This window comes from Siphateles boraxobius, unplaced genomic scaffold (genome assembly GCF_051911475.1).
Source record: "Siphateles boraxobius isolate OS27281-9 unplaced genomic scaffold, OSU_SipBor_1 7, whole genome shotgun sequence".
NCBI classification, from domain to species: domain Eukaryota; kingdom Metazoa; phylum Chordata; class Actinopteri; order Cypriniformes; family Leuciscidae; genus Siphateles; species Siphateles boraxobius.
The window spans coordinates 22,538,946-22,611,034 of NW_027509197.1; the positions used below are offsets into that span (position 1 = coordinate 22,538,946).

Consider the following 72,089-nt stretch of genomic DNA (forward strand, 5'->3'; position numbering starts at 1 on the left):
AGTTTTTTTTGTTTTAACACAGTAAAATAGAAAAGTTATCCTCACCTAAACAGTTAGTGGCGGTTCGATGATTTTAGTAAATGGGTGTGTTCAGGTCAAGAGGGCAGTCAAAAATTTTTGTGGCAGCGCCCTCTAGTTTACTAGAATTGAACTGTGTGCCAACCAACCCTTAACCAAACCAGCCCCGCTCTCCCCCTACACGCAACCAGTAACTATATACATGGGCTTTAACAATATCAAATTTTCACTACACAACTGTGGCAAAATAACTCATGATAATTTATTATTGCGATATCTATAATAATTTTCCATATAAATAAAATTTACTGTAAACTCCTTTTCTTTTCATCTTTCTGAATGGATGTTGTTGGCTTATAATGGCAGCCAAGTGTTCAAATGTTTGTCTGATGTCAGAAATTTGCCTAAGTGAAGAAAAAAGCTGTTTTTCTAGCTTTTTTTTTCCCTCAATGGTCTGAAACACCAGAAGAACATGGACAATAGTCTTAAATTCTGGAAGTTATAGTGCGTTTCCCATAGTACAAAGAACACTTTTATCTCTAGAGATGGGGGAACATTTTTATGACCCCTTTAAGTTATACAAAAAAAATCCATTTTGACCAGAGCCTTCATTATACTTCTTCAAAGGAAGTTTTCCTTTCTCTCTTAATATCGTTCTGTTCTTGTTGTTATACTCTTCCAGTGGACAATGGACTATGCAAAGTGTAAGCCAGTAGCTTTTAGGGTGCCAATATGGGTTTTAATTTGCAATGCAGATTTTCATTAACATTTTAAAAACTGAAAATTTATTTAAATATTTTTTTTTTGCACTTTATAAATGTATAAATTTATAACATTTTATAAATGTTTATGTAAATATAATCTCTGAGTATCCATTCTCCCAGTTGAGGCCAGTCTGTTTTTTTTTAAATTAACTTTAAAACCTGTGCGTTTGGTCTCGAAGCCACAGATATGCAATCCTCATATATCATCTTCATCCTAAATTAATCACTTACAAAATCACTAAATAATTTCTTTATTTTACTTAATTCTGCTCCTTAATACATTGATAGATCAGGGTTGAAGAAGTGGGGAGACATTATGCAGTTCAACTAATGTGCGTCAGCACAGATTGTGTTCTATGTCTAAAGACGGGTGTACAGTGTGCGATTTTGGCCACGATTTGGCCGTCTAAGACAAAATGTGCAAATCTTAAAACAATCAATCTTCTGATCCTAGGGTAAAATCTAAAGGCTAAAACTGTCACCGAACGTGTAATTGTTTGAGGATGTAAAACCTACAGTCTGACATTAATGACAACTGAGATCTTACAGTGTGACATGGCTTATAGCGATGATCAAGTTTGTACAGTCTGACAAGCAACAATCGTAAAGGACTATTAAAAATCGCACATTGTGCACCCGGCTTTAGATTCAGCGTTTCACCAGGTCCAGCACTGTGAAGGGTATTTGACCTAGCTTGTAAGGGAAAGAAATTACAGTTTTTATCCTCTGCCCCACACCTGTGGCTACAACAATACACACAGGCCTTGAGAAAAAGGAAACACGTGTGACTGTAACCAGACCTTTCTGTCTGTATGCACTTCCTTTTCCTCTGCCCTCTCAGGCTTGATAAGAGAAAGGGAAAAAACAGGATGAAAGATAAGGCAAACGGCAGTGGGTCTTTTCTTTTTACACTTTTTTCTGGCAAGGGGATTAGTTCTGAGGTTAGTATGGTGACAAAGGAACGTTCCTACCTCATGCTCGATGAGGCTGTATATATGTGCAGTGGTGCTTTCCCATTATCTCTTAAGGTATTATGGGGTTTTTTTTCTTTCATTTTTGATTTTTTAAGAAAAGGAGTTGAGGCATATTTGTGAGTGGAACAAGTTCCTTTTAAGTTCATGTTCAAAGGCTCATCTAACAGTTGAAACCTGATTCAAGGGAAATTAATGGCCCCACTTTCTTTTTGAAGCCGACGAAGATGGCCATAATGTCCATTTCATTGGCAAATTCTGAAGAAGTTTTTACATTTTCTGGCTGAATATCTGAACTGTGTTCTGATATGTTGTCATGGGAGAGCCTAAAACTCATTTGGCTAAATTGTATAGTGAGTTTAGATTATAATCTAGCCTATGTCACAAATATAATTCATCAAAGCAGTGAGAGCATCAAAAACACATTTTTAATGTTATGCAAATTAGAAGTGTAAATGGCAGGCAGATTTCAAATGCCGTTTGGATGCTTTCATTTGGCGAAGGCTAAAAGTGGGCTAACAAAGGTTATTTAATGTGTGTGTGTGCATACATAAATGCATACATACGGGCATGCACTTCACATAAGCTGTGAATGCTCTGCATACCCAAGCAATTTGAGAGAATGAGTTTGTGGGCTTGCGAATTAATATTAACTCATAATATGCATGTAACTGTCCGTAATTTATTTATTTGCCAAATGACTGTAATTTTCTGTAAAAATATGTGCCAGTTATGGGGGTTCGGGTAAGTGGATCCACAACAGCTATAGGGCCTACTCTGTTGTTATGCATCATCATCTTCATTGTTCTGCACTGTCATTGGTTTGGTGGCATATGGGGGATTTCATGCGCAAGGAAAGCTGTCCGCGAATTGCTCACCCAAGCCGAAAAATGTACTGTTGCTGCCAGATTGTAATCACCGAAAATCACATTTTATTTGATAATAATAACTAGACTAAATCAAATGGAAATAAAAAAAAAATTATAACTATTTAAAGGGGTCACATGCTATTTCAAAGATCATAATATTTTGTGGATTGGGTGTAATAGGAATATGTTAACATGCTCCTCTTGTCACATGTCTGTCCTGTCTTGGTTATGCACATGAGTGTTTTGTTATGTTGGGCCATGTGCTCCTGTTATTGTCTGGTCCCTCCCCCTTGTTATCTGATTATTGGTTTATTTGTCCCACCTGTTATCCTCGTTACCCGCCTTATTTGCCTTCCTTTTTAGTCTTCCTGTGTTTGCTGTCCTGTGCTCGTTCGTTGTATTTGTTACGTGTATTCGTCGTATTGAGTTCTGTTCCTGCCCTGCCTTGTTTGTTCTGGTTTTAGTTTGTACGTTGTAGTTTTCTTTTGTTTTTTTATGTTTTGGTCTCTATTAAATACTTCTACTCTGCACTTGAATCCACGGATTTATTCCACACCACGCACCGTGACACCTCTATGCCCAGTCTTCCTAAAACGTGTCGATTTCTACAAAGCCCCTCCTTCTGAAAAGCGCAGTGTGCTCTGATTTGAAAGTGAAAGTGACACATGATGGCCAAGTATGGTAACCCATACTTGGAATTTGACCTCTGCATTTAACCCATCCAAGTAAGTGCACACGCATTAGGAGCAGAGTAGTGAGAATTTGCTAGCTGACTCAGTGGGTTGTGATTGGCCGAACACCTCAAGCGTGTGTCGGAAATGTAACGCCCCTTATCATAATTGTGAGCTTCAGCTTCCAAAGCAATTATAAAGACAGCTAATAATGTCATCAGTTTTACCAAATCACTTCAAGCCCAAGTCGGATTCTGAAAATGAAGATGACCAAGCGATCGTTTGGAACCATGTTTGTAAACTAAAGTCCATCTCTGAACTTTTGATCTTAAAAAAAACAAACAATATGCATTAAGGCCCGTTCACACCAGGGACGACAACGATAAAGATATAGGCCTAGTTCTAAAAATTGTTCTCAATATTAAAGAATAGCACAGTTCACACCAGAGCTATAATGGTACCGATAACGATATAGAGAAACAATATCGTTGGGATCACTTTCGGAAAAAAAATTTTCCCAGCTGTTTAACGATAAAACACTGACAGCCAATCAGAATCCATTCTAATTTAAGGGCTTGCGCATTTAAAATGGCAGACGACATTCAGGAGAAGTTAATCGCTGAGGTTCAGCAAAATTCACTACTGTCACTACTTGACAAGTCAAGCCCCTTTTCAAGAAAATGAATATAGAAATAAATTGTTTCCTACCCTCTGAATGGTGAGAGGTGGGCTATTACCTCAGGCAACGCTGTCTTGTTGCCTTTGAAGTCGTGGTGAAAAGGCTAGGCGTTGTTTTTATTTCATTTTATTGATTACGTCAGCTAAATTCACTGTTAGATTATTATATCCATTACACTAGCTTCACTTAAAACATAGCATGCTGAGGACATCTTCTGGTTAAAGCTGTGTAAATGCAACAAGAACAGCAAAAAAAAAAAAATCAATGACGTTGTACACACTTTCGAAACCACAGCACGTAGGAATAAAACAGACCGTTATCGTTTGTTGGTGTGGACGCAAATATAATTATCGTTATCGTTCTTGGTGTGAATGGCCCTTTACTCTACATTGCACAAAACTCTGCATTTGAACAGTAAATAGCAAACACTTCAACAAATAATGAAACACGCTTACAGGCTCTGATTTAGAAGCGCCAGATTGCCCTAGCAAAGTTGGAATTGCCCCATTTTTTAGAAATAGCTTTTGTGCACAGGCGGCCTTGTACTCTCCCAGGTTCAGGAAACTGACCTCCATAAAATGTGCTGCACACACAAACATTTGTGTTGTACTGTGGAAGTAAATGTTGTAAAAAAATCTTAACCACTGATTCATAATTGCGTCCAATTTCAGAAGGCCAAATAAATTGCTTTTGCTTTCGCATAGAAACACACAGCGTCTCACGACATGGAGGCGACAAACACTACGATAACTGAAGCCACGCCTTCTTTCTTTGTGTGTTCATTTGGGCGGCATTATGCAAATACTTCCACATAGAGACATAGGAATGTGAGGGAGAATTCGATCGAGGCATTTTGAGCTTGGTCTGGATGTGCCCTTCTCTTTTAGATAGAATAAATCTTTTTGTGGGAGACTTTAAGTTTTGAAACTTTGCAGATACATGCACAAACAGCTACATAACACACTAAAGAAAAAGGAAAACAAGAAAACTGTAACCATAATATGATGGGTGGCGTCATAGGCTCGACCAGACGGGATTGCCTTCGTTGCCCTTGTGCATCGATGAACCCTGGATGCCCAATACCCTGTCGCCTCACCTGTGACTGGTCATACTAATTTGGCTCATCAGTGTATATATAGTGCAAAGATCTCTACTTTTGAATTTGAAAATGACGTGATTAAGCTAAGAACTGAATGTGCAGAAAAGCACTTAATGTAATCCCCTGAAAAGCTATAATGATAACATTAAAATCAATGTGCATTTGCTGCGACAGAGAGCAGACTGCATATATAGTGATCCACAGTTTGATCAGAGAAACAGGGTGATGATGATGATGATGATGATTCCTCCCGACACAGGCCGAATTGATATGCACTGAGAAGGGAACGTGGAAGAACAACAGGCTGCTCTCTGAGATAAGCCTCCTCAGCCCTCTTCAGATGTGCACGTGTTTACCCTGAATAATTTAGGCAGTACACTCCAGCAACTGTCTGATAAAGACTGCGTATGACATTAATGAGTCTGAGTAGTCAGTAGATAGCAATTCAAGTGCTGGTATTGGCTATTTGAAGCTTGTTGATGTGACTATTCAGCAGAGCAAGAAATTGGCCATAATGGTGCATCTCAGCAGATTTACTCAAGGACCCCGAAACATATCTGAAATCGAGCAGAGAGACATCATGTGGTCAATTTGTTGTGGATTTTTTTCTCTTCTATTGCATAGGCTGGACAACCAAGTGAAGCAGCATTTGCTGACATAAATACATTTTCTATATGTGCAAAGGCTACTTTTACTTTTTTATGTAAATAATACAGGGATCAGGTTTTACATTATATTTTTTAATACCATTGATTTTAATATATTTTTATTTTTAACTACTTATGAACAACCAGTCAATAATAGTAATTGATTTATCATTTTAAATGTACTTTTATAATAATATTTTATTGATTAATTAATTTTTGAATGGAAATGTTCCTGCCCGTTTGCGAAGCTAACAGCTCATCCAAAATATGTTGTTTTCTGTGGTGCTGCAGATTTAGCAGTGGTGTAAGAAACAATGCCATACATGCACAAAACTCCCCACACAAACTCCATCCAGGAAGTTCACTGGTCAGAACTTATGCTCAATGGAATCTGCAGATGTTTCGTCTGAACTATGGGGGAATTTTGATTGGGCTGAGTGGTTCTGACCCTGTGTTACCCAGTGAGCCAGTGGACTGGACTCAGCTGCTTTTAAGATTTTCTGTGAGGAAATGGAGAGAAAGTGTATGCAGGAAAACGGGAAAGGAAATACTGTGTGTGTGTGTGTGTGTGTGTGTGTGTCAGTGTGTGAGAAATTGAATGAGTTTAAAAACTAGGCTGAAGTTGGACAGTCTAAATCTGCTCTTGTGCTAGTGTCATCCAGAGATAGTTAGTTTGTATTGTCTTGAATTCTTATACACCTTCTGTAATTGCTTCACTCATCCATGAGCACTTTATCTGGATTAATGGTAAGATATGGATAAATGCAATGCATGAGTGCTTCTCAATACTCAAATTGATGCCTCCTCATTTTTTCGCTCCTACACCCTCCGGCTCGTGACCCGGAAACCGATCGTACTCGGACATCTTGAAGGACGTCTCAATTCTCTAATTGCACCGCAAGGAATGACAAGTGAGGAAGCTTCCTGAGGAGTCATGAGTGAGGATACACAGATGTATCCTTATCTCGCACCATAAGGGGGTTGGAGCTAAGACGCGAGAAAAGGAAGCGAGAGAAGGAAACGAGGATGCACAAATAAGAAATGAGAAGCACCCACCATCTGACCCCCTCCCTGACCCCTGACCCCACTGAATCTACCTTTGATTTGAAGTAAACAGCAGCATTTCTGGATGGCAAACCGAGGTGTCTGCACTGTGACGATACCACTACCGGTATTTCCCACAGGAAGACTGGTAGACCACATGTTGTTATTCACAAAAGATTTGTATTAGCTTCCAGTAAAAAAGGCATTTATAAAAGTTGGAAAATTTGTACATTTTCTGAAGAAAAAGTGTTCCTGGTAAAAAATATAGATTTTGTAATCAATCGCAATCTTCATTTGAACATTCCTAATATCAATTCTTAAAATCCCAGTTTTAATATTTTACCCTACCTGTTTTGAATGGCTGTGTGAAAATGTATTTGTGCAGTGCATCCTGTCCTGCAGGTGTCACTGCATTCTATTCAATTCTGTTGAATTTGCAATCTGTATTGGATGCGATGTGGTGATAAGTGCATATGCTGCGAAATATCAATAACCATCTTTCTATTTGAGGTTTCTGTACAAGCTGCAATCAAAAACAAACATACAAATCGACCTGTGTAGTTCGATTCACAAACAAATGACTCTTATACAGTAGTTCTTTTTAATGAATCGAAAACATTTGATTTAAACATAATAGCATTAGGATTAAAGTTAAAGTTATTCAGTCAAGATCAGTGAGTGATTTTCTTTTTCTTTTGTTTTTTAATTAACAGTAATTACACAGATGGCAGCAGGTTTATTAGGCTGGTGTCACTTTAAGACCTAATGCACTGATCGAATAAACTGTTACGCATGCGTTTTCTTTCTCAACTGTTTACGTTCACGTTCAAGACGTGAAAGAAAACTCGATTGCATTCTTTGGGTTATTATGGTTATGGTAATTATGTTTTAATCCTCCTCTGATAGTCTTCCTTCAGATTCAAAATTTTCAGACCAGATATTTTTTCCCTCTCCATGGCAAAACAGTGGCAAAGGACAGACAGATTTAGCAGTCATGATATCAGGGCAATCACTACAGATATTTCGATATGGTACTAGAAAAGTGTATGGGTGCGCTTGACAATCCGGTGGGGAAGTATTTATCTTGTGTGTTTGCAGGGCTGTTTTAGCTTTTGCAGTTTGTAGTTGTGTTTGCAGGGCTGCTTGTGAGATCATAGTTTTCCTTCCCTCTATTCTTAGGAGGAAGTCATTTAACAGGGATTTCTCTCTCTCGCTCTTTGTCTGAGCCACCAAGAACGTTGCTATCTTTGTCAGGTGGTTAGTTTATTCAAAATATAAAAAGTTTCAACAAATTACTATTAAATGCAATACATAAAAGCTATTTTTCGGTCACTCTCCCAATGTGTGTACCCATAAACATGCCTATGCTTGTATGAAGCGGCATCCGTCGACACGTAGGAAGTATTGTTCCAGACACGTGTTACTTAAACTGTTTGCCATCATTTCCTGCTTCCAGCCTGTCAGGATACAAGTATTTCCTGTGCTGGGACAACCATGAAACCCTTCAATTTATGCCACATCCCACTCCAAATACCATCTCCTCTGGCAGTTAATATAATTCCCCTCCTCCATGGTTAGGAATAAATTGCTTGCTTTTATGGGAAACCGCTCATTGTGCCCTAACAGCAGATATTTTATATGTGAGCTAATGAAACAAAAGCATATTTATTGCCATCTTAAGATTAAAGGTTTAACTAAATGTGATCATCCCTCTTCAGACAGCAAAGCAGACATTAAATTATAGCCTAATACAATGATTTTTTAAAGGGCTTTTGAGAAGATTTTTATGAGTCCTTTGACATTTTCACCATTTTTTAATCAAGTTTGATGTTTCATTTTGACGGCAGTAAATTTTTGTGTGTGAAATCGCTGGTGAAGGAAAAAGCTGTTAATGAAAGGTATCATATTTTGATCTCTTTAGCATTTATAAATTTGAAACGAGAAATGTAATTTAATGTCAGTACAGTACATACGTATACATGCATGTATTTAGTCTTTTATGCTCACCAAGGCTGCATTTATTTGATACAATTTTGTAATAATTGTGTAATACATTTTTACTAACATTCTGAAATATTACTGTTGTGAAGTTGCACTCCTGCCTGTGTGGTTTTGGCTATATATTATATATGTAATATATTTGATTATATACTGTGTAGTGTGTATTACATTATTTTATGTAGATTTATATAATTTAAAGCTATATTATATTGTAATGCCTTTGGAGTATCATGAGAATATCATGGGAAATGATTGTTAATTATTCAATACCAAAGCAGGCTAAATCAAAGTGCAATAATATTATAATATGATACAAACTACAATCACAGTAGTTTTGTTGAAGGGTAGCAAATGGAATCATGGGAAATTCCTTGTGCCCATGCCGTCTGCAATAATGTTTGCTTACATTCCAGAATGCAGTCTTAAGGGAAAATCCAAGCTTGTTTACTATCGCACAATCAAGGGGATCGCAAGAGCATGTTGTGCGCAACAAAACATTGTTTTCCTGTCCCCAGCCACCTCGAGAGTCCTGTAAATTCCTGATTATCTTCTGCTATCACTTCCTTAATTAAGTGACCTTTTGTTAGTTAGCATCAGTTACAGTGGTTTAGCCCTATTAAAGCAATAATCACATCACTGGCATAATTTCCATTTAATCAACACACTAATTTTAGTACCATTGTCTCGGTGCACAAGGGCACGGGGACGTATTACATTAATAAACTTGGCATGGATGAATGTCTTCTCCGCCACCCAGACGATTCGACCCCTGTGCCAAGAGCAGAGAGGGTGAGCGGGATGGTGAATGGAGGGGGCTGGATATGCACATTAAGCTACTGACACGGATCCCGAGAGACCAGGCTGGAAATTTCCAGCCTGCAGAATTCCTTTTTTTTTTTTCGTGATTAGCCTAGGTGAGATTATTCAGCAGTCACTGACACGTCTATTCCTACAAATTAACAATGCAATTAATTGGATTTTAGTCTACTCACAGTTGACACCAGATGTGCCGTGTATCGGGGTGAGATGAAACATACTGGCGTTTGAGTGTGTGTCAGGAGTAAGGCTTGCATCAGGAGGTGGATGACGCATAAATATCACATTTGCTTTTGGTTTGAGGCGATGACAATGTGAATTTCAATTACCAGCATCAGCTATAATAGAGCGAAGCTGATGGGGGAAATCTTACTGGAAGACATTTACAAGGCTGCGAGAATGTGCGCTAGAAGTACCTTTTCTTTCACATAATTACTCTGTAATTAACCATTAGTTATTCGATTAGCCCTTTTAATCCTTGAGACATGGGTACGAGTTTCTAAATGGTGGCTTAGTCATTGGCAGCCCTGTGACGACTAATTAAAGGATGTGATGCACAAAGTGGCCCGCAGAGAGAAGTTTGGGAGGGAGGGTCATTAATTTGTAATAAAAATTGAGGTGTAAAATGGAAAGTTCTGGCTTGAAAATCCGATTGGGTGAGTCTTCTGTCATTGTAAAATGGCCTGTATTCACACACCCGCAGGGCTGTTGGTAAAATTCTCAGGCTGTGGGACATATTTTTATGGTTGAGTAAACTGTACCATTGAGGATCTTTGTGGGCCATATCATTAAAGGATGTGGATACAGGTCTTCTTTACTTGCTGGAAAAGGTGTATTTCAGAAATACAAGCACTTTTTATTTAATTGGGCCTAAAAGCATGAAATACAAGCACTTTTTATTTAATTGGGCCTAAAAGCATTTAAGTTCATATAAACTTCCAATACTGAATGCGCAATTTTTTTAAGCTGGGAAACCAGAATTGCCTTATTGATGGAATTTCTTCATTTTATTTTATTTTATTTTAATTTAATTGTATAACTAATTAATATTTTTTTATTATTTTTATTTATTTATTTATTTATTGCTGTGAACAATGGTAAAATTGCTGTTTGTTTAAATTCAGATATACAACAAAATCCATCTGCAAACAAAGCGTGATATTCTTTGACCTTCTGTTGGTGAGGGTGTTCGGTTTTCCAATTCCAATGAACCGTGGACACACAAAAAAGTAATTTTAAGCCAATGTACACAGAGCCATTGTCACAATGTGGTGATTTCTTGGACAAAAATTAAATTGTCTTCATTATTTGAAAGCACTGCAACAAAGGTTCTGAAAGGCTATGAAAAGACAGCGTCTCTCTCACCCGCTGTCAAAGTAATATTTCTTCTTTCTGGTCACAGAAAACGTCAGTCTGAGGGTGTTCAGATTCTACCATTTATTACACTTATTACATTCTTAAATAAAAATGCTCCACTGAACAGTTCTTGCATAGATATCTTACAATACCAATTTAAAAAAGAATTATGAAACAGACCAGTAACAAAAATAAATTTCATCTTCTTCCTTAATAAAGAACATTACCATACTAACATTATATCATACAAATAATAATATTTTAAACACTTTGTACAGCAAAAGAACCAATAAAGAAAAACACACAAGGAAAGAACAGAATAGAAAAAAAATAAAAACGGAGAGGAAGAGTGTGAAGATTCCAGAAGTGAGGGGGTGGAGTGTTAGTGATGTGGCGAGGGAAAGAGAGGACAGTGAATATGAGGGTCCCTGCTCTAGCGAGAAACTACATGCTTCAGCCTACATATGGCAAAATGTCGTCCTACTTCCATACAGATAAATCAAGATGGCACATAACTGTTCTGTTTTTTTTCTTTTTCAGACTTGTGCCTGCTCTACCAACTGGAGGCCGTCTGAAAGATCCATGTTTGGATAAGAGAGAGAGCACCTGTAAAAGCTTTGAGGTCTGTTGTTGCCCGGTTGCTCCCTGGTTAGTGATGTCTAGGGACATTCATAGGTAAGAGATTGCTGACAGCTGGTAACACAACTGCAGGATGAAACTGAAGTGACGGCGCTTTCAGGAAGTGACCGTGGTTCTGCAGGTGCAGGGTGGGATAGATGGGGTGGGAGGTGAGGAACACAAAAAATTCGCACAAAAAGGGGAAAGACCTGGTGAAAACCTTACGTACTGACTTATCAAGTTCGGACAAACACGGATACAGATGCACTTCAAGATGCAGTATATCTCAAGTCAAACAAGTCCTTTAGAGTTCTCATCTCTGTTTGCAAGTGACTGGGAACTATATGGATGAGTATTTGAGTGTATAGCCTACACAGAATAGCAGACTTTATTTTGATGCATCGTTGACCAAAACAGACAATTAATGTTGTGCCATGAACCTACAAGCTTTATCTAAGCTCCCATGATCTTGTGATAAGTGCATCTTGAAATGCCACTAAATGTTATGTAGACAATCGACAGCAGTGTCATTTAAACAGACTAAGCTAGCGGTAACAATGACGTGTGTTAGTTATGCAGTGAAATGTTCCAATACGGACAATAGAAATGAAAAAGTTGTCACCTCTGACCATGTATCATAAAATCCCCTTGTGATGTTTCAAGCATCTTTTTGTATAAAATTTAAGCTGCCAAAAGCCTCTTTGAAGCAACAAAGCAAACGGCTTGGGAAGGGAGCTTCACTGGAAGAGTGCCCATATCTAGTACACTTAAAATTTGTTCCCTTAGAATGTTTTCAAACATTCTTACTGTCATGTAAAACACTCAGCCACAGCATTATCTCTGTACGGATAACTCGCAGTAGATAAGGTGGTCTTCTGTACAGCTAAAATCATGTTAGGAATTACTCAAACGATCGTTTTAAAAACAATCGCCTGGATTTGTGATCTCTAAAGACATGCGTGACCTGCACTCACTATAGAAGCGCTAGAACCAATGCGACTAATTCGCTGTTTCAATTTCACGGCTAGGTTCTAAACTCATCCTCAACTTTGCATTCGAACCATATTTTACAAGCACACATACTCAAGACCAAGCCAATGATCACCTAGACATTAAAGAACAAATCATAGGAAGCTGGTGAAGGGCAGAAGAGATACTGTGAGAATAAAGTCAAACACAAAATTCTTCTTTCTCTCTTTCAACACCCAGCAGTTTATTTGTAAATGCGTAATTCTTTGGACAAAGTATGCATCAGACGCCTGTGCAATTGACTGGACTGCTGCTGTCGTTCTGAGAGTGAGATATCGGGGGCTTGAAATGGCACTTGATATGTGAGGGGATATGTACGGCATGTTGCCTGCTAATGAATCTGATTGGCCTATTACATATTCATTTAGTAACGTCTAGAGCATGTTGGCAAAAGAAGGGATTTTTGTTTGTAATTTTGCATTTAACGTTGCTTTGCACGGTGTTTAAATAGACAATATTTATATGTATATCTTTAATTTAAAGACAGGCTTCATTGCTTGTCAGTGTCAAAGAAAATGATATGACACGTTTTTTGGTCTCTGCATTCCTTCTGTTATATCCCATATGGTGACTTAAGGAATAAGCAGAATCGTCGCTTTGTAAGTGAGCAAAAACAGGAGGGCAGAGCAGTGTGAAACAAATGTAGCTTTTCACCTCTGCTATATGTGAGTAAAACGGAAATTTAACCCTTTTGAAACTTTATAGTTGATGTAACATGTAGACTGCTGTACACTGTCGATAGTTGCCCCATTTTTGGAATTGTGGGAAATAAGACAATGTTTTTATTACACTATAGCAATACATCCTGCTCGCTTGCTTTACAGAAACTCATACATACAATCGTCACATATACGGGCCGCTTCTCGCGGAAAAAGTGCCACGAACCACAACTGATTGTACATTAATGGAGATGAACCAATTCATCCCCTATTTTGTCAAAAAATTGGCATGACTTTGCATTTCAAAATGACTTGGAAATAAAAGGAAATCAATTGAAAATAGTAACTGAAATCAAACGTGTAGTTGTGGTCAAACGGAAGTGATGGTGTGTGTGTAAGTGTGTGTATGTGTGATAGAAGAGCTGCCTTCAGCAGGACTCAAACCAAGAGAAAGGCACCAACCCTTCAGTCTTAGGCAGTTCTGCACTGAGAGTTTCGGTATCGAACGTTAAGCTCTGGAAGTCCCCTGAGGGATAATCTGGGATTGTTTAGTAGAGTCTGTGATGACTACGAACATGTCACCACTGAATCATAATGGCTTTCAATCTCCCCTCCACCCTTGCAGCCATTAAATCAATGCAGAAGAGGAGGGTCGGCAGGGTAACACCCTGATTGCGACGCCATAACAGGCTTCACAACCTTGGGAACGATGATACATATTTTTTGTACCCGCTATTTGGAAGCTGATTATTAACACAGAGCTAGACCTAGGCCCGGTTTAGCATAATTTACTCGAGTGTATCAACAAGTTCTCGATTTAACGTCTGACGTCTGGATGGAACGCAATCCTACAAAACAACAATTGCTAAAACCCTGCTGTGAAGATTTCGGTGCAAAAACAAATAATGCTGAGAGGCAAGCTGCGCATGTATGTGTACGAATGTGTGTGTCTGTCTGAAAGAGGCTGCCATGCAGTGTTTCGTTTTAATGCTGTTCATTAACTTGGTAATTATTGTTCTGCTTTTTTTTCTTCTTGCGTTTTTCTCAGGAAAAAGCCAAGAGCAATGAAACCATTCTGTCTGCATTGTGGTGTGTGTCTGTGTGAAATAGTTTTTTTAATGTATTTTTTTTGTTTTCTTTTTTCCCTCCAAGTTGTTTTTTGTTTTTATGCTTTTTTTGTTTTGTTTTTGAGCTTTTTTTTTTTACTGTATGAAAAAAAGCACAGAGAACATTGAAAAAATCAGTGCAGACAATGGATACGAAACAGGCAAAGTTTGTCTGGGCTGATGCCACTGAGTTCTTTTGGATCCTTGTCCCAGCAGGTGCTCCAATCTCAGAGTCAAACATTCTGCCAGCTGTCCCTCCCCGCCATACCGTCTCCTCCAGTGCACCGGACTACTATGTTTTAACATGGGTGCCAGTATCAACACAAAGCAAACGAACTCTTTCCAGTGTCAAGAGCATCACACAAGGTCCGTGCGGACGCACTCTGGTTCACTTTTCCCGGATCAAGTCTGAGCAAAGCAAAATGAAAAATAGAAGACTTCTGTCCTTTCATACCATGCCAGCAGTTTCAAACTTTTCTGGGGGTTTCTGCTCCTGTCTTATGCTTCCAATGTTATGTTTCAGTGCCAGATAGCAGCCACTGAACCTTGTGCATACTGAGAAGGGCTCACAGTTCCCTCCCGTTGCCCGTATGTGCACATTTATGCTTGTGTTCACAAAGTAAGTTTTCACTTTTCAGAAGTTTAAGACATTTCAGCACAGAAGGAAAACAAACCATCTTTTTAACAGTCTTTAAAAAAAAACAAAGGCAAGAAAGTGTCGCTGCGCATCATTTCGGTCGCCCGTGAGGTGACGGGCGTGAAGAGCAGAGAAGAGTTCGCTCCTGAGCGAAAGAGTACAAGAAATCAGCACACATCCTGAGCGTTGCCGTATTTTTTGTTTTTCATTTTTCCCGTGCAGAGACAGCTTCGGGGGGCGTGCGTTGCGTTTGGCCGCTACTTCCATTGGTCACTCCTCCGAACTTATTGGCAATGTTGTTTTCCGTGTTTGGTTGCTTGCTGTATACGACATAGCTGCAGGTTAGTAATTGTGATGTGTCCTTGGAAAAAGAAAAAGGAAGTTCCAGAATGTACAATGAATGTTGATTCTCTAGTAGAATTATGTTACTTGATGAATGACATGTGCGTTTCGGTTTTGTACATGTAGCGTTCAGTTTACTGTCCCATGCTAGTGGTAAGTTACTGTACAAAAAGAGAATGAGGGAAAAAAAAGGTGGTGTTTGGCAGTGTCTGACCTCCAAGCTAACGCTCAGTAAGGCATGGCTAATCGCTGATGAAAAGGCATTTGTACTGTCTTGAGAGGGTGTAGAATCCAACAACGCTTGCCCACGCTGCCTCGCATGTTCCTCCTGGTGACGTTTGCGGCCAGACCCCTCGTGTGCACCCAAAGTCTGTTGTGAATGTTCCCGAATGGGCGGTGCACACATGTTCTTCTCTTCGTTCTCAGTCTTTTTCTCTCACTCTCTCTCTCCCGTCTCCCTCGGCCTTAGATATGTCGCTTCATGTGCAGAGCCAAGTGATCAGACCTGGAAAAACATCTGTAAAGAGAGAAAGAGAGAGAGTTAGCTTGGAATCACTTAAGGAAACACGTTTATGATTGCGCTAAAGAGGGCGACGATCTAAGTTTCTTGGAAGATGTGTGGCAGCTTTGCAGATGGAACAGAGAAAACAACATTTGGCGTTTGGGAAAAAAAATGAATTTTTAAGCATAGCCAGCTTTTTGCTCTAAAACTGGTGACAGATCGTTTTGAACGCATAGCTTGCCAATGCAGTTAGCAGCAAAGTCTGCTGAGCCTTGCGCAAGAAATATTTTTTGGGAGTGCGACCACAAATCACAGCGAGCCTGTTTGAATTAGGAAATTATTTTGAGGCTGGAGGTGAAATGGTATTATTGTTTAAACTGAGCGACTGCATTAGTTATGTAGCACTTGAGTCATAGCAGTTGGTTTCTCGTAGTGGGCCATGGGCTTTTTTATGTCATCATCAATTAAGCTCACATGTAACCACTGATGGTAGGAGCAATACATAACCGTGCTTAGAAAATACGGTGTTGCGATGCCATTTCTACTCCACATTTCTATGACTATGAGGATTACTGTATTACAGCCAAAAAAGTGTTGAAAGTGAATCTTAACTGGAATGAATAAAAACTTGGAGAGTTGAAAAGGAGTAGAGAATTATAATTTCAATTTGCCTCTGGCTGTATCCATTATTAATTAGTTGAGAGCCACAGTGTTAAATCCGCTGTTGCTTTTTGGATGGAAAGCAGCCAAGATTCAAATTGGGGTGGGAGGAGGGTGTGTATATATACAGGTAGACACAGTAGCACATTTTTCTACATTATAGTCTGACAGTTTCTGGTTTTCCCCAGTTGCTTTGCATTTGTCTCTTTGTTGGTTTGTTTTTATTAAGGATTTTTATTTTATTTATTTTTTTAGTTTTCTAGTTTTCTTTATTTATTTTATTGTTTAGTAAAATACAGCTAGACTGCAGTATTGACCATTTATCATATGTGAATGACATATACATTTCACTTTTGTTCAGGTATGTGAATTTTTTTGCAGAGTCTGATGACATTGTATATTACACTTGGTTATTTTTTTGTTTTCCGATTTGCATTGATATAGGTGCAAATATGCGTATGTGTGTGTGTGTGTGTGTGTGTGTGTGTGTGTGTGTGTGTGTGTGTGTGTGGAGGTAGGGTAGAGCAACTGGACAGATGGTCCTGTGACTCACTGTAAGTGGCTGCTACACCAGCTGGCACACCCTTAGATCTCATAACCCCTCCTCCCACTCTCACTCAACCCCTCTCAACACCCAACAGGGGGCTGTGCTTGATTAGGCAGGATTAATGATGCCCAATACACTTGTGTGTGTGTGACTGTGAGACAGTATGACTGTGTGTGTTGGCTGACTGTATTTACTGTTAGACTGCCCTTGACTGTAGCTTCTCATAACCCATTGTGATGGTAACATACTCTGTGTAATTACACCTAGCTGAGAGATATACCACGGCTCATGCTGTTCCAAATCTTTTCTATCTTCTAGATAATGTGGAAAAATGTTACGTTTTTACTCTCCAAAAATACACCCTAAAAGTTACCTAAATTTGGCATCAGTAATTTTAGTTTTCATTTAATTCTTAAACTTAATTATTAATCACTGTTCTGGACTTGAGCAAGACTCCTATCCTCAAGTTGCCTCAGAGAAACTATTTCTGTAACTTAAGACGGATGCAGATGTCTGGCACTATACCAAAAATCATGGAGGAAATGCTGTATTATGTATTGACTGTTCTAGTCTAATATCTAATGGTGTTGCCACATGTCTGCAGCTGCCTTTGTTTAGTAAGACAATTTAAATACAATTAAAAAAAATTCTGTAAGGGGACTCGCCCTGAACTGACTGGAGGCAGTGCCAGAGAAGAGGACCATAATGGACCATGGAGGAAAATTGAAGACCATAATAGGCAGTCTTGCACACCTTTTCAACAGTGAACACTCAGAATCACCTTTAGCCCCAGGCTTATTCCATCCAGATTCAACAAGGCATCCTTTCTGCCATTCAGACAATAGATACTGTCTCCTTCTGCCATTGCTACACATTATTCTTTATTGTTATCCCAGTCAAGAGTAATAATGCTGCACAAGGACACTTTCACATTCCAGCGGCATCACTGTTCACATTTGTAATAGTTTTTCCATTCTTTATACACCCATAATTCAATGCACAACCAAAAATGGATGTGCTTCCCCGAAAGGTTCTTCAAGGTTTAGTATTAAAAGGGAATAACAGGAGGGCTCAATTTATAAATACTTCCCAGGGAATGATGGGGATCTGTGTGTGGGATTCTGCAGCAGAACTAAATTGCTTAGGCTAGACTTCAACTTCAGAAGATGCCCTTGTTTATACCTGACATCAAGGAGAAAGAATTGTCAATGTAGATTTGCTTATCCAAGCCGCCTCCTCCTCCTTTTGTCATGCAATAGCTGCCAAACACTGAGTAATGAGTGTAGGGACACAGATTTCCCCATGCCTTCCCCAGAGAGTTCACGTGCTTGGCTGAGCCTGAGGGAAAACGGCGCTGTTCAGGTGTCGGCAGCAGTCTGCAGAACAGAGGCCGTCCCAGCCGCAACTTGTCCGCTGGGATCGGTGGAGCTTCATTGTGATGGAGCAGCAGAGAAATGTTCAATGGACAACTTTCAAAAGGCTGCGGTAAGGTTGGTTTGATGCCGACGGCGAGACAGGGAGCCGTGTCTAATTGTGCTTCCACCTGGAGCTGGCTCAGTGGGCACGCGGCCTCCACTGTGTAATTGCTGCCCGCATGCCAGGCCCGAGTGACAGCTTCCTAATACTGTCACCTGACAGGCTATCACTCTTTCTCCCCATGCTAATGCAAATCTCCCTTTTTCTCTGCTGTTTCTGTGTCTCTTCACCTCTTTATAACCAACGCCAACACACGTTCACCATGCTGCCTCTGCATCGTTTGTGTGTGTGCGCGCTTTACTTTCTTCTAGAGCTGTCGTACAGCCAAAATAATCTTTGTTGCATTCATTTCCTATGATCACTGTAAAGCTGTTTGGAAACAATCTGTATTGTAAAAAGCATTATATAAATGAAGGTGACTTGACTTGGCTAAAATATAGCCCGTAAGATTTAAACAGGATTCCCACAGTCATGAGGGAAGTTGTGATTTCCAGACTAGATATTTCTATGACTTTCTCCATGACTTTGTGTAAAATTCCTCTTTGTGAGTGTTATCACTATCCTGAACAATTCATGGAAAATTCATGACAAAATGTTTGAGTACAAAGTCAGTATTTAGTCCACAGACAACTTTGTTCAGTACTACTGAATTTGTATTTTCTGTGCCACTAGCATAACTAAACAAAATTACAAAATGTACTATTTTCAAGCAGATTTCTTGGACACTCCGTTGTCTGCCATGGGTCAGAAAAAGTTATGGCTGCCCTAAACCGTTTCAGTCAGCCTGGGCAACCATCCAGGCAAGTACATTATTTTTTTGGACACACTAATTCTAATTGTGCATATTTTAAAATAGTTGTTCTCAACTTATGGGTCCAACTCAACTGGTGGGTCCCATGGTAATTAAGCCATGAACCATTTTTTACTGTTTTGGGGGGGATCTGAAAACCAGTCAGTATCTGGTGTGACTACCATTTGCCTCACGCAGTGCAACACATCTCCTTCGCATAGAGTTGATCAGGTTGTTGATTGTGGCCTGTGGAATGTTGGTCCTCTCCTATTCAATGGCTTTGCGAAGTTACTGGATAATTGGCAGGACCTGGAACATGCTGTCGTATACGCCAATCCAGAGCATCCCAAACATGCTCAATGGGGGACATGTCTGGTGAGTATGCTGGCCATGCAAGAACTGGGATGTTTTCAGTTTCCAGGAATTGTGTACAGATCCTTGCAACATGAGGCGGTGCATTATCATGCTGAAACATGAGGTGATGGTCGTGGATGAATGGCACAACAATGGGCCTCAGGATCTCATCACGGTATTTCTGAGCATTCAAAATGCAATCATTAAAATGCACCTGTGTCCATTGTCCATAACATACACCTGCCCATACCATAACCCCACTGCCACCATGGGCCACTCGATCCACAACGTTGACATCAGGAAACCGCTCACCCACACAACGCCATACACGCTGTCTGCCATCTGCCCTGTACAGTGAAAACCGGGATTCATTCGTGAAGAGAACACCTCTCCAAGGTGTCAGACGCCTTCGGATGTGAGCATTTGCCCACTCAAGTCGGTTAAGACGATGAACTGCAGTCAGGTCGAGACCTCAATGAGGATGACGAGAATGCAGATGAGCTTCCCTGAGACGGTTTATGACAGTTTGTGCAGAAGTTCTTTGGTTATGCAAACCGATTGTTGCAGCAGCTGTCCAGGTGGCTGGTCTCAGACGATCTTGGAGGTGAAGCTGGATGCTGGATGTGGAGGTACTGGGATGGTGTGGTTACTCGTGGTCTGCGCTTGTGAGGTTGGATATTCTGCCAAATTCTCTGAAACGCCTTTGGAGAAGGGTTATGGTAAAGAAATGAACATTCAATTCACGGGCAACAGCTCTGGTGGACATTCCTGCAGTCAGCATGCCAATTGCACGCTCCCTCAAAACTTGCAACATCTGTGGCACTGTGCTGCGTGATAAAACTGCACATTTTAGAGTGGCCTTTTATTGTGGCCAGCCTAAGGCACACCTGTGCAATAATCATGCTGTCTAATCAGCATCTTGATACGCCACACCTGTGAGGTGGATGGATTATCTCGGCAAACGAGAAGTGCTCACTAACACAGATTTATACAGATTTGTGAACAATATTTAAGAGAAATAGGCCTTTTGTGTACATAGAAAAAGTCTTAGATCTTTGAGTTCAGCTCATGAAAAATAGGGGCAAAAACAAGTGTTGCGTTTATAATTTTGTTCAGTGTGTGTGGTGTGTATATATATATATATATATATATATAAATGGTATATAAACATAATTTGTTTTTTTTTTTAAAACAAGCAATTTTACTTCACATTGTACACACACACACACACACACACACACACACACACACACACACACACACACACACACACACACACACACACACACACACACACACACACACACACACACAATCACAATACTTACACAAACTGTTAATGAAACGTATGGAAACTGCTCCTGATGAATAGAATGAACTGCATGCAAATCCTTCCCAACTAAAACACGACGTGCCAGTTACGTGGTTTATTGGTACTTTACTTTTATTTCATGACTTACTAATTAACAACATAACAACAATGTTGACGTATATTGCACGCGCAAACCTCTTCACTGTACGTCATAGTTGTTGTTATGTTGTTAATTAGTAAGTCATAAAATAAAAGTACCAATAAACCACATAACTGGCACGTCATGTTTTAGTTGGGAAGGATTTGCATGTAGTTAATTCTATTCACCAGGAGCAGTTTCCATGTTTCATTAACAGTTCATGTAAGTATTGTGATTGAAAAAAACAAAACACAAAACAAACTCATCAAATATGCTGTGTCTAACCTATGTAGTTCTACTTGCATCCATTTCTTCCTGTGCCTCTACCCAGCTCTTTTATATTACTGTTGTATTACTCTCTTACCTTGGAATGCACACCCATGCCTTTAACTTCTCTTTCTCCCTGCACTCAAGCCACAGTGTGGGAATATGCAGTACCGAAGGGAGGACGGAGGAAAGTGGAAAAGGATGCGCGCATGAGATATTCACAGTAATTCAGTAATGGGTATCATAGGACCAGACTGTGAATGAGTTATTCAGAAGGGAACTGGGCCTGTACTAACTTCCAATGAGCCTGATGCAGTTTTGGTATGTGCATGCCATCAGAGAGAATTCGAGAAAACAAGAGCGAAGGGAGGGTTTCTTTTTGAGGGAGAGAGTTTGGTCTTCTAGTCTCATAGCTAAAGGAAATTGTTTATGAGCATTTGAGGACTGTGGACTAGTGAATGTGTAGCAGGTTTAAAGAATTAAAAAGGGTTAAATATGCGCATGCATTTATTGTGAGCTATCTTTGCAGCATTTGCAGTGTTTCTTACCTGTCGCAGTGGTTGCACTTGAAAGGTTTGGCACCAGTGTGTTTGCGGTAGTGCCTTGTCAGTTCGTCGCTTCGTGCGAAACGCCATTCACAGCCTTCCCAGGAGCATTTGTAAGGCTTCTCACCTGCATGCACAAACACACATCATTTAATCCATGCTTTACCATTCACACACACCTGTACACAGATGGAGCGAGGCAGCCGCTGTGCCACTGTGAGCACCGTCAGCAGTTCCATTATCAACATCATTCATTACTGTTTCTCTCAATCACACATCCTAGCCAGCCAATCAAATTGCTGCTTTTTCTTCCAGTTGACCAATCGCATGTCTGTAGCCCAAACCTCCTATATTTTCAATAGTAAAAAATATATGGAGGTGATCATTTTCAGACACAAAAATGTATTAGATCAAAAAGTCATTTTCCACCTTATTTTAAATTGAACTGGGGCTGCTTAAATGTGCTCAGTCACCATAACAGAATGAATTCATAACCCAAAGTCAAGTATCCAAAATGAAGCCATTTGTGCTAAATGTTCTTCACCCTCCCATTGAGCTCTGAAATTCAAATGAAGTTAAACAGATGGGAAAGGAGATACCAATTGTTCCACATGCTGCACTTTTATGCCTCAAATTCAAAATATGGCCATGAGTGAGGAAGGAAGGGGGGTTTCAACACCCAAAAGAGAGGGTCCCAGCACAGTGGCAGTGTTCCTGGGGAACAGAACTGGCTTCAGCCTTGGGCCTGGGTGGGAATGGAGAGGGTGTTGATGGCATGGATTCAGATCTGGAGGTGGTAATGATAATTGGGGTCTTAATGACGCTTAATGGGAAACAATGCCATATTAACAATACAAGAGCTGCCAGCTACTCCAGCAAACACTGTGTGCACCAATCGTCCTAACCAGAATAAAGTGGCTGTTTCTCCATTGGAAATAGTTCACTAAATTGGTTCTGACCTCATGTCTAAACTCACTAAGCAGGGATAGTGATTTTCGTAGTTGATTGTTGAATCAAATGTAATGTAATTTAAAAAAAAAATAGTTTAGATAGTTAAAGGTAGATAGGCAGACTACATAGATAGACTTGATAGACTGATGGATATATGAACAGAGACAGATGGAAGGATGGAAGGAAGGCCAGACAGATGCAGTAGGCAGGTTATTGATTTTTGAATCATTGATGGTTAATCAATGAATGATTAGTCATTAACAATCCTACTAAACCTGCCTTACTTGAAAGACTATACTTACAAGTTTAAACCAGTCTAGACCAACATACAAATTCATGCTGTTTTATGCTAGTCTTCCAGCAAGGATGTGCCTGGACCTCCACGACTGACTCTGAAAACTGATGAAGAAAATCATAGAGGGAATGGAAATGACTACAGGCTGTAATTTTCTTTTTTCCTGTTGTAAGGAAAATATGATCCAGTTAGATGTGGAGAAGTGGAAGGTATTCGCTTTCGCAAAATTTCATATCCACAAAAATGTATGCAGTTGATATGAGCACACTGTTACTGTTATGAAATCAAAGTATGTTCATCTATTTATCCCCTCTCGTTTTTTAGCTTTATGATGCAAGATGAGGTAACGAATGACATAACATCGGGTTTACCACTACATTGCTTAGTCTGTCCTGAAAGTCTGTTATGATGCAACATAAAGAATGACACGGCAATGGCGACGAGGAAAACGACTCGTAAGAGGCCTGACCAGTTCCTCTTTCCATTCCCCATTAACATATTTCTTGACTTCCGATGACAAATAGAAGAGGATTTTTAAATATAATACAATGTACTTGGCCTTTTTTTTTCTCTAGTTCACCTGTGGGAATATTGCAAACAAGCAGCGGGCCTTCTTTGACATCTCTCATCTTTCTCTGCCAGACAAGACGCGCACAGACAAACAGTAGGTCAAAGTGCCTTGAGGTTTATTTTATTATGTTTGCCTGTCCTTGAGCTTTTTCAATTTATAAAATCAGTTGGAGAAAATATTGCCACGTCTGCTCTCGTGTTTGTGACTGCTACAAGTGTGCAGGAAGAGCATCTCTGTGTCATTTGGAAAGTGGCGGGCCGCAGGTGTGAGACCGCAAACGTTTCGCACTACACTCACAATAATTGGCCAAAGACCCCCTCGCACTCGCTCCCTCCTTATGCCGTAGCGCCCTTCCTCCGCCTCTTTATTTCGTTCCCTCTCTTGTTGTCTGACAGCAGCGAGGCAGGCTTGGCCCTGCAACCACGGCAACCATAACGCAGGCCAATTATAACTTGGAGAGTCAGGGATGCATGATGGAGTCGCCTAGCAACCAGCCGAGAGAGAAAGAGCCATTCAGTCGGTATACAACCTATGGACACTCCGCAATACCAACCAATTATTGCTTGCTTTAGATATGCATGATGTAGTTGCCTGGCAACCCCAACTGTACCCAAAGAGGGTAGGGGAAAGGTGGGATTGATTTGGCATATTGGAGCTTCAATTGGTATCTAGAGCTGCAAATAATCAACCTACTGTATTACAGTCTTTTGATATGGTTTCCTAGCAACCGATCCCCTCCAAAACGGCAAACTCCTTCCCCCGCACCAGTGTCCTAGGTGTGTACGGTGTGGTTAATTACATTTCCTCAGAACAGAGTGCTGGTAAGCTATTATTGACTCCGAAGTTTCGATTTCAGAGGTAGGGCCCAATTATCATCCATTCATTTCGGCTTCTCCAGTGGCTCATGTTGCATTTCAAAATGAGCTCTCTGATTCTAACCCATTTTTATCCTCCAAATCCCATTCAGGGATGTGCTATTAACTTCAGCAAACATTGTTGACAAAGCAAAGTAAGACCATGTCATTACCACAGGGCTCCACGTCTGCATTTATGACTGTAAATGAATGTGAAAAATTACTTAACCCTTTCGCACGTACGATCACACCGGTGTGATCAGTCTTGGCTGGTCCCTGGAGCGTACGATCACACCGGTGTGATTAGAACGGTCAGTGCATCACGTGATCAACTGCTAAATTCAAACGTGCTTTCGCGCGTTTGCTGGCGCTGAGCCAGAGAAGGACCCACTCAGTGCTGTCATATATCACAACTATTGAGTGTTTTCAACCACATAATGTTTATTTTAGGTTTCAGACACTTAAATACACATAATTACTAGCAAAACAATGATTTTGAGTTTGTAAAAAACACACTGATGTCTATGGAAGCGGCAATAATTCTTCTTCCTTTCCATTATAATAAGACAACGCTTTTATTCATATCAGATACACATTGTGTAAGTAGCTTTACATTTTATCCTATTCTTCTCCCAGTTCACCGGCCACTTACTTTCATGTATTTCGTGAGAAGTGGAGGAATTGACGTGTTGTAAATCCAACAGATCCGATTCTCTGAACTGTGAAACAAACTAACATGGCACCGCCCATTGCGCATACAGCTCAACTAACGCGATCGTTATAAAGGTGTTTAAACAACAAAACACATCCACTTGCACATATTTGACAATCAGAATATCAGTGTTTCATGCTATAGCTAATACATTTGTGTATATTTTTAATAAAAAAGGAAAAATTACATAAAAGCAGATCCTCATTCATTCAGCGCTGTGTTGTAGTTGTGCTGTGCCACGTGACAAGCAATGACGCGTCACCATGAAAACATTAAAGTGACAAGTTCTAAATAACGGTCGCCTTGAAAAACTCACGCTGGGGGGTCATTTAGAATATTTTAAACTTACGTGTGAAAGGGTTAAGTGACTTCTGACACCCAATCAGATGTATTGGTGTATATTAATACAATAAATCTCCCTAATGCAATTAAAACTAAACAAAAAAAACTCCATAATGCATTTGCAACCTTAAATGGTTTTGTTTTCTATCCAAATCAACAGAGATCCCTTTCTCACCAGAATAATGTGAATCATAATGTGAAATTAATTGTGATTTGTAATTTGGTCATGTCGATGTTCAAAGGTAGCCCTCCCGGGGGTCAAGTTAAATTCAGTCATGAGCTTTGTTGCATTATCACCAACTGATTAATGCATGCTTAACAACATCGGTCTATATATATATATATATATATATATATATATATATATATATATATATATATATATATATATATATATATATATATATATATGTAACATTATTCATAAGGGCATCAGCTAACCCTGTTACTGTTTTATGCCATCTCTCAGGTTATCTTCAAATACTCAATCTAAAAAAATATTTTCCCCCCTGAATTCTGTAGAAATGCTTAATTCACTTTTCAGGGCCATGAGTGCTCCTAAACAAAAATATTAGCATAGAGTCCTGTAGCAGGAAGGCTTCTCTTAAATCCTGTTGTAATTTTAATCTCCCTGTTCTAGTAATGTACGAAATGATAACCAAAAAAATCAGGATTAAGCTAATTAAAAGAATAATATAGAATAATAAGAAACCTGCCGAGTCAACAGCTGGCCACAGGGGCCAGATACGCTGCATTGAGGCCACTGTCACAGTAGGTTTCGGGGCCATGGCAGAGTGCAATACGCTCTCAGGTTCAGTGAGAGGGCAGCAACTACGGCACCGGAGCATGTGAGCTCGAATTAGCTGGGAAACAGGATTCAGCTCAGTCAGACTATCAATCTTCTTGCAATTACTGACTGCACTGGCAGGTTTTGAATGGTGTGGCTGGGCTCATTTTAGTTTGTTTTTTTCTCTCTATTGCACTTTAATCTCAGATATTTCGCTTTGGGGGCTGTGCAGCAAAAATCAAGTAAGCTTCACAAGATCTCTTGTGACCCTTCTATAGTATTTTCTGAACTCTGAAAACTTCATCTTATTACATGTAGAGTTAGACTTGCTATAGCAGAAGCCTTTCTCCAGGAAAACTAAATGCTATGTGTGATTCTAAATGTTAAAACATATGTTATTGGAGCATTTAATCACCTGTATGTGTCCTCTGGTGTGCCTTTAGGTGGGAGCTTTTTGTGTAAACCTTCCTACAGCCATTAAACTGGCAACGATGGACCCTCTTTTTGTTTTCCGGGATGTCCCCTCCACCTACTGTTCCCAGGCCTCCTTCACCGTCGCTCTGTGCCCCGCGATTTGGTGGCGAAGGTAGCGAATGTGTTGCCACTAACTTTGCTGCCCCAAGTCCCACTTTCTTGGCCACCAGTTTCAGTGTGAGCGTGCCATCAGCTGTGGCGGTAAGAGTCTGCGTGGGCTTCACAAGATGCCGTCCCAACTCCGGGGAGGAAGGTGGCGTGAGGGATGTGACTGCGTTTAGCTGGGCGGGATTAACCCCTCCGCTGGCTTCTTTTAGCCCTGCGTCGGTACTCTTGCCGTTTGCTGGGACATGGAGGTTTTTGGGAAGGGATACCAGTAGAGGTGGGGGGCTGGGCTCGTCTGATAAATTGGGCAGAAGAGGGTCCATCAGGTCCTCGTCGCTGTCTCCCCTCATGAAGGCTGGCGTAAGGAGGCAGTCAAGCTCCTCGTCGAAGAGCTCCGAAAGCCTTTTGGGCTCCGTCTGTAGGTACCTCTCCAGTTCCAGACATGTCTGCAGGAGAAACAGAAATGCATTTACATGAGACAGTAAGCCTTAGAATACTCTTAAGTCCAGTGATGTTTATAAAGGGAAAGCTAACCATCTGAAAAAACACATGGTTACAGCTGAACATGTCAGTGAAACCCGTGGTGCATCAACACTTTTCCAGGTGGTGTTGGTTTAGTTGGTTGCACTGTTGAAAGTGTAAACGACTAAATCTGCTACATAGAGACTTTCGCACAGAACATTTTTCAAGTGCAGCTGAGGGGCACCATTTTCTGGGAGAGAAGTTGAACATCCATGGAATTTTTATTACACTTGGTGTGGTTGAGGGAATAGTATTTATCTTTGTAGCCTAGGCTATTTTGTACGGTGCTTATTGAGCGAGAAATGACCGTCTTATTACTTAAGATACCTTTCCCCTCACTTTGGTTTTTCCTCTGATGAATACTTTGGCAGACAGAGGGAGGACGGAAGAGAAAGACTGCACTATCATGGCTCACTGACTGCTCACTCAGCAGTTTCTTCTTCAGTGGTTTAACATTATTGTTCCCCAGTCACAGTGGCCAGTTTGGATATTAGAGAGTTCTGTTCAGTGAGTTGCGGTAAAAGCACTTTGGCAGTCAAATGGCAGTAGAGTAAACCTCGAATCTCTTTACTTCATGTCAGCTGTAAATTACAGTTGCTGTACATGCCCTATTTTAACTTATTCTGTCATCTCCTTTAGCTCAGACCTAAATAAATAGTCCAAAATGAAGGTATTTCCTAGCTATTTCCTGGTTGTCTGCTGATAAGCTGCACTTTTAAGTCCATTAATTGAAATACGTATATGCATGCAGGGGGTTTTCAACCTAAGGTTTATGGGCTATTAGGACGTCTGCAAAAAACGGAGAAAAAAGATTGTCCAAAGTTTTTCAAAGTTAATTATTATTAATTAAAAATATTAATTTCTGATAAATATATTTTTTACATGGTCAAGATTTGTTGTTTTTACAATGTCACATTTAATATAGTATAAATGGGGTTTTATACATGGAAAATATATTAATACATAAAAATACATTGGGTCCCTTTGAAAGAGATAAACACTTGTGCATGCAGGGATTTCTTTGAGGTTACTATTTGACTAAACACAGAAAAGTGTTAGAAACTGTATCAGATAGCCTACATTTGTAATGCAATGCAATCCTGCTTAAATGAAACATTGACTTGAATTTATTTGAAGCCAAATGGTTCCTGTGCACTTACTCTGACCTCACTGGTGACACTGAAAGAAAGGCACTAATACTGTAGCAGTAGCTACAATTTGACTCATGTTATGCAATACAGCAGAGCCTTCAACAAAGACTAAAATAACTGAAACACATTCCACTGCAGCAGCTACAATTCACCACTGCAAGCTCTCCCCATCAGCTCTCCATTCATTTATGATTCTGAGCACTACCTGGAGAGTGCATGAATTATCCATGCACTGAAGCTTTTTTAGCCATGTTTTAGAATGCAGGAATTTTAGCAACCAAGAGAGATCATGCACCTATTGGAATTATTCCATTCTTGTGCATTTTGTAGGCCTTATTACTTTAATAGATGCTCTGCGGACATACCCAACCTGTATTGATCAGCACAGTGCAGCATATGTATAAATTATCTATGTAATGCAGCTTAAAGCAACATGCCATTGAGAGATGGCAGAGAACTTGACATAAGCACACTATATTTTCACACACATCTGAGCAACTACGCGAACAAAAAAGAAAGGAAAATGTAGATGAGGTGATTTGACTCTTCTGGACTGGCTGCTAGAGTAGAAAGCCCCTTCATACCCTGCTTATATTGTGCACACGGAGCTCCATCTATTATAAATGCAGTGCCAGGGGGTTCGCATGCAGCGCTAAGAGCCAATGTCAGACAAAGAGCGGGCAAAGAGAGGCAAGGGGGAGAATTGCAAAACTGTTATTAGCAAATGTGGATGGAGTCCAAGTTAGACACAAATGGGAAATTATCGCCAATCTCAGAGTCAGTTCCTCTCGCTGTCTTTGCTCCCTGCTTGGATAATAAAGTCGGCACATTATCTAAACTAATGTGTTTATATCTCCACCCGCATCTAACAAAACAGCTTTTTTTTCTAACCCTCTCTATTTTTTGAGGTTGATATTATGATGATTTTTCGCTCATACAAATAGATTTTAATTAAGCATTTTGGCTTTCATCAGATGTCGTTTGAAGTTCTACCTCTTGATGCAAAACCGATCTCTCTTCTGCGCTCCTCTCTCTCTCTCTCTCCACACAGCATGCACTGATGACTAATTAGCCACTCAAACGACCCAGCAAAGAGAGGCTCTTTATTCAGTTAATTTGCTGATGGGAAGCCTAAGTGTGTATGTGTGCATCTGTGTGCTTGTATGTGTGTAAGATGTAGTCACTAAGAACAACACTTGAGTTAAAAGAAGTGTATTTATATATTTATTTAAACATAAATTTAGGACCGTAGCAAGCGCTGCTGCTAAACATTTCAAAACGTTTTTTAAAGGTTTTTAGAGTGTAATGGAATAGAAGAACATTTTAGTTTTTCATCCCTGCTGATTTTGCAGTTTGCACAATTTGGTTTTCAGCTAGTTTAGCCCAAGCTGGTCTTCCAGGCTGACCAGCTGAAAAGGGCCCCAAATCCCCTTTAAAACAGATCAATAGGCTGGTTTGACTAGGCTATGAGACCAGTTATGACCAGCAAACCACCTTAGGCTGGTTTAAGATGCTTTTTCAGTAGGAACAGGAGAACCTAAATCAGTTCTATGGTTCTACTGGTGCTTCAAAGAACCCAGAAGAGTTTAATTTTTCCTCCTTTCCACCAATATGCTGATCTGAAGGACCTGAATGATACTATAATGAAACATTTTATTTTGTAATTCTAGTCAGCTCAAGAACCATGCATAGTCAATTGGAACCCAAGAAAATGGTTCTTTGATGCACCTAATAATTTAAAGATTATAGGCTGTCATGCAGAAATATGAGCAGAACAGGTGTTCCTTCCTGCAAAACCTGTCCCAAAGCAATGTTTTGTTCCATAAAGCACAAGCGTTGTCAATGATCTTGCGATGAAATCTGTCTATATGACATCATTTCGTACCCTGCAGTGTTCATAACAATTTCCCAGGGTGCTGTGATTCCACCATGGCCATTAACACTTTTATGACCTAGCAAGACTAAACATGCATCCTTCATGTATTGAAGGGCTTTTGGCCTGTTTGCACACCACATGCATTTATCTATATTATTTCAAGTATTTTTTTAGGGATGCGCCATAGCTGCTGCACGATTACCTCTGTAATGACACAACAATTACCCGGGAACCCTAGGAGACGACTTGTGCCAAGTGACACACACTCGGCATCAACCTCAGAAAGTGTTTCGAAACTCTATAGTCCATAAGGACCTCCCACCAGGATATGTCTATCCATGCACCGAGAGAGACACCAAGCCGCCTGCAAATTTGCAGTCGGAGGAATATCCTATCTGTCCTGATGACATATAAACCATCATCACAGCAGGGTGGACATCAGAGTCATCTGAGGCCCTCACCGTCATGGATAGGATTTCACGGATCTTGCGTGCCTTTTCAACCGCTCTCTCAGTTTGGTTCCTGCACCTTGCTGGCTGAGCTCAGGGAGGGGAGCTGTCACTGCTGTCCTGGTGCTGGAGTGTTGGGGTGAGTAATGGAGGGGAGGCTGACAGGGGTCTGGGGAGGGGGAAGTGAGTGTGGAAGAAAACAGCTGTCAAACACACACACTAGAGTGAAGCTCGAATCTCTTCACTTTATCTACTGTCATCGTACCATCCCCCTGTACCCCCACTCTGGGTATCCTGACATTTAGACAATACAGTTACAGCATGGGGCTGATCACAGTTTGTGATTTATTAGAGACCTCTGTGTGCGGATGGCCGTGTGTGTTGTGGATGGCCAATTGACAAGTGGTCATAAAGCCAATGACTACAATCTCTTACGAGCAGACATCCTAACAAAGGGGCCAAAACAAAAACATGAAAAAGAGTCTCAGTAAAGCAGTTAATAACCAATAGAAGAGCACTTATGTGAAAAGTAAACATCAGTGTGGTACGATCCCGGGCGGCTGCCGAACCTCCTTTTGATCTCTCTCGTGATTCTCCCCATCAAAGCAAGCGCAGTCAATAAACGGCCGCTTCCATTACAACCTCACTGTCACAAAAGAGATGTCAGCAACTTGTTATCAGTCTACGGAGACATGACTACATCTGAAAATGTAGCCCTAGCCTTTCCACAACCCGTCACTCTCACTAAACTGCAACATTTGGACAACAAACAATTTGTGTTGTACCCGACACCTGCAGGAAATGGTTGTATGCTGCACGCCAAGAAGCACAAGGACAGGAAACACTGGGATATACTGTAGGTCAATGACATGACTTTTTTTTCCTGTGCTATAAATGAATTTATTCAAATATAAATTAATTTATAGGACCGTAATAAGCCTAAATTAAATCTGTCAAGTCTCTTCAGAAAATTTGGACTAAACTGCTCAATTCATATGGATTAGTTTTACGATTTCTTTATTAACTTTTTGAAGCGTCAAATAGTTGTTGCGTAGCTGTCTATGGAGGGACAGAAAGCTCTCAGATTTCATCAAAAAGATCTTTATTTGTTTTCGAAGATGACCGAAAGTCTTACGGGTTTGGAATAATTAATTTTCATTTTTTGGTAAACTACATCTTTAATTTGTGATATTTGTAAAAAGTTTTTACTACAATTAATACTATAATTCATATTCATATTTTTTTATGTTTTTTTAATATATTTTGTACATGCACATGTATTCCGGGTACAAGGGAAAATATTATTTTTACTTGCTTACACAACATGGCATTTTTATAAACATAATTAAAACTAATATGGATATAAGATCGTATACAATAAGAGTGTTTTATTTATTTTAAACCATATGAAACCAGCATAATTCAAGGAGTACATTTCTAAAACTTGGCACATTTGTTTTAAACTAGATTGTTTTTTTTCTTTTTTTAAATTGCGATTACTTATACTTCATTGACTCATAACCCTACTCAAATAAATGAAATCCATCTACTTCTACAGGCCTTCATCCACTTCATCCACTACCTACAGCAGACTCGTCCTTCTGGCCCCCTCCTATGAAATTTTAATCAGTGGTCTGTGATGGAGTGACTTTTTGCAGACTCTCCCGCTGTGTAATAGCCCTCTTTTTTTCCAGTTTCTGCACCTGTGTCATCCCTCCCTAGCCCCTCTTACACTTCCACCTCCCCCTTTTTTGCCAAAACGGTGGGGTACTCTGGAACACACACACAAACACACACACACACACACAGACGTTCTCGAGCATGGCAAGGCAATTAGCACCCGGGCGCCTCTTCTTGGTCCCCTCTGCCCCACTTTGGCCTAGCCAGTCTGATAAACGCAGATTATAAAATGAATGAATGGCACTGACACATGTGGGAGATAAATGCTAACAGCTGTTAGCAGGGACAAGACAGATATGCTCTTTTAATTTGGGTGGATAATTTAATCCCGTTTCCCTTGGCCCTTGGCCACAGTTGCAGTGGATAGAGGCTCGTCGCAGGTCGTTTGTCAAGTCAGGGTCCCTGTCCTCCAATGTGCAGCATTTGTTTGCTGAGGAAAAAGATGTAAGATAGAGGACACAAGAGAAACGTTTTACTTACAGCAGGCAGTGAATTTCTGCCGGTCAGCCTGCAGTTTGAGGGTGTATTTACACGTAAGATCAGATGCTTATCTGTGTGTTTGAGCAGCAGAGAGCGATCTTGATAAATCTGTAATTGTAGTGAAAAGTATGATGCTTGAATGCCATGGCTAAACCATTTGTCATTCTTCAGAGACGTTCTAATGACCACCTGCCACTGATTTCTCCACTGCTGCTTTTGCTGGATAGCTGAAGAGTAGGCTGAGATGGGTTATATGGATTGGTGCTGACTATCTGTCATTGGGAGAACGCTGGTAACATGTTAAGAATGATCCATTTTAAAGATCTCTAATATCCTGATTCTGACAAAAGAGACATCAAAACCCCAAGAGGAAACAATGCAGCTCTTGCTGTGGTGAAATAAAAATGTGCAGAGCTGCGGTATAATGGCGAAAAAAGGGCCAATTATTCACTGAGGATGGTGTCCTATTAGCGAGTTGGCAAAACTGGACACTCGGTGACGAATGGGCCACTGCAAATAAGCCTGAGGCTCTGGCAACCCAACTGCCTGAACATTTCAGGGCCAGATTTACTGAGCAGCTCTTTAGCGGAAGAACCTCTGCCCCAGATTTCTCTGGAGAAAAAGACTTGGTTTTGTCACGCATTTACATATAGGTTTCATTATTGTTGTGGTTGCCTGGGAACCAGATGATATTTAAATCCCTTGTGTACATCTGCAAATGTAACTTACATGGCTTGTCAGGGAGGCATTCTGCACAAACAAAAAGGCAGATTCAGTAGGCTTACGCTGCAAATACATCTACACAGGCTTGTCATCAAGTTGTTCAAAACCACCTCTGCACTACACAGGGTCGCTCTTTTAGAAACAACACAACTTGATTACAAACAAGTGGCATTTATATAATAGCAGTGTAGTTCTTCATTACGGATATAATTTTAAATTATACCTTACAGTGAACATTTCAATACTGTAGGTTTGCTGAGTAAAACCTGGCTTCGGTAGCTGGGTTTTCATCCATGAATATTCATTAAAATGCTGGATGGAATCACCAAGATAAATATATAAATAAATATTTACATGCTCACTTGAGGTGGATAGAGACATTGGGTATTTGATAAGACGACATGCACATAAGCAATGCTATAAGCACATTTACTGAATAAATGCTTAAATGTGCATTAAAAAAGTCATTGTGATTGACTATTATTACCTGCCAGAACTCTCTGAGACGCTGTTGCTTCCAGACGTAAGGCATCTGTCACAGATTGCTAGCAAGCATGAAGCTTGTCAGAGCATAGGGATGCATGATGTGTCAGTACCATAGCATATCAACTGATTTATTTTTATTTTTTAATTGATCGGTTTCTGTCCATATAGGTTATTTAATTGTGGATGTTCATTTGCCCAATTTTGTACGTTTAGATGACCTTTAAAGACATCTAAAACTCATTGGAAGTTAATCTAAATGGTTAAATATAATCTTTAGCAAATCTCAAAATTAATATCCATTTCCATACTATGCATTATAATGTTATGATACCGAAATTCACTAATGGTTTTATTATTGTTTTTTTTTAAATAATCCATAGAATGATCAATATTTCTAATTTTTTTTCCACTCAGCACAAGCAATGGAAAAGCTGAATGTTCCAAATTATTTCTTGTAATTTATTTAGAATTTCTACATGAAATCCGTAGCTTGGTTGGAAACATAGCCAGTGTGTGTATGCATTAACTGCTGGGTTCACTGCTATAGACAGATGCTCCATATATCTTTCCTTTATGTCTAGTGGCCTGCATGTCTGTCTGCCAAACCTGTGAACAAGTGAGTGCTATGTTATGTAATAACTGCAACTGCTTAATATGAAGACATTGGCTGCAGTTTATGTCTTGAATATCTGTGTGCCGAACTTGACCTTGCTCAAATGTGTACTTAGAGTAATTGAATCAATGGCCCGGTCCCAGTGCCCAGAATCTTGTCTGTCTGCTACTATTTTAGACACAACAAATTTGACAGGATCAGCCAGGCCAAAGTCCTTTTTTAAGAAGGCAAACATACTTTTACTAATATTGCCATCTGGAACCGTGAGTATCAAGATTATCGCTTTATAGTTCTTTGACCCAGAACAAAACATGTGGTATCTGTGCTACTCAATGATCTGTTCATCTGTCTGGCTCATTTCTATCATGTTTCCAATCTTGGATTATTATATATTGATGAAGGTTATGTCTGGAGCTGTTCTCCTGATGTGGCTTCTGTTCGACGCTCCCGTTGAGTCTTTTTTTTCTTCTTCTTGTATCAGCATGTTCACATCTGTTCATAAACGATGTTACGTGACTCCACTGAGAAATCAGATACTTGACACAAGACTGCTTCTAAGTGTTAGTAATGTCCCTCTTCTCGAAGACCATAAAAAGCACCATGCAAATACAATGCAAGGATGATCCCGTCGAGAATAATGGTCGTACAGAGAGCCCTGTAGAAAGGCTAAGCTTGGCTTTGGGTTTCAGATTAGTGTAAACTCCATGTACTCATTACTGTGTATCAATATTTACACTCGCACACAAAGCTAATTACATGTTGACCGTGTAATGCGATTTGCAAATTTGTTTTGAAATCCTCATCCCTTTCCCTGCCCTCCATTTTCCTTCCTAGCTTTGCTTCTTGCTTTTGCAGCTGCACCTTGTGACCGAATGGGCCTCTCCAGTGCTGTTCCTGCTCCAGTGTCTCTCTTTGGCTGGTAAACATAGACCAGCTCCTCTGGGAAAAGAGAGGAAACAGACAGACAGGAACTCGGCCAGAGATGAGCACAACAGGCTTGGCAGCTGTTTCCATAGCAGCCACATTGTTGGGTTTTGAAATGTAAAAAGACAGCAGGACACTGGTTTGGGACGTTATTGTGTGTGCTGCCTGTATCAGAAAGACACATTTTCCTGTTTCCATTATCAAGTGAGGAACAGAACAGTGAGACCAGAGTCTGGTGAAGCATCAGAGTATAGAATGTCTAAGTAACAGGACAACAGAGATGGCAACTCAGACACAAATTGCCAAAAAACTTGATTTTAAACTCGACTTGAATTAGAGACTAAACAACACAAATCAAGGAGTGATACTGATAATCAAAACATCATGATTCATAAACAATTCACTGTAAACAATTACCAGGTGGGTTATATATTTAATTATTGGTTGATAATTTATTTTTTGTGTGCTATAATATACACACTACCATTAAAAAGAGTTTAATGTTTTTAAAGTCTCTATGCTCCTCAAGGCTGCATTTATTTGACCAAAAATACAGTAAAACAGCAATATATGACAAATACTATTACAATTTAAAATAACTGTTTTCTATATTAATATATTTTAAAGTGTTTTTTCCACTGATGGTAAGGCTGGATTTTCAACAGCATTAACTCCAGTCTTCAGAGTCACATTCTTCAGAAATCATTATATGATGCTGACTTGATGCTCAAGAAACATGTCTTACTATTATTAATGCTTAAAACAGTTCACAGCACAACAGCAGTGCAAAAGATCAGCATTTGTTTGAAAGATAATTTTTTTGTAACATTATAAATGTCTTTTCTAAATTTTGATCAATTTAATGTTTTCTTGCTGAACAAAAATATTTATTTTTATTTAAAAAGAAAAAATCTTAATGACCCCATACTTTTGAATGGTATACATTTTCCCAAAATCCCAAGTTTTTGACTTGGACTTGTATATGTTTCCCCACCTACAAAATCCTAAGTTAATGCTTGGACTTGAGATTTGACTTGGACTCTTAAATATTTTCCCCAACTACATAATACCAAGTTAATGACTTGGACTTGAGATTCGACTTGGACTTGTGACAAAACACTTTGTGGACAAAACAAGAGTGGACATGTGAACGTATCTGCTGGCAAAATATTTAGGTACATTTCTTTGCACTGAATACTGTAGGTTTTTGTCATCTTAGATTGTCACTGGAAGTCACCTAACCATGTTTGGTGAGAAAACACAAGCTAATAAAAATATTTGGCAGATTCTTCACCTAGTGAGGGAGCACAGGGATAGAAAGCATTCATTAGCCATGGTTGTGGACGAGTTTATCCTCGTTGACAGCACTTGGCAGAACATTAGGGCCCTGATCAGGTTCATGACATAACTGAGACAGCTTTATTATGACAAGAACACTCTTGAGGTCAGGAAAAGGAAATATGCATCTGTGACTGTCCACTCCATCAAAGCAACTGGAAATATCACTGAGCCTTTTCCTTACAAACACATGGCCCATTTCTTCACAATACGTTGAGTGAGCATTCATGTAATAAGGAACAAAGAGCAATGCTAATCATGCAAGATAACAACCAAGAATTATCTGTACACTGTACCCTTAGAGGCAGGATTACTTCACAGATGGATGCTACTACAAGCAAAGACGTGTTATTGAGAGCATTATGACACACTTGGCACCAAAGATTAGCAAGCTAGCATGTTGTCTAGTGCATACCTACTTTTAGCACCAGCCAGCTAAATAATTGCATTTGATACTGCAATGGTTGTAAATTAAACTTGTTATTCGCTATTGGGATACTTCTCTATTTTAGTTGTTTTGAAACCCTTTTAGGCTAGGTTCTTCAATGCCAGCCTTCAGTGCCACGTCTCATCAAAGCTTTTACTTGATAGGAGACTTTCAATAATTTAGGACTGACAGTGAAAGACAGTGTCTGCTGTCTTCTCCATCTGCATCCATCCACACAAGGAGACTTTAAGTCTGACATGGTGCAGCTGCAGCTAATGAATACCTCCATTTAAAGATGGAAGAGGCGGCTTGGTTGCCAATCAATCTTTGGGTGTGCTTGTATGGGGCTGTTGAGAGCTATTTCTGTGTACACAAACACTGGTTTTGCTTTTAAAGTATTGTGGGACTTCAGTAACAGAGGTCACAAAAGGGACAAAGAAGCTGTGAAGGAATTGAAAAGGCACTATGGCTTCATCAGCACAGGATTGTAGAGGATATAATACGACCTTGATCATGTTCCCAAATGAACAAAGTCACTATTAACTCTTCATAAACTAAGTGAAGAACACCTGGTGAAATTACATTAGGGAGGGGGCACAGATGAAGATGTTTTCGTACTATGTAGTACAATGTGAAGTCTGTAAGATGACAAAGTACGATTCTGGATTCATGTTTAATCATAACCAGACTGTATGTTGATCATGGTCTACTTGGTTTTTGTTTTAAAAGGTAGGTGCTCCACAAATATGCTTAGTTAGTAATAGAGTAGCATTTACATTCCTATATGTTCCTATAGGGGGAAGTCTGCGAAAGTAATAGAGTAGCATTTACATTCCTATATGTTCCTATAGGGGGAAGTCTGCGAAAGTGACTATTGACTTATTTACACTATATACTGGAACCCTACTGACTATCGGCCGATATTAGGATTTTCCTTTTTGGGCCAGTATCGGATATTTAATTGTTTTTGGTTTATTTTAAGTTTTAGATCATCAATATTACACACATTTAACCTTTTAAAAGCAAGAGCGATTTCTTTTTAAGAACTCATGCAGTAAACATGTTGCATTGCAGTGCTGTATCTAACGTTATATATATATATATATATATATATATATATATATATATATATGTGTGTGTGTGTGTGTGATTAGGTGATAATTAACAGAAAATAATAATAAATAAACATCCTCCATTGGTCACAATTTCAACATCAATGCGTCCTTATGATTTACCAATATGTAAGAATGCTCTTTAAAAATCACATAAAACTTAAATCTTCCTCAAAGATATGCCATAGAAGATCACACTTAGCGCAATGATAGAGCAATACAGGTACAGGACGACATGAATGAGTCCTTACCATAGATGTGCCAAATGGGGGATAATCCCACTGACAAAGGCAGTAAGACTGCAGGCTGGTAAGAGGCGAGCTGAGCCTCAGAAAACCTCTCTCCGTCTTCCTTTAACTGGATTTGTGGAGCGGGGCTGCTGTTTATCTGTGTACAGGGTCGGCTAATGGCCACTGGCTGGCGGCACTGGGGTAATCTAATCAGGATACAGCGATTTTCATTAAATCGCTCGGGCTGGATTATTCCCCGTCACAAGCCGATTGAAAGGGGACATTTTTAAATGGGGTTAACAGCTTGTTATAAGATTGGGGAGTCTAAGTAAGGGATACTAGTGATGGTTTGGGGGGGGGGGGGGGGGCTCTATTGTGACTGATGCCAGGCTAATCTTCATTACTCAATGCAAATAGAATGCCACATGGGTGGGGGGATACAACACATGGAGACAAAAGAGAACAAGAGGAAACAAAAGAGAGCTGGCCGTCAAGGAGCGAGCTGGAAGTGGGGGCTGAGTTGGAGGGCGTTTTGTATCATAAGATGCATGGCCCTCTGGGTATTGTATAGAGATCTCTGGTTACATACCATACTGTAACAGGCAACAGACATGACTAATAGGCCAAGTTCTCCAAGGGAGTCAATTTCAGCTGCAGTCCCATTATCAGGCACTTGTAAAGGTCTATACCCCTAGGAGACATAAATAGTTCTCTTTATTTCACCAAGAATGTCTCCTATCTCGGTTGTGGCGACAAACACAGGAACATATTTGAAGTACTATAAATTATTGTGCCCATTAAATTGATGATACTTAACACAAATTCTTGCAATTTAGCTCCTGCTGACCTCATATTTAAAATAAAACTTCTTGAAGGTAGCTGTTTGAATTTAAGGCTATTATTGGATTTAAATATTCTTGTCTTGAGAGCTGTCTTTTGGATCTTCCTCATTCATCAGCACTTCTATTATGTGCATTACAAGCAGGAAGCCAAATGGAGAGAAGATTAAAATTACCCTGGCGTGACAGCTCAGGCACTGGTGTGAAAGGGATGTTTCTTCTCATTCTCAGTTATGTCACTGCAAAGCAATAGCCCACATGACTTTGGATTGCAAGGACTTCAGGTTCACTGTGTCAGCTCTCTAACATTGTCTGTCTGTGTCTACAGGACGGAGCCTCAGCCAGGGACCCAGCAGGTGCTCTTATTACCTCTATCACACTGTAGGGACTACCAGTCTGACTTCTCTGCATTCTATGCCCTGCAGTTGCATAAAACCACGGGAAATTCCCATCTAGTCAAGTAACAGCAGGGGAGAAGTGAAAAGCCCAGTCTTATTCATTGACCAGAGTCAGTAGTGGGGACTGTCTGATAAATGGACTGATAAATGTCTTTGGTAAGTTAAAAAAAGCAGTGCTGCTAAAAAAAGGCTTATTCAATGATGTGTGCATTGCCCTTGTATAAGCATATTTAATGTGTGTAACAAGGATATTTTGGTTGAAATATTGGTTTAGAAACCACTGGTAAACAACTTAAAGACAGTATATTTTAAATATTTGTTGTAATGGCATATTTTTATGAATGAAAGCCAGTATCACTGATACTGATGTCTCTATGAAATAGTTTTTTTTTTAAACATTAAAGATAGACACATTCAGCATTATAATTGAAAGCTATCAATTTCGACATTTATTAAGCTTTAAAAAAATAACTTTTAATTTAAGTGAACTTAAAACAATCTTCACATAAACCCATTATAATAAATGTAATATTTACCATCTGCCTTCCTACCTATCTAATAGGTAGGACATATACATAAATTGAATACAGTTTTTAAACACTTCACAGTCTTAACTGCATACATTATAAATTAAATATAGATTAATCCTTATTAAGGAGTTACAATTTTCTCATTTACCTTTGTTCTTTGATTAACATTAATGACCGACATCAGAGCAGCGGGTTTAATAGGCTGCTGTCACTTTAAGACCTGCCTTCAGCAAACATGATGCAGATCTGGCGCGCAACTAATTCTCTAAATTAACTCTTTAAGTTAATTTATGACGTTATTTAACTCATTTAAGACTGCCATTATGAGAATACTAGACAAAACTGGCATTTTGGCATAATTCTGTGTGTTGCTGTTCGTTCTAGTGTGAAAGAGAACTGTATTCTGGCGCGTCTTTCTGTGCATCATGTGTGTCACAGACAGGGCATTTACAGACGCGATCTCTTTTGTCTTGTCACTCTTGAATGGTTTAAAAGCTTTAGCGTGAATAAGAGAGTGATCATATAATGTAATGCTAGCCAAAAGGATGACAGAAAAAATGGATGCTGTGTTAATTGCGTTAAATATTTATAATTAACGTGCTAATTTTGACAGCACTTATTATTCTTATCAATATTAAAAACAGTTTTCCTGCTTAATATTTTGTAAAAACATTATATATTTTTTTCCAGCATTCTTTAACTAGAAAGTTCAAGCTATAAGTTTGTTCAAAAATATTTGTTTAAAATCTTTATTATTCTTTTCTTAATAATCTTTTGTAACCATTTAAGTTTTTACAGTCACTTTTGATCAATTTAACGCAGATATAGGGTAAGTGTTGGGTACACCAAGCCCACCAAAATCTAAGTCTAGGTTTTTTCATAGATATTGACATGGTTTATAAGAAAAATTATTAGTTAAAATGCAAGATTTATCTCTCATTTGAAAATGTATTAATTAGTTGATGTACATTTTAGAATATAAAATGAAGATATTTTATGAATGAAGAAGCCTGGCATGGGCTTAATTGGTACTTTTGGCACCATTTAAGCCTGCGTGTGTTCCAAATAAGCCCACATCATCATTGATTCACAAAATATAAAAATTAATTGATTTTAAAGAAGTGAAACATCAATATATTTATTCAGTGACAGGGAAGTATTAAAAAAAATCATTTTGCTAATGTTTGAGTAGAGCCCTGGATGGGATCGGTAGGTGTCAGTGGCCAGTGGTCTGGAGTCTTAAGTCGCCTTGACTGGAGTTGTAGCTGTAGTCAAGCTGGAAGTTTGACCGGATGTATCTGAGGAAGGAAGCCGAGTTGGGGCTCCAGATGCTGGGGTTTCGGGTGGTCTCCTAGTGGGCCCCCCACACCGGGAGTATGCAGCCTTAGATCGGCATGACTCTGGAGATATGCCCGATCAAAGTTCCACAGAAAGTGTCCATATCTCAGGAAGAAAGCAGAGATAGGGCTCAATACTCCCGGCATAGGGGGCCCACTGGGTGACTCCTCCATGCCTGGAGTCCGGAGCCCCAACTCAGCTTGGGTCCCGAGTTTTGCCCAATCAAAGCTGGACAGGATGTGCTGGTATATTGGAGCCGGACGGTCCCAGGGGCTCAGGACTGTGGGGAATGTAGGGTCCCTCTGGGACTTCTCCATGCCCAGAAACTCAAGCCTTAACTCGGCTTGGCTCCCAAATTATGCCCGGTTATACATAAAGGACTTTAGGACAAAACGGCTCTATCTAATTTGAATGAATGTGTGTAATTTGTAGGCCTATCTAAATATAGTTGTTAATTAAGGTAGTAGTAAGGTAAGGCTAAAAGGTTAGTAAGGTTAAAAGGTTAGTGAGGTAAACACAAAGAAATGTTTTCATTAAACACTTTCAGAAAATGTATCAAAGTTTGCGATTAGAGGGATTCCTCATTGAAACACATAAGGTGGGCTTTAATGGTTTCACAGTGAGTAATGGTAAAAAAAGACAATGTTTTCCTTTTAAAATGTAAGATATGTTTACAAATACATGCATGGAGCTCAAATATACTGTGGACTAAGTATCATAGTAATTTTCATTGTGCCCACATTGAGAAATGTTAAGTTTTTTTCATTTAAGGATTTTCATTTCTTGTGTTGGCTATAGTTTGCATGCGTTTTGTGGCACTGTACCACTTAAACCCATCTTAAAAAAAGTGAATTTATGAACATAATCTTCTCTACAAAATTTATGACGTATTTATTTGTAAATTAATGTAAAATGAATCACAAAACATTTAGTTTTTGCAGTTCACATGCTTAATTCTTTGGCAGTCTAGCCTTTCTGTAAGGCTAATGGTTTGACATAGAGATTAGCTTTGAACGCAAGCTAATAAAACTCATCTTTACATTTAAAGGGAAATTATATGAAATGATAAAGTACTATTTGTTCATACACATAAACAATCTCTTATTTGACATAATATCAATGTAGTTACCAAAGAAATGGCTGAAAATTGCAGAAATGTGTTGATTTCTGACGGGTCCCGAAACACCAAAGTTTAGGGGTGACTTTGTGTGAGGTCCCCTGAGACAGCTTGCACATGGGTGGGGTTAACTCAACATTGACAAATGTGATTGGTATGCAATAAAAAATGCCAGGGAAGTAACAAATCACTGGTTAAAATAATGAGCAGCATAAAATATTATTTTCTCTTTTTTTAATTTGACTTCAGAGTTGAAAGTGGGCTTAATGGGTACACTTACACTAATATATCATAAAGATATTTTGTTGTAGTAATGACTTCTGAATAAAGAAGTGTAATCACTTAAATCCATTATAATATATAATAATATATTAAATAAAATATTTAATTACAGTATATTGACTATTTGATCCCCCCATAACCCCTCCTCCCCCTCCCCTCCAACAAGTTGCATTAATTTTTTTGATAAATTTTCGTTTCCTAGTTTCATCCCAATGTATCCAGAATTTTTATTTCGGTACATCACTCTGACAACCAAGCATGGCCAAACATATGGGTTTAACAGTGTAACCTCATGCTATATAACCCTGGGTGATTCTTTGTAATAAACCACAGGATGTGAGCTGTAGGCTCTTCAAGGAGCTCTCATGGAGAGGAAACACTACATCTATCTGAGCTTCCTGTCCCATGCGAGTAGCACGCACAACGGCTTGGCCAGCCAGCTGAAAGGAAATGGAAAAGGAAATTGCATAGATGGGATGCTGGGGTCCATGCCTTGCTGCAGATGCAATGACTGGAGCAGAGAGAAGTTATGTAACCCCACTGGACCTCTATGCTCTGGCTGCAATCCTGCTGATAAGCACACGAAAAGATCGGCCAGGACAAATTTTCTGGCTGGAATCAGTGCAGACAAATGCGGGCACACTACCCTGAGGGCAATGGATATGGTAACCTGTCCAATCTCCAACTTAGCCCCTGGATCTGGCCGCTGTGATGGACAAAGGCAGTTATGATAACAGGAATTCAAGACCCCTCCCAACCCGACAGCTGCCCCCACCAGTCTTTGTGCTGTGGGGATTTTTCACGCACGAAAGGCTCCAAAACAAAATGAAGAATGCAGATTAGCAAAGCCGCTTAAAAAATTAAACAACTTGCTCGAGCCTGTTTGCGAGGCTCACCTCCAAGAGATAGGGGAAGGCCGGTCGTTTCTGGTTTGTGTGATAACTGACTGCGAGGATTTCCAGCCCAATTTCTCAGTACCGGGATAGGCATCCCAGTTAATTGCCATCGCTCACTTAAGTGCACGTAAATGGCTTTTTCATCCCTGAATCTGTCCTCTTTATAATTATCCTGCAGTGTGGTAATTACACAGACTCCGCACAACTGGTATTTTATGGGACAACAAACTCCTTTGCTCTTTTCTAGCCTCTCTTCCTCCTGCTTTTATGTACGAAGAAGGTAAACACAAATCCTGTCTTTGAAAGCCCATCTCTGGGGATGTTTATGAAAATCACAGTATTGCTATTTGCTGGATGCTTCCGAAGTATGTAAGCTGGAGTGATGAGAATGGCATCTGTCATGAGAGGAGAGTTAGAGTTTTGACGACTGCAATAAAAATTGCAAAAGCAATCTCTCAGAGCACCTTCTATGACTTTGTTAAATGCTAGCAGAGAAATTGTCCTTTCCATCTAGATGTCTCATTACCGACATGTACAGGAGGATATACAATGAAACAATAGCCTCTCTTCGCTTTTAAAATGCTGGCATCGATCATAGACACCTCGAATCAGATGTCTGTTTCACCGATACATCCTATGATCTGATAGCGCGCCCGTGCGTGCTTGGAATAGGCAATGGCAAGCTGCCCCTGTGTTGTGACGTCTCAATCCTTGTAGGCTGTCCTGTTTTCTCCACGTGGCTATCAGCCCAGCTCATCTCTCTAACAACAGACACAAAGCCCTGCCACTCTGCCAGTCAACCATAAATGAAATGAGGTGGGAGGGAGCATTTGATCATGAACTGATGCATAAAAGCCTTTTTTGTGAGGAGCAGAGGACGGCGGCGAATTTTTGCGACGAAACAATATCCTGATGAAATCCCCTGCGTGGGTTAAACTAGTGTCTTTATCTATTTATTTATTTTTAAATGGACTTTGCAGTGCATTTCTGCATTAATATTTTTTTTATAAAATTAAAATATCAGATAATTTGATAATTTTTTAATAACAAGGCGATTAGTTCAGGTTGTAAAATATAATTAGGTGTGACTTACCCAAAATGTAATGATATTTATGAATCAGTTATTCTCACACACACACACACACACACACACACACACACACACACACACACACACACACACACACACACACACACTAAAATTAAGCTTTTAAGAAATTTGTAAATGAACAGATTTCAAAAAATATTAAACCAACATGAATACAAAGACTTAGATTTTTTAAAAATATTTTCTTTTCTTTATTCTTTATTTGTCGCTGACCGATATCAGACCCTAAGCTTTTCATTTAGCATTTCGTTTTTTTCTCTCTTTTTTTCACTGTCAAGAAGTCCGCTCCAAAATCTCCAGCTTTATCTCTTCCAATTTCTATCGTTCATGCATGCAAACATGCACACAAAGACACCTACGCAAATCCAGCCCACACAATCCCAGCAAAAGAATGACCTCATCCCCCACCTCCTCCCTCCCTACTCCCTGCACTCTGGAGCAGCTGGGCCGAGAGTGAGGTCACCTGAGACGGAGGGCCCGCCCCTTCTGACTCACTCCCACACAGCCTTTTACTGTGATGGCACTTTGAACCCAATTACCAGCATCTGACAAGACTGCTACAGTGACATAAAAGGAAACCTAACTGGGACTTGATGAATGCCTTTGCAGTCTGTTAATTCCTGACTACAATGGAAGCTGCAGAGAGGGAGACCTTTGCCAAGTGTGCATGGTGTATGAGGGCACGCGAAGTTGCACTTGACTGTGCCGAGTTTTTCTCTCTGGGACAGCCACGCTTTGAAGCCACCGGGCTTGCAGACGTGGTGGGACGGCTGAACGGCAGGTGCTCCTGCTGCCACCACACCTGTCTGCACTGCAGGGAGCCCAGTACGGGAGCTCCGGCCCCACCTTGCCAAAATTCCCCAAACCATTGCTGATTATCACAAGGTCACGAACGCAATGACAGCATCATTGCTAGGACGAGGTAGTGACTCCATGATGGATCTCAGGCATTACCTCATCATTTTACTGGAATCTACAGTGCAGTCGGGCACATTTAGCACTTTGCATTTGACAAAGTGGGTGATCTCATCCTGAATATTGTAGCGCAATAGATGAGTCACAGGCACTCAAAATGTACAATTGAGCTGTTGGCCTGTTTGAGGATCGCCTGAGGGGGGAGGGTACCGTAAGAGCAGGAGTGCCAGCGTGATGCGTTCACGTGTGCGCAGATGCTGGCTAGTCTCTGCTGGGTTTGCCTGGTGCAGTGGCCCATGCTTAAAAGCCCACTTTTATGCCGCCTGCTCCACTGAACCTAAGATAGGTGCCCAGTAGGCATCTCTCATACTAACGCAAATCTTTAAACAACCTTTCTGATCTGCACGTTGAAACCCGCCATACCTATGCATACACACAAAAAATGGCACTCGCACAAAGACAAGCCCCCATTCCAACAGAGTCGGGCTGTTCCCTCAGGTATTCCCGGCAACATTACAGATTAAAATAGCAGCCGACCCACATAGCTGTACACTGGCTCAGCCTCGCCTTCAGAGAAGGCAGACTTTACGTTCTTGACTGCAAACACCTTACAATCGGTGTCATTTGTGCACTTCTATTCCAATGCGTTCGCACCCACTGCGCTGTCATAGCACCCAGGTGCTTTGAGAAAACGGTGCTAAAAGAACCTGGTAACTCCACCAAAAACACTAAAAATAATGGTTATTACAGCCAATTTTTGTATAACTTATGTTGCAATGATTAGGATTTAGAAGCAAATGGTTGAAAGTGGGTCTCTTTCTGTGCAAAACAAAGGGAGAAGGCTGAATGTCTCAATGAGCAGGACAAATGCTCCAAGGTCGCTGGTCCTCAGCACATGACCCATTTAACTGAGCCATAACAAACTGGAAGGACTAAGAGCAGCATGTTTGTTCTGTCTCCTTCCCTTACATTGCACAACCTTCAGGACAAAAGCGCATTTGAATTTAGTGTGGATGTGGTGGGGAGGATTGTGTTTCCAGAGGCAATTTAAGAAAGATTTCTAAACACATTACACTTTTCAAGATGAGCAATATTTTAATACAAGAGGAATAATAAAAACAATTGGGAAGTTGGAATTTTTTTTGTGAATTTAAGAAAAAAATTCTTTGAACAAATGTATACATTTTAGTTTGGTATTGTTTATACTAATTGAGACTTATTTATGACCTGGCTTCATTTCTCACACTGTGATTTTAGATTTCACAATAACAACTTTATAATCTCACAATTTGACTTTATTTCTTATAAACTTTATCTAAAATTTTACTCAGCTTTATTAGGATTCAGCTTTTGTTGGAAAAGCGAAGCATGCCAGCAAATGTGAACAGGTGGGTCTCACAGCAGAGCAGCTCAGAGCCGCGTCAAGAAGAAACCAGCAGAGCAATGCAGATCCTTAGCCAGAGCTATATCAGGTATACAGTATGGCAGCTGGCACAATTTACAGAAGGTCTGGCCTGCCTAAAATGCAAGGCTTAAAATAAAGCTTACACAATATGGCACTTGCACCAGCTTTGCAACCATTACAAGGGTCTGTAGCCAGTATAAGTGTAACAGTACGGCTGTTGGGTTGATGAATGGAGAGGATGTTGGCAGTTGTCCATGTGGAGGGAGCGACTTTTGGGGCAGGGGGAAGGAAAGGGAGGCCTGCGGATGGGGGGTGGGCGATAGTGGAGAATCCCATGAGTAAACAAGGGCTTGGTTTCCTCCACTGAATTGGCAACGAATGGGGAGGAAGTGGTAACAGCACACTTCGAAACTCGCTTTCGAAGAGCAAAACCGCAAACATTATTTGTGTGTGCTTGATGGGGCGTTCCCTTCTGAACTGTGCTCAAAGTCAGCTCTCTAGTGTATTAGCAGTATGCTCTTCCACACCGCCAGGTTGAACACACACCGGTTGTGTGCCCGGTGCCAGGGGGGCATCTGCCCTTTTTATTTTCTCCCCATGTAATTACTGAGCAGAGCTGTTAGTTAGGTGGAGGGCTCTGTGAGGGTGATGTACGCCAATCCTGCCTGCACACCTCTCAACATAAGAGGCATCCACCTGCTTTGACCTCCACATGAACAGATAGCATCACAGAAACGTGGTTGTACTGCTTTCCTATTTTTAATACTATTCATTATTTTGCATAAAATATCTCAAGTGCATAATATGATGATCGCTCTATAAATTGAGATGCCTTCTATTTTGTCATACAACTCTATGTATCCAGATATGCGTAGGATCTTGTTGTGATTCTTCACATTTGAACAGACCGCATCATGCAAAATGTCCAGTAATCAGTGTCTGTGCTTTAAAAGGTCAACGGTAGACAGGGTCAAAATGGGTAAGAGAGCGAGAGAGAATGAACGAGCGGAGGAAAAGAATGAGCTAGTGAAAATGGGCAAGTAAAGTGAAACTGGACTGGCACAACAGGAGGCTGGAGTGATGCCAGATCATGTGACCATCAGAGAGAGACGATATGCAAATATGCACTCACACACAGATGTTTGTTTTTCTATCATAGTGGCACTTCATGGTCAACTTTCCATTGACTTTATTTTTTTTTTCATTGTGTTAATGATATTTTCTGTTTTCTATAACCCACACAATACAGAAATGATATAGTTCAGTCCAAATTAAAAAGGCAAGTTGGGTATGATAGGCTACAGTGGTTCTCAAACTGTGATACCCTCAGTGCCCTCAAAAAAATTAAACAATTAATTATTTTAAATTGACATTTTTTCATGTTTTATTTCAAATGTCTGATTGCAACTTTAATGCCTCTTTGCATCTATAAGACTCTTGCATAGCCTACATTGGCCATGAGAATGTGTCTACTACATATTACTTTACTTTTCTTTCTGTGCACAAAAGAGAGCATTATTCTGGGATTATTATTCTGCTTGCCCTTATAGTCTTTGAACTTGATTTCCTTTCAGAAACACTGGATTTAGCAGTTTTGAGAATCATATCAATAAGAACAGACAAGTGCTTCTACACAGATGAGAGATTTTTTCGTGGGCTACATTGTTCCAAATTAATACATATTTTATTAAAAGGTATCCGTGTGATTGAATTGGATTGTAAAACTTTTAAATATTATTATTGTGTTGTTTTAGATGCTGCTTCCACAGATCTGCTAAGGGCCAGTCAAGTAAACATCAGTTGGTAAGTGTGCAGTATGATTGATCAGAACTACAGGAGTATTGTTATTAATCAAAATATAATATTAATCAAAATCTCTATGACATTCCAACAATACAAACCCCAATTTAATCCCTTTGCACTTTAATAAATTTACATCAAATTATCAACGATCCCAGCTAGTGTATTAATTCACAAACTTTTACTTGAAGTTGTTTCAAGGTCACAAAACACAACCTAAAGGGACGTTATACCTAGTGGAAAAGTACCTATTGTTGGTCATTGTGTTTTAATGGATCTTGTGACCCGTGTCCTTATTGTGTCCATGTCACCACCACCAAAAGAAACAATGAACTCACCACTCCTGTTTGGCAGCTTGACAACAGGTGTTTGGTGATTCAGACCTGAGCTTCCTGCCACTCTGAAACCCAATATGAAATCACAATCTCCACTAGACAGAAGACTCCAAATTCCTCTAGAGGAAATGCATTATATGATTCAGATTAGCCAGTAGTGTTGCTACAACGTCTGCATGCTAAAATAAATTTAATATCGATGCAAAGACACAGTCACCTCTGATAACAGATCACTTTAAATTGTAATGAAGACACATGGATTTTCTGTAAAGCTTCTTTGAAACTATATGTATTGTGAAAAGCGCTATACAAATAAATGTGAATTACATTGAATTTTACATTGGATACAAAGAACTGTGATGTGTACATAATAGAGTAGGTTCTGTACGTTTTAGTGCTGTGATGTAAAACAAGGTGACGTGGCAAGATTTTTTTGCACTACTTCTCAATTATTGTCAGTTGTTTTTGAGTATAATGTGCTTTTTTAGTTCTAAGTGTATTTTTGTATTGTTTAGGGCAAATTTCTTAAAATGAACCCCAAAAAACACAAGTTGACGTGGCTTAAATTTGTCATTGGCTAGCTGAAGAATATGAACATAAGACAGTCTGGCAGCAGTCATAGGTTGGCCTTATTGCACATTCCCATCTGGACAATATCAGTCCAGGGAAATTCCAGAAGGCCAAGAGGCTAGAACTAGTGCAGGACCGTCAGAGCTAAATCTCACATAAGGAGCACTTGAATAAACATGAGACATCCTTTACTTTCCTCCTCTGCTCTTTTCTCTCTTCATTTCTTTATTTTTACCTTGACATTCTGCAGGGCTACTTATAAATATGATATTTTGTGTATTCCAAAGCAGCTATAATTCATACCAAATGCCCTCCTGGTTTATGCAACTCTCATTTTTGCAGAAAATGGAGTGCTGCCGTCTCAAACAGCATTGAGGTACCATTTGCAATGGGAAAGTATTGATTTCCAATCTCCGTGGGGTTTTTTCAGGGTGGTGTGAGAGATATCATCAGGCTGTTAGTCGGAGTTTGTATGCCTGTGTGTGCACTTGCACTTAGAGAAAAATGGCTGGTTCCTCTCAGCCTGTTAATCAAATCCTTGAGTGGCTAAACTGCCTCTCCATCGAGAGACCAAGGGGGACGACAGGCCTCATGCATAAAGATGCATTCCAAACACTCATCTTTCTCTGTCTTTTTCTCTCTCTGTCCATCCTAGTACTGCTTCTCGTCTCCATGGGCTGATAGACTCTTGAGAGACGGCAGACAAATGACCCACACCGTCTGCACCATCCAACAGCTACTCAATCATGGCCCCTGAAAAGCTCTTGATCCCTACATAACAATACCACATCCATCAGCAATCACTTGCAGGCATGGGGATAGTTAGCATGTTGAATGCATGGATGAGGGTATATTCAGTTTAGCATGCACTACTATTGGGTCAAAAATTATAAACATTTACCCCAGAAATTATAGGTTATGTACACACGTTTCCTGGAGAAAGATCTGGAATGCATCCGTGGAATCTGTGAATCAACTGCATGCTGTGAATCATCTGCAGTTCCTTAGGCAGCATATGCGACCAAACATTTCCTTGTGCCCTAAGCTGCGTATTGTAGGTGACACACTGTTAGACAAACAACAGACACCCTCAGTGAAGATAAGCATGGACCATTAGCGCATCAGAGCTTGCGTGGCCAGATCGAGAGTGAGATCACTTCCAGTGCTTACTGGAAACGGATAGGCTGTTTAACTTAATCAGTATTGCACAGAGTTTCTCATAACATTCATTTACATGATCTCATCATTAATGCACTGGTTTGGGCTGCTGAGATGCTTCCTTGAAATGTAGTCCAAAGCTTAATATTCAACTCCACCAGCTTAAAATAGTTGTATATTTCCTTTCTTTTGATCACTTTTTGCACTGTTGTTTTCAGACTTATTTCCTCAACTATTTTATGTTCCTGATTGTGTTTGCGTACTATGTGCCTTCTATACACTTCTGTGGTTTTATACCATACCTTTTTATACCATGTGTTCGCAAAGAATGCTGCAGTTTCTTTTCTTGTGACATTGCACATTTCAAGCCATTGTAATGAAAAAACATCCTGGAATATTGTTTAACTTATGAAATTATTATATATATTTTTTTCAGCCCTCGAGTTTGTTGAAGGTTGTGTTCTCTGGAGAGGCTAATTATCCCCCAATTTCTCATTTCACCAAACTTATGTTTGACTGTTCAAAAACCTACCAACTGCCAGTTTGATGCCGTCTTTGATCTACCTCTAGCGCTGAGAATAAATTATAGAGCAATTGCCAAATTTCATGGTGAACGATATTTGGTAAACAGAGCACACAGTGTATATGAAGGTGAGCTAGGGCTGCGCTTCAAATGCTAATGATCATGTGAAAGCTGTTTCACTTTAATGTAGTAACTCAAAATCACAGAATAATAGTCGAGTCGGGTATTGCTTTTTTCTCTCTATCATTTCCACAGCTTGTTATTTATTAGTTTGCCCAGACCTGTCATGCATGCTCGTGGTTACAGCTTTTTTAACAAAGAGATGGAATTCAACATGAAATTGCTAGGTTGCATCAGAAGCAGCCTGTGCTAAAGCTTAGTATGAACTTTACTCAAATGTAAAAGGAGAATGTGACTGAAAGGTCCCCACTTCAAAGGGAAACCTAGTTCAACCCTATACATGAAAGACCCCTGCTGCACCTCACTCCTGCCTAATTACAGTCAGCTCTCTGGGGGCTGAGTGATCTGCTGTGTCTGGGAGCTATGCTTTTGCAGTAGTCGCTAAGATTGTTTATAGTTATATTTGAGCTACAGTGGGTTTTTGTGAAGTCGAATAGTAGTCGTTTCTATCTGTCCAAGTATACATGACACAATGTCTAACCTACTATTTGAAGGGTACATGTTACATGTCAACTGCATATTTGGAGCAAGTGCACAAAGCAGAGGTAAATTATAGTCAGATTAACTTGTATATATGCTGGAACAAAGCTTTAGCCACAATTGTATTATCCAGGTCTGTTAGTAAAACTTCTCAAAAATCAGACTAATATGATTTATAGTCTGACTAAAGATTGACATAACACTTTTTAAAATAGCAAATTATTGCTTTCGTCTGACACAGAATTGTAAAGTGCATTTTGACTGCACACCATACAATCTGAATCATTAGAGTGATAGATGTAGGCGGGAAGAAAAATAGATAACTCTTTTGCAATCTCAGATGATGACTTGACAGTGATTCAAAGTCTACACTAAACCCAGACAGTGCTTGATTTTGACCTGTCTAGTCACTGGCAGAGGCAGCGTACAGGAAATGCCCAGAACAATGGGTTGGTTTATGATGTCATACTAATACCAACACAGTGGTGACTTATGAATACATTCTGCTCGCCGATCCCTGCCATCATACGGGCAGGTCGATAATCCAGTGGAAAACAAACAGCTGACGAGATCAATTAAGTTTTAAAACTTTATATCAGCAATAGGATCACACAGAGTGACAGGCATTTTCCATTGTGGGTCAAAAGTATGTACTGTACCGCCAATATAGTGACTAATGGAGCTTGTTGACTGGTTCAGCAGGGGCCACTGAGGTTAAAACTTTTGGAGGGGAGGGATGTGTCAGAGTAGCCAAGCCTCCTCAGATGCCTGCATATAAGTGTAAGATAACTTTTTAACAGCTTATTTATCTTGGTGTGGGAGTCCTTATATTTCAACGCATGCCTAAGCATCAGCATGTACTGATAGACCTGTTAACACTTTAGAGAGAGGCCGGTAGAACAGGTTTGAGGTTGAATGCCAAGGTGTTTCCCTCAGAGTAAGGTCAGTAAGTGAGGACATCACCACTGACAAAATTCAGGTTGTTGAATCTAAAATGCAGCACAAAACTTTGAGGGTGTACAAGGATCCGTCTTTGCCTAAACCTGCAAGTCTCCCAGTAGATAAGTGGGAGCTTAGTACATTATCTCGGTCTCTGAAGACATTGTATGTTACCACTCACTCTACAGCTTCAGGGGAGCTTTCTCTGGTGTCGTCAACAAGGTAATGCGCTTGGCCATTACTTTGGTGTCCTGGAGCTTTACCAATTGCAGAAAAAGATCAGAAAAGGTCTGTGCTGTCAGAAGATACACTGTGAGAAAGCAGTGTGTTGCTCAGGGTATTACATAATGCACATTTCAGTGTTCACTTCCCAGAGAAAGTTTGAACACCTTCAGCTGGAGCAAGCTCAATGTGGATAGAGAAGGAATGTGATAAAAGCATGGATGGAAGCTAAAGCAGACCAACTGGTGTGGAACCTCCACTTAAGCACTGACGTAGCCTGACTCAATTGAAATACATTTTTAATGTTATCTTGTAGCCTCTTTCTCAACCCCCATCCACCGACCTAAATATCCAGCCCTTTGTTTCGGAAAATGACTTGGCTGTGAAATGCAAAAACTCACAGCACAGAATATGCATGCAGTGCGATTCATTATCATGTCAAACTGGGCTTCTCTGGGACAGACCAGTCTCAACGTTTGAGCGCTGCACCGCCTTCATCTCAGATAGCTGCTTCCTGCAGCTTCTCTCAGGGGCTTACGTGACCCTGCTCAGACGTGTTCCAGTTCTACTGACTGTGATATGTTTGTGTGGGTCAGTCGTCTGCCCTCCAGCTGCCAGTGAGCTTTGAGAAGTTCACCACTTCTCAGATTCTTTTTCTCAACCTTTAGCAAGAAAGCTATTGATAGAATGGGAAAAAAAGAGTAGGTCTTAGGTTTTGCTAAGATTATCAGGACAGCCAAGTATCATGAGTTCAGACTGCAACACTTAAAGTAGTAGTCCTAGGTTTGGGATGGGTGTGCAACAATTAGACTCTGCTTCAGAAATTTGAATGAAGCCATTTGGAGTTACTGATGGCAATGAAAACTTTCTGAACAAAACACTTGACGACTAGAAGAAGAGTGCTGTAAGGACAGGTCTGTAGACAAAGAGACAGAGAGTGACCCATTTTTGCTGTAATCCACAAAAAGGCCTTCTTGTCAGAGGAGGACACACCAACAAAGGCTCACGTGGTCCGCTAGCTGATGGAGGACAGATGGATGGATGGATGGATGGATGCAGACAAACAGACTCAGCCCCCCAACCCGTTTCTTAGGTGATGCTTACTAATTGGCCAGGCTGCCTTGACTGCCTCTAATGGTGGTGTTTACTGCCTCTGCCTCATTCCCCAGGCCACTCCACCTGCTCTTGCAGCCTTCAGCGATGAGCTCTGAGAGTCATACTGGGTGGCACTGCTTGGGGAGGGGGATGAGAGCCAACAGGGGCTCTCTTGTTGCACAAACAGCCGCTCTTTGAATTAACCTTGCTTGCGGGTCATCGCCAAAATAATCCCTCCCTTCTCTACCCTAAGAAAGGTTGGTGAGTTGTGATTACAGCAAGCCACCCTGTCTGTCTTTTCCCTCTGTTTTTTTCTCTCTCTTCTGTGTCTCTTCTTGAAAGTGAGAGATATTGTCTTTGTTCAAGTTGGGGGAGACAGTGCCAGCAGTCTGTGTTCCTCATGGGGAATAGATGCAGTGCATGTCAGGACTTCATCATGTTCGGTGGACAACCTCTCGTCATCCCCGAGCACATCACCTCTGTCACTTTCCCCTCCGTGACCCTTGCAGCCCATCCCTGGTCGAAGCCTGAGCTCTGAAACTCAATTCACCCATATCACATCCATTAAGTTCTGATTCATGCTCCACTCGCAAGGGGCTGAGCACAGCTATCCATCTTGTCTCCTTCTCAAAGGGTGCTGTTTACCTTGCACTGGCAGATCTAGGGCTACACTTTAAAACTATCCCAACTTGTAAAATAATCAAACTTTAACTATGATGTTACTCAAAGAAAAAAGCCTGCCTATAAAGATAGGCCTTTTTCTCTTCATGCTTATTTTATTGCCATCAAATTCAACTTTATTTTTTCTGATTCCATGTGGTATCTCTTCTGATGTGAGCTGATACTCTCTCTGTCTTTAAACTGTATTTTTCAGAGGCATTATATATATATATATGTGTGCATGCTATTATTTGATATGACAATGATGCTTTAAGTTAATTAATGCCAGAATTAGCAGATGGACCAGACCTGTCCGTCTTCCTGCACAACATATTTCTTCTCTGTTCTAATCTTCGAGATGAGATTGCCCGACCTGTATTTTCCTTCTATACTCATGCCAATACGTCTGTATTTGCATTTGCTACCAGATAATATTTGTATTAGACGTGCCGGTTGAATTGCTAGTGGGGGTAGATATGTTTCAAGTTCACACACCAGCGATAAATAATCACTCACTGCATTTCCCTGCAGTTGAGCACATGGAATTGCAATGAGCTGAAGACAGCCAGTGCATGCGTGCAGAGGCGTCCGTCGCCACATCGATTATCAGAAGTCCTTCTAACCTCAAATCATAAATCTTATCATTAAATTGCTGCCGTTTAATTTATAAAATTTCCAAATCCTGGTGCTATTATTACTCTATTTGCTGCTAAAACCTTTATTGCCCAAGAACACAAAGCAATTGATTGCATTGATCACATTAAGATCTCATCACTTAAAAACATGACACTGTTCCAATGGCACATATGTGCATCATCTCCAGCTTTTCCAGAAGGCTTAAGTGGGATATCATAAAAATGTAAAACACCACTATTATCATTGATTACCTCTCCCCCTTCAAGAGTCAGCAAATTGTCATACAGATGCACACCAACTCTCAGGAGTGGGTGATTTGGATGCATTCTCCTCATATCCACTCACGCGCGCACCCTCGCGGCGGAGGTAATACATAATACATGAATATCGGGAACTGCTCTTGATATCATCGGGCTGAAAAACACGAAGTTATCTGACAGACGAATGCATTATTTAAAAACAATTCGCTTATTGTTAGCCAAGCCCTTATTTTCTCTGGCCACATTATACGTGCGCCTTAACAAAACGCCATTTAGTCAGTTCCAGTCAGAAGTAGACTAGACTATAATGCACATGAATTATCTCGTGTCTTATTCTGCCATTGACATCTGTTTTGATTTGAGTAAACAACAGATAAGTGTACTAAATATGCGTTTCAATCCTTAGAGCATATTATAGATTATTCTTCAACAAATAATAATCACTTGTGACTAAAAAGTGACCGGAATAAAATAAAGAGAGCCCGGAGTTCTAGCCACGCTTTAGTATGAAAGTAGCAAAACAGCGGTTTCGTCATCACTATAAACCACTACACGTAATAATTTGTACAAGGAAACAGCGTGTTTAGATATTCGCGCGCACTGTGAAGTTGTGAATGTTTGCATTAGATCCATGTGCGCAAATACTCACGGCTTATTAATGCGAATAACAGTCCAATAGTTTCGCTCAAACTCTCACCTGCTGCCAGTTCTCCTCCAGCGATGGCATCGCCGAGAAGTAGCCCGTGTCGTGCACCAGCTGAAGTTCCTGAAAAATACTGTAATTTGCCAACACGTCCATGTTGATGCTCACAAGAAGAAAACAAAAGTGTTGCTTGATCCTCTGGTATAATTTTTCTTCTCAGCCCACTGCCAAACGCAAAAAGAATGTTTCAAATCCTCAGTGAAGTGTAGTTTAAAGCTGGTAATGTAAGCGCTATGAGGAAAAGGAAGGAAAAAATTAAAATAATTCTTGTCACTTAATTGCAATCCCCGCGAACTCTCAGATCCTTGGCCTGGGAGTGGGATGCAAAATCGGTGACATGAACTGTCCACCTATTTCCGCATTGCCTCTGTCTCTTTTGCGATATAAATTCCAGGTAGCCTTTATCTTGAATGCCGTGGATCACCAAGGCAAGTTGCTGGGCTCGCTGTCTCGCGAGCGAGAGGAAGCCAAGGGAACTAGAGGGGGCGTGGTTTGTTGTCAATCAATTCCGTGCGTGACCATATACGGTAAATAGGGTTGATGATCTCACTGGCGTCCAAGTAAGGCGGTGCTAAAAATGCCAAATAGGAGGAGTATAATTTGAATGATATAGCTTGATTGGCTCAGGACGCTTGTCAATCGGGCCGTAGAAGGCAGTGAAAGCGGAGCTATTTTTAGAGAGCTATATAGTAGCGGCAGCGCGCTGGCGTCTCTCATACGGCCAGGGAGAACGCAACAAACAGAAGTAGAAGTTGCTGTTGAAACGTGAGGCAATTCTACCTCTTTATGAAGTCATATCAGTTGTAAATTTTACACGGGTAACCACAGAACTGCCGATAAAGTTGGAAACAGTGGTTCAGAAAATTAGATTGATGTTGTGCTGTACTAGGCTAATATTGAGGCACAAGCTAGTGCTTAAAAAAATCTGTGAAGATCCTCTCAGACGTTCCACAATCACTAGGATTGAGTGGTTCACAGACAGGATGAGGGATGCTTTAAATATTTGAAATTTTAAATAAAAGGCTTAGCACTTTGAAATGATAGTTTTAGCTCTTCTGATTGCACAAATTATCACAAAAAGCATCTATAATTGCAACTATTACAGCAATTGATGGCATTGATTTGCAGTAGGCTACTGATCTGGCTTTGTTGTGTAAAGGGTAATTGACTCTTCAGGATGTTTTTCACAAGCCAGAAACACTTCTATAAGCTGTTAATTCCTGAAAACCATATAACAGAAACCTAAAAAATAATAATGTTTCTGAATAATGACCGTTGCCCCTGGCAAACCTGTAAGAGACCACTCATTCATCCATCATTCCATCCATCCATCTATCTGTCTTTCTCTATCTGTGGCTTGTGTGCGCTCTCTCTCTCTCTCTCTCTCTCTCTCTCTCTCTCTCTCTCTCTCTCTCTCTCTCTCTCTCTCTCTCTCTCTCTCTCTCTCTCTCTCTCTCTCTCTCTCTCTCTCTCTCTCTCTCTCTCTCAAAATCAGACTTTATTTTGTGGAAGTATTTTATTTAATTGTGTGACTTTTATCTGCCAATCTTGTATGTATTCTTCTTGGGTTATTTTCCCTATTTCTTTTGATGTCTGAACTGAATTGTTGAATTAAGTTGATGTTTTTCCACTAAATATTGCATGAGGTCACTCTTTGGGTGTCCTGCCCTGTATCTGAGAGCACAGTGATGGTAACTCATTGTCGGTGCGTCTGATAGTTGGAACAAGAACTTTACAGCTCTCTTCTGGATTTTAGATAGGAGAGGGAATCTGCCTAATTCTGCACGGCAACCCAGACTTTCTGTGAGTTCAGGATGTTCTTGCAGAACTCAAGGTCGAAAATGTCAACAGGGGTTTTGTACCAGGATTCGTAATTTAATTTAAATTTGGGGCCCCAGATTTAACAGCCATGTAGAAGGATATGTTTGATGATGCTGTCAAAAGATTTTCAGCCACAGTTTAATGGGTGGGTTAAATTTAAACAGGGGTTTTCTTATACTATAATAAGCCCTTATCTAAGCCCTGTCTCTCTGTGTCTATACCTCTCTATCCTGGTCAACTGTCTGGCCTCTTCCCCAATAATAGCTGACCGTATACTATCCTTTATTTATTTTGAAATATCAATATGAAATAATATGAAAACCATCTTAAATTGACGACACTGAGAGCATGGAAGTTAATTATCCTATTTTGTTGTTTTGTAAAATTTATTTTGCTCTCTGAAGTCTCATTTACACAGAAGAATCCTAGATTTTGACAATTATTGTTTTGTGCATTAAAATATTATATATAAAAAAATTCACTATAAACAGACTGATTTCTGACAGAACATACAAGTGTGGTATAACATACTTCACAAGTCAGATCTTTTATTTTAATTTAGCTTTATACATGACGGTATACAACTCAACTATGTACAATGTGACAAAATATATATACCTGTATATACCATAAATACACATTCCTGGGCAAAAAATAGATAAAATATTTAGTGTTTTTTTATTGCTCTGTAGATAGAGCAATTTAGCATGGATTAGCCTTCCCTTTTGTTTTCTTAAATATTTAAACCGTTTGCATGGGCAAACTTGCGGACAGCTTTTAAAGAAAAGTCAGTGCTGTTCCAACTAATGTTAATGGCTTCAAACAGTTCATGAGTAGTTGAATGTGAGACCAAATATTCACTATATGGTTCAAGTCTGGACTCTAAACAGGCCCAAACATGAGCCCGATGGACTTCTTCTCAAGCCACTTCTTGGTTGGCTTTGCAATTTTGGCAGGAGCATTGTCTTGTTGGAAAATAACATCTGATCATCTTTTGATCTAACTTTTCCTTTGAAAGCAAGCCATTCTGCAATATTCTCCTTTACTCCAAAACTTTAAATGAGTTTTCACAGTGAAGCAGCTCACCAATACTAGCAGCTAAAAAGGCTCCCCACACAATGCCACAGTCTCTTCCTCCATGCTTCACTGTGGGAGAGATGCATTTATTATATTCTAACCAGACGTTCGAAGACACCGCTCTGGAGCATCACCATGCAACTCGTGTTTCATTGTGATTCATCATGAACTTCCCAAAACTTAATTCTGTCTTTGATGTTTTTCTGAGACAGCAATGGCTTTTTAAGTTGTACATTTGATTAAATTTAGCTAATTTCCTGACCAATACTCTATGGTTAAGACAATTTAAAGCCTAGTGTTTACCCATTTTATTTGATGTTTTATTTGTTTTGCCCTAGAGTGTGTGTATTTATATATACATACTATATATATATATATATATATATATATATATATATATATATATATGTTAATAATACAGAGAATTTTATATTTTATATTTTTATAATTTTACAGAGAGAGAGAGAGAGAGAGAGACCCATCTAGTTTTCTTTCAGTAGTCATCTAGAAACCAGATTTTCTTTGGTATGTTGTGGGTCTGGTATTTTTGGTGTGTTTTAAAGGGGACGATGACGAATCAACAGTACAGACTTTGCTTCTTTATTTTACTAGAAGCAGCCACCATCACATTGGAAATTGATTCATTTTAAAATTAATTAGTAACATATGGCAATTACATTATTTTGTGGACTGAGTGAGAGAAAATGTCTTGATAAAGAATACTTTAATTACCTTTGATGAACAAAGTAAATGCTACATTCAATCAGTTATTAAGTTTTGATAGCATAACAACCTGCCAAAACAAAGGTTTATTGTTCACTTAAAATATGAACATTTTAAATTAATTCTGCTCTTGTTAGCTACAGTTTGTTAGAAATATTGCTTGAAATTTGAAACTGCAAACACACTTTGTTGTCGCAAACACCAAATAAAATGCTTAGATAATTGTAAACACTACTTCAGTTGCAATTAGTGACAGGCATTTTTTTTGATTTTGATTTGATTTTGCAATGCGAAAGAGTGTTTTAGTTGCAGTGAGTAATTGAGTTTGTATGTGCGTTGTGCTGTCTGTGTCTTCCGTCACTTTCCCAGGGGACATTGTTTTTTGTCTCAGTGGAGTACCCGGGGCAGATGGTTGCTAGATTGACTGTTTCAGGACATTTTCCCTATTGATTTTTACAGGTCTCCCTGCCAGAGAGAATTAGCCTGAGTGGGGGTTGGATGGAAGGGTGGAAGCTGCTTCACAAGACACGGTAGTCGGTCTCTATCAAAAATATACACTGAAAGATTTGCAGCCGAATATCGAAGTGTATGTGATTTCCTGAGTTGCAGACGCACACAGCAGATCAGATCTGGGGGGACATGGCTTAGTCCTGCCTCTGCCTCATTGGCCAGAGCGCACTACCGAGGGACTGAGGATACTGGAAAGAAAAAGCAGGTGTGTGCTTTGGTGTTATTGCACGGCAGGTTAAGGGCAGGTGCGAGTCTGCCAGGCTCGGTGGCACAGCTGGGGAGGGTAAGCCCTGATGACTGGCTCATCACGCCCTCCTATGGCTAACCCGCTGTCTCACCAAGTCTGAAACAGCTGGTTCCCACTGAGCCTAGCCCTGACCCGGGGCAAACCCTGCAACTTCCAAACTGGGCCATGGACACAGAATAAAACACACTCAGGGTGCCCCAGTTCCTACCTCACACATTTACTGTTGAGGCTGAAGTGTTACATTTTAAAGGCTGTGTGACGTCAAAAGGGGAATAATATGTTATGCTTAGACACAACTGCATGTAATATCATGAATCTTACATGTAGTTGTGTCTAAGCATAAGAAATGACTCTTCTTGACTTCATACACAGAAATGAAAAGGACAGTTCACCCCAAAATGGGAATAAAAAACAAAACGAAAAAGAAAACACATTACTCACTCATAATGTTCCAGTCCTTTATGACTTTTTCTTATGTGGAACACAAAAGAAGAATGCTCACACTGCTCTTTAACTATTCCCAGAAAATACTCAAAAAATTAGTATTTTCCAATTTTTACTTACCGTGGCAACATTTTCCCTGGCCCATTATATAAAACAATAATAATGAATAAATAAATAATAAATAAATACACTATGTAATACCTTTTTATTTTTGCAGTGTTAGAGTTCTTTGTTAAATGTTATTTTCTTTTATTTCTTCTTCACAAACATATTTGTTTCTTTTCCAAAAGGAAATTAGCATCAAGCTGAAATTACACTATTACGCTATTATGTAGCCTAACTGCAGTTTCAGAAATGCACTGTTGGAAAATGGCGTATCATGGAAAACATCACCGATTGGTTTGTATTTTCATCACAATCAAACTGATATTTCAAGATTATTACAAGTTGTTTTAGCGAGTTCGGCAAAACCTAATTTATGTTGGCCGTCTATATTATCTCTGACATTTGCAGGCAGAATCTGCAACAACAATGTAGACAACATCTTAGAAAACTGAACGTTTAAGGTTGCAAAGCATTGAAATGGATTTACCAGATCAATGAACAATGTTATTGCTAAGTCTTAAATAATTTAAGAGCTATCTTATGGCTTCAGAAGACTTGGAATGCTACACACTAGTCGTATGGATTACTTTTATGGTGCTTTTGTGTATCTAGGCAGCCCCTGGTCATGCTTTTGTTGAATGGAAAAGAGTAGCATGAACGTTCTTGGAACATAAAAGGAGACAGTTTAAAGAAAGAAAGAAAGAAAAAGTCACGTGGGTTTGGAACGACATGAGGGTGAGAAAACAATGTAAGAATTGTATTTTTAAATTGAACTGTTCTTTTAAAAAGTGTGTTTAACCAAGACATTACCAGTGTCTCTGATTTGTGGGTGTTATGTTGATAGTCCTGCTCTGCATTGTCCTGAATTAGCCGTGTTTCTGTGTTATGGTTTTTCCCTCGCCGCCAAGGTGACATCATGTGAATTTGCTGCTGCTTGGATAGTCATGGCAACTGATCTGTTTGCATAAACACATAGGGCTGACTCTCCTCCCCTGCGGTCCCTTGTGTTACTGGGATTCTCACAGATCCTAGCTGCTACAGGGTTGTACCATTACAGCACCCCGCTGCTCCACACACACACAGGGGAAAGCCTGGCGCCACTCCTGTCTGTTCAGTCAGTCCGAATCCCAGAGCGACCCCTACCAGCCGACCCCAGGGCGCTCTTCACCCAGTACCCCTCATCAACGGCATCCCACCCAGCCTCCAGCACTTACATCATAGCCCTCCACACTCTCATCTGTGACCTGTGATCACACTCGACTTTCTGACATCCTTTTAAGTGTTCTTGCACAGCGGGTGCTTGTGGCTGTGAGCTCACAACACCGTGGAGTCGCTTGCTGCCTAACATAAATGTTACTGAGATGAAACAGGAAGGCAAACACAGACTCATTTTTAGTTATGATGAGTCCTGCTTGCTCAGTTGTGACAACACAAGCTTACGAAGTTAAAACGATATTAAAAGTTGTATTTCATGAGCCATGCGATGTTTCACGAGCACATTAATTTGTCATCGTTGATTTCATGCGAGACGTTGGACTTTCTTTTTGGTATAGCTCAAACTCCAATTGGCAGTGCAGTGGTCGCCTACGTGGCAGAGTGCGGGAAGGGGAATCAGAGGAGAAGTAAGAGGTTGCAGCATGAGATCATAGGAGTCACACTGAGGTAGGAATGAAATTATATCACTAGTGGGAATTGTCCCAATTAGGTTGGACTGGAGCGCTGCCACGGAGATGAAAACGTCCACTCGCATTAGACTGGCCCTCTTGAAGACGTGCCGAGATTCCCCTTCTCTCAGCCTGTGTTTTTTTGTCTCATTCAGCCTCACTTCTCTTTCCGTCCAGGCGTGTACATCAAAATGACCCTGACCTCTAGCACCTTTGCTCTTGCATGAGAGAACACCTTTTATGTGGCTTTGGATGGAAGGAGCTAGAGGAGAAGATGAGAAATGTAGAGAATGGCTCCCTCCCTTACTATTATTATCTGGGTTTTTGAAGGGGGTCTGCTATGGCACAAAAAAGGTCCTCTTTGAAAAGAAGGTTCTCAGATTTGGACCTCTTGAGAACAGAATGATTAATTTAGCACAAGGAATAATACTTTGGATGATAAAGGGAATACATTTATCTTTTTGCATTCATCCCGTTTGCATCTGACTGAGCGCGGGAGAGCCAAGGAAACCTTGAGGTATTGTGTAAATTCAGTTTCAAATTACAAAAAATTAGTGCATGTCTTCCAGAAACTTGTGTTCAGTACCTGAATTGTTGTCCAAACATTCCTACTGTCATCTTTTCTTATACTAGAAAAAAATGGGATTGTACAAATTCAGTCTGGAATTCCTCCAAATGGATCATACACGGAGAGAGCGCACTGGAGCATCTAGCTGTGTTCTGGTTTAGCATGTATGGAGTGAGGGGGATTCAGTGTTGCTCTATTGATGTGGCACACTGGGCTGTAATCTCATTAGTATGCTATGAGGCTGACCCGGCAGTGCTCGCCATGCTCACGGCATTATGGGGGAGAGGAGAGTGGGCATCCATCCATCCATCCATTTGACACATTTAGAACTCCCTCACACTGTACCCTCAAACATTCTCCTCTTTTTGCCTTTTATATCAAGCCCTTAATCACATGTTAAGACTGCTCATCTAGTAGCTTTTTTTTGGTATTTGTTCTCTTGCATCTAATCTCACTTTTATCTCTCCTTCTTTTATCCCCCTGTATTTCTTCTGCCTCCATCTTTGTCACTGAAAGCGCCTATGCTGTCTTTCTCTCTCTGTCTCTCACCTCTCCTTTTTCTCGCGCTTTCTATCTCACACCTTTTATCCTGATCAGTCTCTCTGACTCAATCTCAGTGTGTGAGAATCAAGATAAAAACACAGCAACACACTGCCGGCGAATTGCCTCCCTATTCATGTATGCTGTGTATGTGGAGTTGGCTGCATTCTCCATTGCATCGTCTCAGTGCCTTATCTCCGCTCTGCTGAGTGTAAATATTTAAAGAAGATTTCAGGAGCAGCGCTGGTAGCATCTCTGCAGACCCCCACATCCCAACTGCCCACACTATCCATAGGCGATATGATGGAGAGCCCTGTGTGAAAATTTTGCAAGGACTTTGAAGGGGGTCGACTTTTTAAAAGTAAATTTTATAGGAAATTTTCCATTTAGGCTGGCTGAAATCGTCTCCTAGCACGTTAGCTAACAATCTTATAGGGATACTGTAGTTCAGCCCAAAATAAAAAAATCTGTCATAATTTACTCAAGCTCATGTAGTTACAAAGCTGTATCATCCTTTTTTTTCAGTACAGTTAAAGTGGGTTCAAAAACAACACTGAACCCCCAGCGACTTTAACTGTAAGGACAAAAAATCACTGAGACATTCTTTAAAATATCTTCTTTCGTTTTCTGCAGAAGATAGTCACAGTGTTAGAAAGAAACACATGAGGGTGAGTAAATAATAACAGATTTTTTGAGGATTTTTAGGTTGGGGGAGGGTCAGAGGTGGAGAACCTCCAGTCTTGCGATCGTCATCATGTGTTATGTTCAGGGCGAATGAGGTGGGATTAAGGCTGTTCAAAGCAGTCATAACTACCCCCCCCCCACCCCCCCCCGCCCCACACACACACAGACACACATTTCAGTGCTGTTACAGAGCCTCGAGATATGAGACCTGGCAATTGTCTCAAATACACACATAAACATTCTTTAAAGCAATATAGTGCTCATCCAGCCTACAGCCACTGATATTACACCCCAGCCCCCCCCCCCCCGTGGTTGACATTTTATTAATAACAGAGAAGAGGCAATATATCCTTCTCCTGTGGAAGGTATATGAGGTTAAGCATATTCTCTTGCTAATTCTACGCTGAGATTTTAATAAAGAAAAGATGCATAAGCCAGTGTCATACAGGCACTGGAGTGCAAATAGCATACAGGGAGGCGCTTTTGGCTGAATAGTGATAATAATGGTAGCTGTTACAAATGGTATTTACATAGAATTAAAAGGAAGGGCTAATGTCCTGGGACTGTCTCCTCACCGCTTTGTGTTTGTGAACCTCTTAATACCCCTTGGAGATGCATTGTGAACATTTTCAATTTTCTTTAAGGTGGTGTTGATAGGAAGGAAGATATGTGGTGACAGAAGGTCAGGAGCTTTGAAAATAGTTTGTTAATGGAGCAGCTACACAATTTTTCATCATTGTATAGTGTAACAAATGGTTGATCGCTGTTTTTATGTGACATTGTATTGCATTCATTCATTCAAGTGCACTGTCTTAAAATGTCCTCTCTCTCTCTAAACTAATGTGGAGATTCATTTTAATGAATCAGTTTTGGATGGCCCATTTCAATAAAACAGTTCTTAGAAAAAAAATACATTAAGGCATTTTTAGGATCTTAATTAAATTTTATTAGTTGTATTTAATTGAAATGTTTAAAGCCCAAAGTATACTTTGGCCATCCACGTTCCACGATGGTCAGCATACTGTCCGTGTGATGTAATTTTCGTCATCAGCGTAGAACAGCACATGTTTGAGTGACTTGAGCTCTTGAAAACCAAGTCCACTTGACAGTGTGCACTCAGTCTTTCCTCTCTCACGGCCAAAGGAGTACTTTGAAAATTCAAAAAGTCAGGAAAATGTCAAAGGGGCCCAAAACATTATTGGACAATGCTGACATTCATTGTATGGAAATTATATTCTGTGATCTGCAGAAGAAAGAAAGTCATACAGGATTTTCATTTTTTTAACGATCTCTTCCATGTTTCTCCTTTTTCAGTAACATCAAACTACCCTTTAGCTTGACTGTAGTTACTACTTTAAATGAGTAGCTTGTAGCTTGGAAAGATACAGTTTCTAAGTAGGTATCCTTGTGCATGAAGAAATATTGAATGATCATATTTGTATGCATAGATTTTTCAGTCTGTTTCTGTTTGCCTGTGTATGTGTTTGTGCTTGTTTACCAACAGATGTTTGTGTATGTGTGTGTGTGTGTGTGTGTGTGTGTGTCAGCGATAGCATTTGGGAGCATGTCATCTGGGTACACTGACACACACACACACACACACACATGCCCTGCGTTGGCACCCTGTGCTTGCAGTCGGATGGCGTTTGAGCTGGGGCCAGAACAAAGCTGTGCACTGGTGGACTGTCACTCCAGCTTAAATCTGTTCCCTGATCAAAGCTCTCCCCCCTCAGTGCCGGTCATCACCCCCCCCCCAACACCCCTCCCTCCCCGTCTCTCTCCTCTCAACCTTGACTCTTGACTCCAAGCCAGACACTGGGCCACTGCACCACCACGGACACACGGCCTGGCACTTCGGAGAAAGGGCGAGAGATCGTACTGTGAGATAGACGGGATGCTGATGGTCCCGTTGAGACACGTTCTTTATGAAGTCATAAAAATGTAAGATACAGGCAGACTGTTCATCTATTAGAATGACCTTCCTTTTGATGATCGGCCCTTGTCAGCAGTGATTTTTACTGCTCAGGTAATGGCTGTTTATACATACATGGTGTCTATGGTCAATATAACCATGTAATTCCACATAACCATATAATTAGAATTATGTGGCTATGAAGTGTAATCCCTCTGGTGGGTTGGGTTTTACAGCATGATTGACATTTGAAAATAAATCTTCTTGTTCGGTGTACTCACAGGAATTAATTACGTGCCAATTGTGCCTAACGTATTAATTTGGCGAGATTATACGAAGCATTAACCAGGCCCTTATTAGTCATGGTTATTCAGTCTATTTTCAGCCTTGAAATCTCATTGCAGTAAAGCCATTTTTGTTTCTTTTGACTTTTTTTGTGTGATTTTTCCAGGATTAGCCCGCAGCATTAACTCACCCAGCATCCCCAAACTCCCATTAGAGGTTGGAACAATCCCATCACGCTTTGCTTCTTTTCAGTCACTCAGCAAGGCGTTCTCCACATGACAGACCCTTGCACCATTACGTTCGGAGCGCTGCGCGTGTTTGTCATAAAATAAATCGCAAATAAATGAATTCATAATTGGACGCGGGGCTCACGCTGGGAAATGAGCGCTGCGGCGATGATTAAATCTAGTTTTGTGGGTTTGTCGCTTTGTGGTGGCGATGCTGTACTGTGCCCTGCGTTTTATTTTTTGATGGAGGAGGGATGCTGAAGTGTTGCAGTAGGAAGTCCCAATTGCCTTGGGAAAACTTAGCATGTAGCTCTAGCACACTTGTCTCTCATTAGTAACTGAGCCCGTGTGGTTTGCTTTAGCTTCTAGGCTGTATATTTGGCTCTAGCATTTTAATTTCTGTGTATTTTTGGTGTATAACAGCAGGGGTGATGTCTGGTATGTCCGGGGCTGCGCAAGGGCTTCCGCACAGGGTTTCTGCAGGGATCATGGACTGTTTTTATGCTTCACTGATAGAGAAGAGGATACAGGGTTGTGTCCAACCCCTTCTAAATACTGATTACTGATGCCAAATGAGACCATCAACACATCAATTTGACATTTACACTATGTTTTTCATTGTCCAGAAAGGTTTTCCCAATATTGCCTGAAAATATGACAAACCCTAAACGGTTTACTCTGTCGATAATTGTACATGCGAAACAAATGGCTGCATTTCCATTTTCTTTATATATATAATTTATGCATTAGAGAATCTCAACATTCAATGTATTACCTTAAGGCATGGCAGACTATATGCAGGGCACCTTTCTTTAATATAAAGCCAATAATCTCAATCATAATCATCAACATTTATACAGAAATGGCGTTACTAACTTTTTGACAATATCTATAACGTAAACAACATATGAACTAGTTTAGGGACAGATATGCTTTATTACTTTATTATAAAATGTTTTATTACTTTTCCTTAGTTTAAACTTAAAAATGTTAAAATAAAATAAAATGCTTTTATCAATTTAATAATTTCTCTGTCTTTTAATTTTTAAGCATATCCATGCAATGTTGTAACTGAAATTAGTGTCTTTGTACTTTGTATTTGAAGTGATTTATATTAGTTTTTCTAAAATGGGTATACATAAATGCGTTTACAATTTAGATGCTGTCGGTATTGTACATTTCAGTGTATATACAAATGTGCAAACATTATGAATACTAATGCTATCAGGCTGCATAGGAGTGGCTAATCTGATCACTCTTGTTCTTCATCAGAAACCAGAAACTCAAATGTATTTCTAATGTGAGAAGAGCGGGGGGAGTCTTTGAGCAAATAGCAGTGCAGACAGGGTGTGCGTGGGTCGATAAGACATATATTTACTGATGAAGAGAAGGCTACAAATCATTCATAGGAGGAGTTCATCAGAGCATTATAGATACACTCACTGACTCTCAGCTGGAGGGATTTGGGAGCCAGTCATTTTCACTGCTCCCCAGGGGTAAGAGCAAAGGTCACAGGCTTCAACCTACTCGAGATCGCAAAACACCGGCTGGTTTAGGGTGAAGTTGAGAGAAGAAGAGAGAAATGGAGAAAGAAAGAATGAGGGGGGAGAGAAAGTGTGAGAGAGAGACAGTCAGAAAGTGCGTTCTCAGCGGGGTTAGTATTAGTGCTGTGTTGGTGTTTCTTGTGCCAAGAAAAAGAATAAACAGCAGAAAAATAGAGGAAAGAATGTGGAAGAAACGGCAGTGGAGTACACACAGGGGGCCAAGAAGGGCATGCATTGACAGTGCATTAAACAGGAACGGAGGGAGGGGAAGGACAGTTAGAGATAGACGAGATTGGAAGTTTGACCATTTCTCCTCTATACTCAGCTTTTCATTTCATTTTCATCAGCTTTTCATTTCATTTTCATTTATTTGAATTTGGTGCTAACGTGACCTATTATGTAAGAGTAATCATGAAGAAAGAAAACAAACACCTGTGCATTCATGTTTGAGTTATGATGTGAAATTAGGGCTCTAAGAAACATTTTGATTTTAAAGCATAAACAGAATCTATCTCGTTTCGTCATTTCTAACTTGTACATAGGACATTAAACCCCAGAGGAAGTTTTTGTTACTTGGTCGTTGCTCAGGTGAATTAACCAATCACTCAGCTACGTTTCTTTTAGATTTCAACGCTGTCTCAGATGTTTCTCTGAAAATTGCTTAAAATTGTTGACAGAGTGATATTTGTGATTTTTCTTTCTGGTTCGTCCAAACAAGATAGCGTTTTCCAATTCTACTATGGGTAACTTTGTGACTCTTCTGGGGTTACTGGGGTCAGTAGCGTAGGGATTGGTCTTTCAATAAGGGAGCCATGGCAACAACACGCAGCATGTTAGCTGCCAGGTTTCGACCTCTATAACTGGTAGAGAACCTTTAAAAGCTGCTGGAGCCCTGGTTCAGAAGCAGCCCAGATCAAAGGAGCAGTCCATCAATATCATCTTTGACTGTCAGCCTACAGGTAACTTTTCACCATCACACTCGATCTCACCCGTTGGTCAGAGACAAAACCACTGTCAGTTTGGATTTGATTCAACTTTCATTTGTCACAAACACTTGTTTTTCACCCTAGAGCACTGAGGTACTTAGAGCCAGGTGGACCAAAGAAATGGAGAAGGTATGAGTGAGTGCAGACCTATGGAAAACTTAACATGTCCACGGATTAAACTAAAGAATGCTATTTTCATATAATGATTAAGAATTTTGACTTTGCATTTGATTTACATTTCTCAACACTAAGTTCAAATTACATTTGGTCAAATTATAAAATTAAAGGTCAGTTCAACTAATACAGTCAAGACTAGATTTAAAGCTCTTGTTGTTTAATCACTACTATGACCTGCACCCACCCAGAACATAGGTGTTACATGAGTCGGTAGATATCTCAGCCGGAGCACTGCTTCAAGTATCGACCAAATACTCTGCTGCCCACATCGATAATCACTGCAGTCCAGCTGAGTGCCTCTGGAGCAACACAAACGAGGCAGATAAAGATCCGCTTTTGCTCATCCAGGCTCATCTGAGCTTGTTTCCTTCCATGCACAACAGATCTCACGCATTACTGCTGCTTCTCAGAGCTGAAAGATATGCTGATGCAAACCATCCAAATACACACTTCAGCATGCCCTGATTTTGCATAGTAAAGCATGTTCTATGGTAAGCATGTTTTGTATGTCCTGGAAAAGTAGTCCAGTAACAATATACGTAAAAATACGTTCTAACGCAATCCCTACCCATAACCTATAACCCAAACCCTAACAATAACCTTAAACAAGGCCAATCCTGATCCTGTAGGGCAATCTTTCTAAAAAAATCAGCTAACTAGGGTCTTCCAGATTACTAGAAACCTCAGGCTGGTGTGTTGGGGCAGACTGGAGCTAAATTCTGCACAACAATGGCTCTCTAAGAGCAGGAATGGACACATTTGTCTTTAGTTAATGGTAAATTATAAATTAATAGACTGGTATACTAGCCCATACCATAACCATAAAATCATATTAGTTGTTTTAGTTTACAGTTCTCAACACCAACTTCTCTTGTTTTACGATGATTAGCCAATGCACATCATACGGAACAATCAATTAGCCAAACCTCAGTAAGTCACTAGAATGGGTAGACTTATTGGTGTTTGCATCAGAGATACCATCTAATCGCCTTGTATTATACTACCCTTTCAGGTCAATTTCATCTCTCTCCGTATCTGTAATGCCTGAAAGTTTCTAATTAACATGTTCCAGCGTGTTGTTTTGCTCCTTCATCGCATTCTAATTTGCCTAATGCTATGATCTCCCATTTGTGTTTTGTGGGCAAGCTAATTGAATTCGCTTTTGA

At 40.0% G+C, this 72,089-nt stretch overlaps 1 protein-coding gene across 1 annotated transcript; it reads right to left on the minus strand.

Moving 5' to 3' along the window:
- Positions 1–11,001: 11,001 nt before the first annotated feature.
- klf7b (Kruppel like factor 7b) lies at positions 11,002–57,881 on the minus strand. The gene is made up of 4 exons (XM_077215179.1): positions 57,404–57,881; positions 26,846–27,455; positions 21,922–22,045; positions 11,002–15,843 (listed from the first exon to the last, which is right to left on the minus strand). Exons 1-4 carry the CDS (start codon positions 57,503–57,505, stop codon positions 15,792–15,794), a joined length of 888 nt encoding a protein of 295 aa, XP_077071294.1. The 5' UTR covers positions 57,506–57,881; the 3' UTR covers positions 11,002–15,791.
- Positions 57,882–72,089: the final 14,208 nt, after the last annotated feature.

Coding starts and splice junctions, on each gene's coding strand:
- klf7b (XM_077215179.1), bottom strand. CDS start 57,505: ATGGACGTGTTGGCAAATTACAGTATTTTTCAGGAACTTCAGCTGGTG. Junction 27,456..57,403: donor TGGAGGAGAACTGGCAGCAG/GTGAGAGTTTGA, acceptor TTTCTCCTGCAG/ACATGTCTGGAACTGGAGAG. Junction 22,046..26,845: donor ACACCAGAGGACACATACAG/GTGATTAAATGC, acceptor TTGTGCATGCAG/GTGAGAAGCCTTACAAATGC.